The sequence below is a fragment of the Bubalus kerabau genome, chromosome 2 (genome assembly GCF_029407905.1).
Source record: "Bubalus kerabau isolate K-KA32 ecotype Philippines breed swamp buffalo chromosome 2, PCC_UOA_SB_1v2, whole genome shotgun sequence".
NCBI classification, from domain to species: Eukaryota; Metazoa; Chordata; class Mammalia; order Artiodactyla; family Bovidae; genus Bubalus; species Bubalus kerabau.
The window spans coordinates 175833422-175905510 of NC_073625.1; the positions used below are offsets into that span (position 1 = coordinate 175833422).

The 72089-nt window shown below is 44.5% G+C and overlaps 1 protein-coding gene and 1 non-coding gene across 2 annotated transcripts; one reads left to right on the forward strand and one right to left on the reverse strand.

Annotated features, from left to right (window-relative positions):
* Positions 1 to 6827: 6827 nt before the first annotated feature.
* RBP2 (retinol binding protein 2) lies at positions 6828 to 31207 on the forward strand. The gene is made up of 4 exons (XM_055570366.1): positions 6828 to 6900; positions 20764 to 20942; positions 29400 to 29501; positions 31011 to 31207. The coding sequence occupies exons 1-4, from the start codon at positions 6828 to 6830 to the stop codon at positions 31059 to 31061; spliced, it is 405 nt and encodes a 134-aa protein (XP_055426341.1). The 3' UTR covers positions 31062 to 31207.
* Positions 25192 to 25325, reverse strand: LOC129645164 (small nucleolar RNA SNORA33). The gene has a single exon (XR_008711252.1). It is a non-coding gene; the product is annotated as a small nucleolar RNA SNORA33 (small nucleolar RNA).
* Positions 31208 to 72089: the final 40882 nt, after the last annotated feature.

Sequence of the window (72089 nt, forward strand, 5' to 3'; positions counted from 1 at the left end):
AAAGTCCCATGACCCCTTCCTCCTGGATCTTCAGGTGAAGACAAGTCTGAGGGAAAGTCTAATGCCCATAATAGGCACATTTTGCTGGATGAGACAAGCAAGTCAAAAGGGTGTTGGTCAACAGAAAGGGGAGGAGAGGAAAGGGCTCTGCAGAGAAGCTCAGTGAACACCCAGTTGGTGACATTTGTCTTCAAAGGGCACGCCTTTTCACCTCATGAGAAGGAGAGAGGATGGAGCTGGGTAGGCCTGGGCTGGAGAGGCTTCCTGGCTTCCCGGAGCCAGCCTGGAGCCCAGCTGCCTACAGTCAGATGCTCTGAAGGACTTCAGGTAAATACCTGGGGATCTCTGCTGTGTGTGCTCTTAGCTGAATAATTTATCAGATCCAGGCTTCTTGAGAGGTCCACATCTTCACTTTTTAGTGTGATCTCAAGAAAGTTTCTTTCAACTTAGAAAGATTCATTTATAACTGATGAGTTTTCCCAGTCTTCAGAGTCACCTGAGGATTCTACAAAGAGTCAGTAGTGGAGACACCCAGGCACCTGAGAAGATGCAACATCCAAGTTTGTGATTTGTTAGTATGAATGGAGACTTAAGGGGCCCTGTGCTGTGCTTAATCGATCAGTCATGTCCGACTCTTTGCAACCCCATGGACTCCAGCCCACCAGACTCTTCAGTCCATGGGAATTCTCCAGGCAAGAATACTGGAGTGGGTTGCCATGCCCTCCTCCAGGAAGGGGGCCTAAAACAGAACTTTTGAAACTGGAGCTCTGCTGCCAAGTCTAAGATGCGCACATGCGTGTTAGTCACTTCAGTCACGTCCAACTCTTTGCGACTCTACGGACTTGTACCTGCCAGTCTCCTCTGTCCATGGGATTCTCCAGGCAAGAATACTGGAGTGGGTAGCCATTTCCTACTCCAGGGGATCTTCCCAACCCAGGGTTCAAACCCGAGTATCTTGTGTCTCCTGCATTGGCAGGTGTGTTCTTAACCACTAGCACCACCTGAGAAGCCCTCTAAGAAGAGTGTCCTCCGTGAATAGAAGGTGTAGAGGACAATCCTAGCTGAGTCGTTGAGTGACAATTGCTTTCTTTCATCCACTGTCCCTCACTTTTCCCCCTTAGAACCCTCTCCTGTTGCCCCCCGCCTCCCCATCCACTTCACAGACAGATCTGAGATGGAAGATCGTGCCAAAGCTGTGTTTCATTGAAGATCTGTCACATACTTGCTAGGAGCTTGAGCTATGACCCTTGCCATTGCCACTACCTTGGAATTAAACCTGTGCTATGTGCTAGGAACTCTGGAAAGAGCTTTATGTTTATGACCTCCTTTAATTCTTACCATGAACCCAAGACTCAAAAAACAAATCTGAAACTCAACTAAGTTTCCAAGGATCCCACTGCCAGGAAGTAGTGAAACTGGATTCAGCACTGGGTGTGCCCAGCTCCAAAACTTTTTAAGATTTTATTTTTCCATTGTTTCCCTTTTTTCCCCCATTACTCTCTAATAGTAGTTCTCAAATTGTGGTCCTGGACCAGCAGCATTAGCACCACCAGGGAACTTAGTAGAAATGTAAATTCGTGGGTCGCACCCCAAGCCCTTTGAATCAAATTCTAGGGGTAGTATCCAACAATGTATGTTTTTATAAGTCCTCCAAATGAATATGATGTTGTCTGGAGCTTGACAACCACTGCTCTAGAGGCTGCTCTTAAGTTTTTAAGAAATTTACACCTACGTTTCTTATAAACGTCTAGTCAATCAACAGTTATAGCCCATCAGCTAACTTCTCATGTGTTCAAAACACGGGATTTTAGTTTGGGTTGAAACTAAACATTTTTTACATAAACAATCATGAATGAATTCATGAATAAAAACAGCTGTATTCATTTTTACTAAGTAAAATTTACATACAATAAAAGGAATATATATTAATTGTAGAGTTTGAGTTTTGGCAATATTCTTACAATCACTGTCAACTATAGAGCATTTCTATCCTACCTCTCTAAGAAATTTTTCATGCGCCTTTTCCTATCTTTACTTCTCTTCCCATAATATCAGATCACTGACCTATCTTATTATCATTGTAGATAAGATTTGTTTTTTCCTAGACTTTCATATAAATGGAACCATGTAGTATGTGATCTTTTGTGTCAAGTTTCTTGCCTTCAGCATAATGTCTGAGATTCATCCATGCTGATATATATATATATATATCAGGAGATTGTTCCTTTTAGTGTTAAGCAGTATTCCATTTTGTGAATATATCACAATGTATTTACTAACTTGCTGATGAATGTTTGAGTTATTTCCAGTTTGAGGCCGTTAAATGTGAAACTATTTTCCTTTTTATTTTTTTTTTTTTTTTATTTTTTTTTTTTTTAATTTTATTTTATTTTTAAACTTTACATAACTGTATTAGATTTGCCAAATATCAAAATGAATCCGCCACAGGTATACATGTGTTCCCCATCCTGAACCCTCCTCCCTCCTCCCTCCCCATTCCATCCTCACATTTTAATGAAGTTTGCTGGGTTTGTAATTTCTATACCAAACTATTTCCCCTTATCACTCTAAGATATTATTCCATTGTTATCTTCTATCAGAGTTGTTTAGAAGTGTGATATCAATTTGATTATTGTATTGTTTATAGTAATCTATATGGTTGTTTTTGGTTTCTCTGTAATATTTAAAGTTTTATTTTGTTTTGATGTTCTAAACTTCCACCAGTGTTTTCTGTGTTACATACATCCTGCGTATCTCTCCTGTGTTTAATCGGTTATTTAACTCCTCTGTTATATTTTAAATTTTAATAACTGTATTTTAAAATTTTTACTACTCTCTTGTCATTTTTAATCTATCTTTTTAAAAAATCATTTTATCCTTTTTTTATGTTTTTAGATGCTTTAAATTTAAACATACTTATTTATAGTTTATTTGATTATTTTTATTACCTGAAGCTCTTGGAAGTCTAATTGGACTGTAAGTTTCTGCTGATGCTTGCTTTCTGGTGGATTAATTTAATGTGTGTTTTGTAATTTTGGATTATGAGCTCACATTCAGCATGGCTTTATCACAGGAAATTCTGGTTGGTCTGGTTTGAAGGTGTGTCCCTCCAGACAGCTTTTACATTTACTTCTTTCCAGCAGCCTACAAACATTGCAAGCTTAGGACTCCATTTATTTTAATATATTGGCTACCAGGAAGCATAAATTCAAACCCTAAACCAGAGCGATAGCAGGGAAGAACCTTTTTTTTTAACTTAAATAATGCGTGCTCAGTCACTCAATTGTGTCTGACTCTTTGCCCACCAGGCTCCTCTGTCCATGGAATTTTCCAGGCAAGAATACTGAAAGGGGCTGCCGTTTCCTATTCCAGGGGATCTTCTCAACCCAAGGATCGAACCCGCATCTCCTGCATCTCCTGCATTGGCAGGCAGATTCTTCACCACTGAACCACCTGGGAAACCCAACTCACATAGAACCCAAGCCAAATAAACAAACTTTCTTGTTGTCTCTAGGTAGATTTCGGTTTTCACATTCTCACTGAGGGACTAATCCATCAAGTGTTTTGACTTTACGCAAGCCTCTCAGTTTCAGCTTCCTGCTTACACAGGGTAAGTGCTCCCCACCCCCATCCCCAAGACCTATGAAACTCAAGTCCCTGGCTTTTTGCAGTTGGCAAACCCATTCTTTTTGTCAACCTCCTTTCCTACCAGCACAGGTTTGTTTGTTTGTTTGTTTCGTTACTTTCTTGCAAGGAAGGCCTATAGATCAGGAGCCCCCAACCTCTGGGATCTAATGCCTGATGATCCGAGGTGGAGTTGATGTAATAATAATAGAAATAAAGTGAACAATAAATGTAATGTGAGTGAATCATCTCAAAACCATCCCCCTACCCCCAGTCCATGGAAAAAAATGTCTTCCCTAAAACCAGTCCCTGGTGCCAAAAATGTTGGGGACTGCTGGGAGGGGTCCCCAGGAGACAGGTAGGGGTAGGAATCTGAACCTGGAGGGGAATACCTATCTCTTCAACCCAGGAGGCTGAATGCTCAGCCTACAGCAGTTTCTGGCCAGACTTCAAAGGATGAAGCCCGAGGCTCCCGTATCTGTCCACTTCTGCTGCCTTCACTCATCCTCCATTTGTTGTAAAGTTTTCCTTTTCTCCTCTCCCTTTCATCCTACATTGGCCTTTGGACAACAGCTGGGCCGTTTTTTTGACTGTGCATCTTTCTGACTCTAGTATATTTACTGAAAAAAAATAATAAAAATACTCTTTTATACCCCCAAACCACACACACTGTTACTAAAAGGTGTGGGGTCTGGCTGCTCACCACCCAAAAGTCAATAAACAGGCCAGGCTGGTGGGAAGGAGAGTTTGCTTTATTTCAAATGCCATCAACTGGTGGGGAGGGCAGACATCTGTCCAAAGGCCAACTCCCCCTACTGGCAACAAGTTGGGTAAGATGTTTTATAGACAGAAGTGGGGGAGCTACATGTAAAAACAGCACAGTCAGTTCTGACAGTCATTTTCATATTGGTCATTGATGGTCTGATCAGTGCATGTTGATTGTTTCAGCTACAGTTAATCTTCAGTTCTAGGATTGGTGACTTTCCATTTCTTTGAAGCCAGTTCTTAGAACTGTGGCAGCTCATGTCATGGGTACAGTCTGATCATCATGTAGTTAACTTCTCCACCTGGGATTTTCGGTATCTCTAAGACAGCTCACCTGAGAAGGCAATGGCAACCCACTCCAATACTCTTGCCTGGAAAATCCCATGGACGGAGGAGCCTGGAGGGCTGCAGTCCATGGGGTCGCTGAGGGTCGGACACGACTGAGTGACTTCACTTTCACTTTTCACTTTCATGCATTGGAGAAGGAAATGGCAACCCACTGCAGTGTTCTTGCCTGGAGAATCCCAGGGACGGGGGAGACTGGTGGGCTGCCGTCTATGGGGTCGCACAGAGTCGGACATGACTGAAGCGATTTAGCAGCAGCAGCAGCAAGACAGCTCACAGGATATAGCTCAGAATATTATCTATTGCCCTTGAGAAAGAACTAAAGATCCTTGACTATGCTTAATGAATACAGTATTATTATTTGGTTTTCTGTGACTATTTTCCTTTGCTCTTCTATGTTCTCATTTCTCTGATTAAACTTTTTCTTTGATTAAAGTTTTACTCTGGCAAAAAGGAACCAGAGGATGTGGGGAGGGGGCAAGGACCATAAGGTCCTTCCCTGTTTCAACAGCAGAACCATTTGCTTAGATTTAGAGCTTTAAAGCATCATAATTAAAATCAGAGACTTGTGGTTTATCCATCTCAGTCCACACCTCCATTCTTCAGAGTGTAGTTAGGGCTCAGGTCACAACTCTCAGAACCAAGTGTCAGAACAGTAAGTCAACCTATCATCTGACCTACTGGGATAGCCCATTTGAAGAACAGTCCTGAACCAAGAGTCCTTGTCCAAATGCCAGCCATGCATCCCTCCTTGGTCAAGGTAATCTTCAGCTCTTTCCTGGGGTCTCAAGCAGAGTCCCACTACCCCCACTACCTTCCATTGGCCTTCCCCAAACATACTTTTCTTGAGTAACCCCACTGCTTAGATGCCTTGGGGTACCTTACTGGGAAGCAAGTGAGAATAAGGTTCTCAAATCAAACCCCAATCCAAGCTGCCCTTTCCAAGCTGAACTTGTTCAGTCACTCAGTCGTGTCTGACTCTTTGCGACCCCATGGACTATAGCCTGCCAGGTCTCCCTGTCCTTCAGTATCTGCTGGAGTTTGCTCAAACTCATGTCTATTGATTTGGTGATACCATCTGACCATTTCATTCTCTACTGCCTCCTTCTTCTCCTGCCTTTAATCTTTCCCAGAAGCAGGGCCTTTTTCAATGAGCCAGCTCTTCACATCAGGTGGCCAAAGTATTGGAGCTTCAGCTTCAGCATCAGTCCTCACAATGAATATTCAGGACTGATTTCCTTTAGGATTGACTGGCTGATTACCTTGCAGTTCAAGGGACTCTCAAGAGTCTTTTCCAGCACCACAATTTGAAGGCATCAATTCTTCAGCACTTAGCTTTCTGTATGGTCCAAATCTCACATCTGTACATGACTACTGGAAAAACCAAAGCTTTGATTATATGAACCGTTAATGAGCAAAGTCATGTCTTTAGTACCCTGTTTTAACAAAACTCTTTTCCTTAGAGCATTGGAGCCAGACAGACCTGGATTTGAATCCCAGGTTGGTCAGTGACCAGTAGTTACTTGGCATGTGATTTCACCTCCTTGATACTTTTTCATGTGTAAAATGGAGATGTTTAAACATAGCTCAGAGCTCTTGTAAGAAAACAAGATGAAGGATGTCTGGTGCCCAGCCCAAAGTAGAGTAAAGGTGCACAGGTGTGAGTTCTCATTTCTTGGCTTCACCAGCCAGGCCAGAAATGCTGGCTGCATAGCTGAGAGACTCCAACTGAGGTCTGAAGCCTGGGACTGGTGGCCTGTTGTACATGAGGGGTGAGCACTGGGTATTTGCTGGACAGAGTGTTCTGTATGGGGCCAGGGGTTCTGTGGGAGCCCAACCAGACAAAAATGAGGTCACCAGGACACCCATGCCTGGCTGTGCCAGGTTTTGAGTGTACATTACTCATAGTCCTGCTGAGCTTTGCAAAGGAAAGGAAAGTTCCTTTGGGTTGTACTTGTGATCTTTGAGCTTGTTATCTTCAAAGTCATAAGCCTGGCCCACTGGATTATAAAAGTAGCTCATTCTAACATGTTCTCCCTGCAGCTTGCTCCTTGCCATCCAGCACACATCTACGGTAACCAGAGGCCACCACCATGACAAGGGACCAGAATGGAACCTGGGAGATGGAGAGTAATGACAACTTTGAAGGCTACATGAAGGCCCTGGGTAAGGTGGGAGAGAGGGGAGGTGAAAAAGGGAGAGAGAGGGCAGCTTTGTAAGGACTGTGGTCTGGCCCCTCTGACAGTGCCACTGTGGAGTTCCCCAGACCTGTGTGCAAGTCTTGCTCCCCACTTCTTACCAGCTGTGTAGTATGAGGCAGGCCATACTCATGAGGCTCAGATTGCTTGTTGGCAAGCTGGGAACAATAATAAATGAGGCTATGTCTAGAAGGTTCTTGGCACACAGAAAAGATTCACTGAATGGAGAATGCACACACACACACACACACACACACACACACATATGCACACAAAGGCACATGCATGCACACATGAGGAAAGCCTGACTTGAAAACACAGCAGGTCTCCTTGCCTTGTGATCGCCACCAGCTGGATCTGATATTATACACAGATGAGCCCTGCATTGCTCCTTCGTTAGTCTTGCAGTGGAGAAGCAAAAAAAGAGTAGCTAACAAATCTCTCAGCCGAGAGTAAGTCAGGCCCACAGAAGGCTAGGAAGGGCTTTCGTCACATAGATCAGACAATTTACTGCTCACCTGACTTCTGAACTAGAGGCCAGCCCAGGGGCTCCGTCAGCATGTGTACTGAGTTAATCTCTTGTGGGATCTCTTGTGGGGCAGGCAGAAAAAACATGAAACCAGAGGAGCTGGGCCCATGGAGAGGAGTTCACTTTTGGGGGCAGCTACTGTAGGCCCAGGTGGTGCTAGTGGTAAAGAACCCAGCTACCAATGCAAGAGACATAAGAGATGTAGGTTCGATCCCTGGGTCGGGAAGATCCCCTGGGGGAGGGCATGGCAACCCACTCTAGTATTCTTGCCTGGAGAATCCCATAGAGAAAGGAGCCTAGGAGGCTACCATCCATAAGGGTTGCAAAGAGTCAGATTCAGCAGAAGCAATCCAGCCTGCACGCACACACAGAGTGTTACCAATATACTTGGGAGAGGAGGGAGGAGGTAAAAAATCCTCCTACCAGAGCCCTAACCCTGTTGCCTCTGCTTTTAATACTGAGTGAGGATAGAAAATGGAATCCTGCCTCTAACACGTGGGTAAATGCTCTGGAGCTCAGCTCAGGACTAGGATTCTGAACAACACCATACAGAGGAGGAAACCAAACCAGAAGTTCAGCTGAGGCTTTCTCTCTGACCAATTTTTTAACCTTTCTGACCCAGTCTCTTCATCCACCAAATAGAGATATCAGCCTTGCCTGTTTCTCCAGATGATGTTGGATGTGCTTGTTATTTGGAATGACTGAAAGTACTTTAACAAGAGCTATTTGGTGGGTTCAAGCTTTCTGCAGTAAAACTGCACAGCCCAACTCAGGGAATATAATCGAAAGGCAATTTTGTGTCCTTTGCCGCTTATTCTTAAATAATAAAAAGTCCTTTGGCGACTTTAGGCACAAAATCAAGTTTCAGTTTAGTTTTCTTCTGTACAGGGTGGGCCCCTGGAGCCCCTCTTTCTAGGCTGGAGGTGAAAGACATGCAGTCCTGTTACCATCCCCTGACCCCTCTGGGGGGTGCCAGGAAGCAGGCACCCTGTCAGCTCTTTCAAACAATCCTCTTCTAAAACAGCCTTCCACTGGACTCTTTCACCTCAACTTACAGCCTCCTGATGGAGGAGGGGTGTTTGGATTGTGAATGTGATGTGTGGATGTCTTGTTGCAGGAGGATTTGGAGGGAGTGGCCTTTCTGGTTCTCCTTGGCACTGGACACCTCTTATCTCTTAGAGCTGCAGTCACGACTTTCCATTCAACATCTTACTATGTTGATTTCACTCTAGCGAGCCAATGGGTTGGCCTCTTTGTGCCAGTCTCTGCAGTGCTGAGGGGTGGGCTCACAGTTCCCAGTGGAGACTAACGCCATAGGGAATGGTACTAGCTAACCCCAGAATGCGGATGTGGGGTGCCTTGGCTTGCCTCAGTGTTCCTACGGTGTCCTAGGAATGTGCCCCAGCTTGAACCCATGATTCTTTGTGCAGAAACACTGCTGCCAGAGTCACCTTCCAACTCCAAGAGAGGACACCTGACCCCACTCGTCTGCCCGTGGGGACACAAGTGGGCCAGACAGGCGCTGGTGGTGACTGGAGACAGGTCTCAAGGGCTCAGCCAGAAGCAGCTGAGCGGGGCTGCCCGACCCACTCACCACCCTGCAATTGAATCTGCTAACAGAAACCCAGCAGATCCATACAGTTCCCTCCACATCCACCCCGCAAGACAAACGTTACTGCCCCAATATTGACAAGCTGAAGCCTGACTTTCTTGCCCCTTGGAGCATGAGGCCCATGGCATTTGGGAAGAACATATGTGGAGATCCTCCCAAGTCCCCAGAAGCAGAAATATCACTAAGTATAATTCCAAAGAGCCTTCACTTTCTTAGACCTTAGTCCCTAGCACCAAGGAATTGGCTTTCTCTGTGAACCTGGAAGCTAGTTCCAGAGGAAGGAAGTACTCTTTTTTAGCAGGGGGAGGGGGTTGGGGGACAAACTGGCTTTGTTCCCAGCTGGCAACTCACTCCATACCCGGCCTGCCCACATGACCTAGCTGCCAGCCTCAGCAGTGACATGTCAAGGCAACCTTTGGGCTTGCCCCAAATTAGCCAGATCATTAGCTGTTCAGAGAGTGAGTGCCAAGGGTCAATGGTACCTTGTTTCCTGGTGTTCCTTAAGGCCCTAGATTTTTTCTTGACAGTAAGGAGAGCAGCCAGTGAACTCCTCTTCCCTGAGGAATCTGTCATGTCCTGAGGTTCTCCTTCAGCTTGGATCAGGGGGTCAGAGAATGGAGGAACGATCTTCAGTCTAAGGGACAGACCCCTCAAAGTGAGGTCCCAGTGCTGTGACAGAACAGCAGGGGAGAGTCCATTCACTCTGCTCCAGAGTGAAGTCAGAACTGCACATACATGGGGGATCATTCAGCTTCTCTACCAAAGCTTTAGATGTTGCCTGTGGAAGCCAGGGACTGTGCCATCTGAGGCAGGCCCAGGCCCGGTCTCTATTCTCAAAGAGCTCAAAATGGTGCAGCCAGTCAAGCTATAGCCATATACAAGTTGCATTCCTGTTTTCTATTACAGTGTGATTAAATCACCCCCAAAACGTAGAGGCTTCATTTTCTTATACAGCAATTTTATTATTGCCTCTCTTAGATGTGGGAGCTGACTGGGTTCATCTAGAGAGGTCTTGCTAGGAGGCTGTCACTCCATTGTAGCAGGACAGTGGCTGGGGCCATCTCAAAGGCTTCCTCGTTCCTGTGTCTAGCATTCGGTGCTGGCCAGCCCCTGAGACCTCAGCCAGGGCTGTGGGTGTCTACTTGTGGTGTCCCTCATGGCCTGGGTTTCCTCACATCACCCTGGCTGTGTGCAAAGACAGAGGAGGCAGCAGCTGAATGACCTTTTATGACCCAAACCCAGAAGTCACATAGCATCACTTCTGTTGTATTCTATTGGTTGAAGCAGTCTTGAGTCCACCTATATTCAAAGGAAAGGTACATAGACCCTGCCTCTCAAAATGTCAAAATCACATTGTAAGAACATCCAGTAGGATGAGACGTAGTGTTGCAGCTATTTAAGAAAGTATAATCTGCCACAGGTGGGACAGCAGGTGATTCTGTCCCTTGGGCCTGAAAGGACTATAGTGATGATAGAACAATGGTGGCCGGAAGTGTGTGAGCTGTGTGCTGATGTGCGGTAACCAGGCTTGTGGTGAGAATCACTCTACAGCCTACACAGATGTTGAATTATGATGTTGTACATCTGAAATTTACATAGGTTTTTTTTTTTAAGCGTGTGTGGTTGGGGGTGGTGGTTGGAGAGCTACAATAGACGGGCCATTGAAGGCTTTCTGGGACTTCCCCGGTGGTCCAGTGGCTAACACTCTGTGATTCCAATGCAGGGGGCCTGATTCTGATCTCTGGTCAGGGAACTGGATCCAACATGCTGCAATTAAGACCCAGCACAGCCAAATAAAATAATAATAATTTTTTTAAAACCCAATTAGCTAAAATTGTAGATGCCTATTCTTTGGACTTCCCTCGTGACTCAGTGGTAAAGAATCAGCCTGCAATGCTAGAGATACAGGAGACTTGGGTTCAATCCTCGGGTCGGGAAGTTCCCCTGGAGGAGGAAATGGCAATCTACCCCAGTATTCTTGCCTGGAAAATTCCATGGACAGAGGAGCCCAGTGGGCTACAGTCCATAGGGTCACAAAGAGTTGGACGTGACTGAGTGACTGAGCAGGCATGCATGAAGTCTTTCTAAGTACTTCTGGGTGGAGTTTTGAAGGAAGGAGAGGAGTGCTCCACACAGAGATGGAGTTAGCTCTGGCCCTGTGGGCACATGCCAAGTTTGGGTTGATAAGGATGTTTGTGGACAAGGGAAGCAGGAGTCATGTTACCAAGGCAGTGGGGCAAGAAGAGTCAAAAAGGCACCAGGGCTGGATCATAAAGTGGTGTATCACCACATGTGGACATCACCCAAGGACATCATGCAAGAAGAGAATCCTGGGAAGAACTGTAGAGAGGAGAGAGAGAGACCATGAATGCCCCAACAGCCAGAGTATAAACAGATGTGTAAACAGGTGTAAACAGCAGAGATGATCAGAGAACTGAAGAATGGTTACAGTGGCCCTGGGAAGATGCCAGAGCGGTGCCAAGGAGGGCCGCCAGGGGGTTGTCCATAGCAGGAAACAGACTAGATTTGGTGACTAAGTGGAGAAGAGGCAAGAATGAGACTAGAAAATAAAACACCACCATGTAACTTTAATCAGGAAAATAGGAATGTGTAATGGAAGGCATCTGTTCTGAAAATACCCAGTTAACTTTGAACTTAGAATCTTTGGGGAAATTTTTATTCCAAACATTGTAAACATCAGGAAAAATACAATCCCCTTAATTCACACAAAAAAGTGAGAATCATCTTCTATGAAGAGCATCTTTTCATTGAATTTTCATGCACAGATTTAAAAGAGCAGTGGCCACTGCACAAGTCCTAGTTGCTGCTGCTGCTGCATCGCTTCAGTCGTGTCTGACTCTGTGTGACCCCATAGACGGCAGCCCACCAGGCTCCCCCGTCCCTGGGATTCTCCAGGCAAGAACACTGGAGTGGGTTGCCATTCCCTTCTCCAATGCATGCATGTATGCTAAGTCGCTTCAGTTGTGTCCAGCTCTGTGTGACCCTATGGACAGCAGCCCCCCAGGTTCCTCTGTCCATGGGATTCTCTAGGCAAGAATGCTGGAGTGCGTTGCCATTTCCTTCTCCCATGTGAGGGTACTAATATGGAGTTATGGGAGAGGGAGCTTCACAGTGAGCAAGGTTAGTCAGGATGAGGACCTCTAAAGAAGGCAGGAGAAACAATCAGAACACTGCAGAGACCCTGCAGAAACACTGCAAGAGAATAATTCAGAGTCCCTGGGTAGAAATGAATGAACAAGTGAATATGTGAATGAATGTCTGATGACCTAACAAAGAGTTCGTTTCATGACATTTAAATTGCTGCTGGTGCTCACAAATCAATGAAGTTAGACACTTGCCAAAATCTTTATTTGATTGCATTTTCACACAGGGACAGTGCTGTGGGAAAAACCCAGGTGAAGATAAGTTTGGTCCCTTTCTGTGGGTCTTCCCTGGTGTGTACTGGCAGCCCCATCTCCTTGACCTCCATCCCAATGGTGGGGACCAGACTATGGGTGGGGCACCAAGCCATTTTTTCAACCTAGAGAAGAAGGAGTGTTTGATTCAATTTGCATAGAGATGAAAAGTACAAGGGGGCATGGAGACACCTCAGGGTCTCCAGCCTGCCTCTGCTGCCTAGGGAAGGCTTTGAATATATTTGGAGAAGTCCATGAGGGTAAGAGAGGAGGAGGCAGGAGGGGGCAAGGACAGTTCCTCTCTTAATGGATTATCCAGAGGAGGAAATGGCACGGAAAGATGGAGAAGATTGCTCTTTCACTCTGCTTCTCATAACTGCCTGAGTGCTGATGACTTGTGAATTAAGAGTCGAGGTTTGAAGTCCACGGAAGCTGCACTTGGAATGGGTCTCAGATTTCATGTGATGAATCCGTGTGCATCTCTGCTCTTTAATTTACAAAGCTCGCCTGCCCTTTTAGCCTACAACTTTAGCTTTTTCCACAAGCACATTACAAAGCATTTTTAATGTTGAGTAGCATACTCATATTTCAACTTTATGGCTTGCATTGTTCAAAATGCAGTTATGAAAAGTATGCTTTAATAAAGTCACTTCCGTGGGTTTTTTTTTTTTTTTTCTTCTGCAGCAGCTACAAGCCGTATATACTATTCAGAAATAGCTTGCCTTTGGACCTTTTCCTCTGAGATAGAAATTCATTTCACCTGGCTATAAATCAAATTCAGAGATACCTTTAATCCAGAAAAGCAGATCAAATATATTTGATAACCCTGGTGTTCAAATACCGTATCAGGAAAATAATTTTCCCTGCAAAGTACAAAGAGGAAGTGTTTTTGTAATCTCTGTGTGTGTGTGCTTGTGTATTCTACAGCAGCAGTTAAACCTTGCCTTTTGATTAGAAATATCGAGAATCCACCAAGAGAACGTTCAGCTCCCTTCCCTGGGGTGGAGCAGCGGTGACATGATTAACTAGCCGGCACACGTGGTAAAGGGTAGCCAAGAGACCAAGCTATTTTTCAATCCAGAGAAGAAACGATGCTTGATTCAATTTGCATAGAGCCTCTAATAAGATTCCCTGGCTCTGGTCAGAAAGACTGACTGGGGCTGGGATTTCCAGGACAAACCTGCTCTCTTGGCAATAGACATTTTTAGGTGCACTCTACCTCTCTGAACTACCGGGGACAAGCAATAATTTCTGTTTGGGGAGCCTTAGTTGTAAATGATAAACAGAATGTACTTGTAGGCAAAGAGTCAGGAGCGTTTCCTAGCTGGGTACGTCTGAACTGGTCGCTTAAATTCTCTGAGCTTTGATTTCCATATCTGTGGAGTAAAAATAGACTTGCTCTCTGAAGGCCACTTACATTTAGATTTCTAAATTGCTCTGTAATTCCCAATTCTTCCTTAGTACAGTTGACCCTTGAACAACGGGGGCAGGGGGGTGGGGGGTGCAGTGGGGGCATGTTAAGGGTCCTGACTCTTCGCACAGTCAAAACTGTACACAGAACATAGAGCTGACCCTCCCTATATATGTAGTTCCTCCGTATCCGTGGTTTTGCATCTGCAGATTTAACCAACCACAGATGGTGTAGTTCTGTAGCTACTATTGAAAAAAATCCATATATCAGTGGACCTGCACAGTTCAAACCTGTGTCATTCAAGAGTCAGCTGTGGTTTTGTATGACACCCTCTCCTCTGTTTCATCTGGTTAACACATGATCCGTGGTTTTATTTCCTCATCTCCTACCTGTGACTCCAGCAAGGTTTAGCATAGCCTGGACCTCACTCAGCACAGAGGGCTAGAGCAGGAACTCAAGTTTCTACCCTTTGGCCAAACTATGGAGTGAGGACACCAGTCCATGCAAACGAAGTTCTGGTCAGGCTGGATTAAATGCCCTTGTGGCAAGCCGGGGCTGTATGAGGGAGGGAGAGCTTAGATTAGTCAGCATTCTGACTGTTCCTCCAGAGCCCAGGATCCTTGGGCTGTGTGGAGTGACAGACGGCTGTGGAGATGCATAAATAGGATCTGAATGCTGATCTGGCCACTGTTTTGTTTTTTAAGCATTAAGAAAATATTTTTATTTATCTTTGGCTATGTTGTGTGGCTTGCAGGACCTCAGTTCCCTGGTAAGAGATTGAACACAGGCCCTGGCAGTGAAAGCCTGGAATTCTAACCTTTAGAACAGCAGGCCTCCCTGACCACTGTTTGGCCAGAACAGAAAAGACCAAAGAGTGGGGGCCAATTGCATCAAATACCCACCAGCTCCTTGGCACTGGGTAAAGCACTTACTTATCATTTTAAGGGAATCCTTACATAAATAATGCTATGAGATGAGCTTTCTTTCCCCACTTTACTATGAGAAACAGACTCAGGACAGGAAAGTGACTTCTCTGAGGTCACACAGCTGGAAGATCAGAGACAGGATCTTTGCCCAGATCTCACCCTCACTCTTTTATACCAGGGATTCTAAACGTGTACATGTGCAGAATTACTTGCAAGGCTTGTAAAAACAAGAAGGGCCCAACCCTCTACTGTAGGTTTAGGGTGGATCCCAGAATATACATTTCTAAAAGGTTCTCATGTACTTGCTTGCGGGCCCAGGGGCCTCACTTGGAGAACCCTGGTCCTAGACCACAGTGCCCACATTAACCAATCCATAAGTATCTCTTGAGCTCCTACTGTGTGCCCAGCCTTGGGTCTGGTTCTATGGGGACACAGAGCAAAAAGCCAACATTGTCCTTGTCCTCATAGAGATAAGACTTTGGAGAAAAGAACAATGAACCCCATGAAAAAGAGGAGAATATCAGGTAGTGCCTCCTGGGAGCTAAAATTCTGGGTCTGGAAAGCAGGTGAGGAAGGAGGCAAGAAAGGGTAGGACGTGCTGGAGCAGGTGAGGCTGGGTGGAGAGGGGCAGGGATTCAGGGAGCAGAGGTACAGGGAGTATCTGGAAAAATGCAAAGGACTCTGAGGAAACCAGCCTGTGCAATCAGGGGGCTGATTTCAATGATGCAGCAGCTACACTTCAGGAGCCATTACCACAGCCATCGGATCCCAGGCAGAAACTCTCCTACACCGTCACCTTTAATCCTCACAATAGCCTGATGCAGCTTGTAAATAACTCCACTTAGAGCCGCTGCTCTGTGCTGCTTCCAGATCTGGATCCTAGTGATCAGGGATGTGGCTGAAGTTAGACCCCCAGACATCACCTGGCTCATTAGGCTGTATTTCTGGGGCAGAAGGAGAGAAACATGATTCGGAGGATGAGATTAGGCTCTGCCTAGCATAAGCACGTTTATACCGACTGGAAGGTGGAAGACATTCTTGTTCAGCTTTTAGCACTTTTAAGGAAGGATTCATTTTTAAATCAGAAATACTTGACCACTCGGTCCTGTTTCTCCATTCCAAACAAGGCAACTGTTGCCTTAAAGAGAGAAAAATTGAACAGGGGATATTTTCACAATTGCAGGGACCAGGAGACAGAGATAAAGGCCTCAGGAAGGGTTTTGTCAGCCCTTCCTGTATTATGTTCTGTGAAACCCTGACCAGCTGGAAATCACACCATGAAGGGTTCTGCAGCCACATAAGGTTGGGAACGGGATTCCCAGGTGGTGCTAGTGGTAAAGAACCTATCTGCCCATGCGGGAGATGTAAGAGAAGCAGGTTCGATCTCTGGGTTAGGAAGTTCCCCTGGAAGAGAGCACAGCAACCCACTCCAGTATTCTTGCCTGGAGAATCCCATGGACAGAGGAGCCTGGGCAGGCTACAGTCCATAGGGTCGAACAGAGTCAGACACAACTGAGCGACTTAGGACACACGCAAAGTTGGGAGAGGCTACATCTTGTACCCTGCTGTTAGAGCTACAAAGGATCTTTTCCAAATTAAAGGCTCCATAAAGTTTTTCAGCATAGAAAACAGCCAGCCTGTCTTGGTTTTAATTCCTCATTTCTCAAACTTAGTTGATCATTGAGTTCCCATTTGAAAATAATTTTGACCACTAGTCTTTTATGGACTGAACCCATGGCAAACACCGTGGGGCACCCTGGGCTCTGTGAATGCTGGTTGAGATGCCCAGGGGCTTCACAGTGGCATAGAGGGCATTTATCTCCCCCCACACCCTGGGGCCTATACACCTTCCCCTCAAACACCCAGGCTGTATGGCTTGACAGTGCCCAGGTACCATTTTGTAAGCCACAAGGCTGAAGCTATCAGAAAACATTCAGGGTTGGAGTGTAGTTCCTCCAGTTCTGAATTCCTGTAGAGTCATAGGCCTAGTAAGCAATTGCTGAGTGGTGGGGACAGTGCACATGAACTCTGGGGAACATCAGCTGCTCCAAATAGGGAGGGCTCACGCAGTTGGATCAAGAAGCCCTGTGGCTCCAGGGGAAATGTAGAATCAGAAATTCTTGCTATCTTGGGCAGCCACTGGAAGCACACAAACTGGAGTGGTCTGATGTGATGCGATGGGCCAGCCCAGAGCTTGTGGAGCACAGAGCTGGCCCTGGAGACAGGCCATCAATTACAGGTTCTATTACCACCTCTATTGCTTCCTCACTATATAATCCAAGGCAAGTGGCACAGCCTCTGTAAGCCAGGTTCCTCATTAGTAAGATGGAGATAATATAGAATTGATATTCATCTGTGGGTTTCCTGAGAGAATGGAGTGAGTGAAGTTTCCCAGGGAAGGTTCTACCATGGGGCACCATTCCTGGTTGATTCCAAGGCATGTCTTAACTATCACCCCAAAGGTTCTCACACAGCATGGCCCCCAGAGTCACTTTAGCTAAAACTTAGCTCCTAAGTGCCCCTGTAAAATTTTTTCTCCAATTTTTCTGGTTCTACCTTGGTTCCCTAAGCCCAGAACCTCTGTTTTCACCTCCCAACTTGATCTTCCACACATCCATCCAATTGCCAAACCCTTCTGATTGCTTCTCAACTGTGTAGCCTTAGACAAGTCACTTAACATCTCTGGACCTCCATGTCATCAGAGAGATTTGCGAGTGAGATGCCATGAAAGATTTCTGCAAGTGAAAGGACCTTAGCCCTTTTAGGAAAGAATTCAACAAAGAGACCAAGATTATAAAGCAAGCACAGAATTTCTTAGAAGCACAGTATGTGTGGAAGAGTGTACAAAGAAGCGGTTTATTTATGGCAGAAGCTGAAGTTGGATCCTCGAAAAAGAAGAGCGCAGGTGTTCTTACATGGAGGGGTGTGAATAGGGGTAGCTTAGTTTGTGAATATGGGCTTAATCTTCCCAGGCTTAGATGGGAGTGACTCCCCTTTCCCTCTCCTATGATTGTATCATCTGTAATTCCTTATTTGGACTTCCACCAGGCTCCATTTTGAATCTTTCCCACAGCACCTACTCGAAACCCACAGGCGTGGGATGGTGTCAAAACTGCAATGCTAATCATATTATGATGATATTACAATGTGGTCACGGTTATTAGAGGATGACTTGACATCCTCTCCGCACCTGTGTTGGGTGAAGAAATCCTCTCCATCACAAGAATGAGGAGGCTGCCATGGCTGCTCTGTCTTTCATCCAATCATCTGCAGTCTGTACATTTTTACTGAGCCTGCTCCATGGTTTTCATGTCAGAGTCCCTTGCTCAGATGCTACAAAGTTTTTGTCTTGGGTGCCATTCCTCCATCATGGCCTCATTAAGTGCAGAACAAGGAGATGGCTTGCCTTCTGCATAATACCTATGCATGAGGAGCCTGTTCTCGGGCCCAGCCTTGACTTTCCCTACCTCATGCTTAAATAGCAGCTTTCGAATTTCTTAAACAATTGAAGTCTTTCCAAAAAGCACCCCTCTAAGAAAATCTAAGGTCTAAAACTGTCCAGAGGTTCAGGGTCTGAGATGAGGCTCAGAAATCTATACTTTTTACATCTTCCCAGGTGATATAGATGGGCAGTCAGTTTTGGGTCCCATCGGTGAATTCTTATATGTGGCAAGTTCTCAACAAATAGTATTAATAATGAACAGTAGTTGAGCAAGGAGCTGGCATTCATGTACCAGCTTAGGGCAACTTGAACCTTTTGGTCTCTTCAATTTATGGTATGTACTCCTTTTACCTTCTGGGTTGCCTAACATAACTTGAAATTATTCCCTTATGATTAAAGTGTTTGTTGCTCAGTTGTGTCTGACTCTTTGCAAACCCATGTTTGTAGCCCACCAGACTCTGTCCATGGGATTCTCCAGGCAAGAATACTGGAGCAAGTAGCCATTCCCTTCTCCAGGGGGTCTTCCCAACCCAGGGATCAAACCCAAGTCTCCTGCATTGCAGGCGAATTCTTTACCATCTGAGCCACCAGGGAAGCCCCTTATGATAAAAGCTGACTTTATATAATTTAGGACCCCAAAGACCATCCAGTTGAGATCCTTCCTGGATTCTAGTGTGGTCCAGGCATCCAGCTTGGACCTCTTCTTGGTCCTTTGTGAAAGAGAAAGTGGTAGTGACCAAAGAGGGATTCGGAAAGAAATGGGTCAGAAAGGAAATGGGAGGAGAAGGTGCGTGAAATGATGCTTCACTTCAGGGAAGTGAATCGCTGCTATCCAGGGAAGGATAGCAGAAAGGGTCGGGAGGCAACCACGGGAGCTGTTCATTCTCTAAACTGAAAGTTACTCCATGAAGTGTTGATAACTGCTGGTCTCACTCTTGGGCACAATAGAGTTTATCCCCCACCAGATAGTACACAATGTGAAGTTTAATCACCTACTACCATAGAGATGAGGCCAGAATTCTCAAAGAAACAGCACTCAGTGAATTTGAACTGTTCTTATTCTTGAAGTCATTATTACCTTGGGTTATGAGAGAATCAATCTCAGTGTGTTTTGAAATCATCTAGGTAAACTGTCTCAAAAAAAAAAAAAAATTAAAGATTTAGATTGACATCCAAAGATTTTGGAGAATTCACAGCGTGTGTGTTTGTTGCTCAGTCATGTCTGACTCTTTGCAACACCATGGACTATAGCCTGCCAGACTCCTCTGTCCACCAGGATTCTCCAGGCAAGAATACTGAAGAGGGTTGCTATTCCCTTCTCCAGGGGATCTTCCTTACAGGCATCAAATGCCGGTCTCCTGCATTGCAGGCAGATTCTTTACCATCTGAGCCAACAGGGAAGCAAGAAAATTCACAGGCATTAAGGTCAAATATCAAATATGATTTGGCTAGAGACTGAAAACTTAATGATATTGTAATAAGGATACAAATGTAACAGTTCTGGTATTAGCCTCTGTTTCTACATCATTTTCACAGGCCAGTAACATTTTGGCTTGGCTGCCATTTTATGTACAGAGGTTAGCAGGAGGTGGGCTCAGCACTTAGATTCTTGCTGTAAAATGAAAAGCTTAGGAAATGAAACACACTATTAAAGGACATGCTCCCTTTTGCTTACAAATAGTCTCTAGGAAATGAATAAGATTCCCTTTAAAATATCAAGGCAAAGAAAAGGTGTAAATGGAGTAGCTGCATCAAAAACTGGACAGTTAGTGAACTCTGCATGGTGAGTGTGCTGAGTTCCTTGTACTCTCCCCTCTACTTCGGTTTGTTTGGAATTTTTTGTAATAAAAATATAAAAAATTATTCATCTTTTCCTTAAAGACAACAAAAGAAAGCTCTGAGCAAGTGTTGATTAAGTGTCTGATGTATGTTTAAGCTGTGCTGGGGGCCATGACTAAGGCACAACAGCCTCCTAAAGCTGCTATAGAATGGACGTTTGTATGTATGCTTCCTTTTGGAGAGCATGAACGAAAGTTCTGTCTTTACCCAGGATCTAGACTGGTTGCTTTTAAACAGTCTTTTTTAAACCACAAAGACTTCTGTTCAGCAGACTCTTAGGAGGAAACCAATATGTTAATAGATAGAAGGGAGCTCCTGTGGGGGAGGGTGTGTCCACGTTGTATATATGTATGCATGTGTGTGTATACATGTGCACACACACACCCTGGGGAGTTGCAGCTCAGGGGTGAACCCTGCCTGCTATCTCCTGTTCCCATCAGGGCTCCCAAGTAAGTGCGCAGAGACCCTGGGTTTCCTGACAGTTGGCTGAGATGCCCGGACTGGCGGTGTACAATACAGCTCTTGCTTCCCACTTAAGCGAAGAAATGTGGCCGGCCTGAGATCCGCATCTCTGGTCTTGAGTGCTTGGCCTTGTTAAAGAAATGAATGAGTCTGGCTGAGCACCTCATAACCTCCACAACTCCCTGTGCCAACAGATATTGATTTTGCCACCCGCAAGATCGCCCTCCATCTGACTCAGACGAAGATCATTGAGCAAGATGGCGATAAGTTCAAGACGCAAACCAAGAGCACATTCCGTAACTATAATGTGGATTTCACAGTTGGGGTGGAGTTTGAAGAGCATACAAAGGGCCTGGACGACCGGAAAGTTAAGGTACTGACCGGGCTAGAGGTTTCACTGGCGTGCTCTTGGTGCAGGGGCTGGGCTTTGGCTTTACAAGGGAACAACGACTGAAACAACCTGTGAGGCATCAGGAGAGGGGCACCAGGATGGACTCAATGATGCTGGATAAGCAAGTATTGAAAGTTTAGTGGGAAGAAGCAGGCTGGCCTTTAAATGAAGCTTATAAGCCAAGGAGAGATTAAAGGATACTGACCTCTCAAGTATCCAGAGTAAGAGGCTGACTCATAGACTGACATGGGCCTAGCAGGCAAAGGGAAGAGGGCAAGGGGGGAGACATAGGGCAGGATGATAATGGTTCCAACTAAACAGCATAGCTTCATCACAGGGCAGCCCTCAGCAGCAGCCAAGCATTGCCATAGAGGATGACGGCATGTTGCTAGAGTTTTTATTCTTTTCAGGAGCTGTTGAGCATTCATATGTTCTTACATGAAATATCTCCATTTTAGATGATCCCAACTGATTTATCTATTTATCTTTTAGAAAATTGCAATGCAAATCACACCCAAAAATCAGTAGACTAGATGAAGTCAGGCTTTCTCCAGTCCTAGTAACTCAGAGAAATCTCTGTCAAGTTTGCATTTTCAGTCTCAGCCTCACCTTAACTTGCAGGACATAATCGAGGAAACCCTCTGTGCATCAGAAGGCAGACTTCCAGCTGCTTAAACTGTTTGGATATAGGGAGGCACCTAAGGCAAGCAGACAACTGAGTGCAGAGTGGGACGTGATCTCCAAGCCTGAGAACTGGAGTCTGCAGAAGAGGCAGGCCCTCACCCAAGGGGCCCTCAGGAATAAGGCAGAAATTGGTAGTAGCAGGGAGAAGTGGGGTGGTGGTGGGGAACATGAGGCCAACAGCAGGTCCTTCTCTCCTCCTGTGTCACCTCATGGTATCACAGCCCAGTGACTGACTCTTGTACTGTCCACGCTCATGCTCAGTGTGAATGTCTTTGCTTTTCCAAATGCAATTACCTAGGTAGTCCCAACAAACACAAATGGGGAGAAATCCAATCTCAGTCATGTCCACACTCACAATCAGTGTGAACGTCTTAGGTTTTCCAAATCTAATTGCATGTGGGTGGTCCCAACAAACACAAATAAGGAGAAATCCAATTTAAGGATGCCCACACCCAAATCTTAGCATCATACAAGTGCCCTGAGATTGCACAGTCCAGCACAAGCCCGTGCAGTTCATACAGGAGTGGGCAGCTTGAAGCCTCATGGTACCCACTCCCTCTGTGCCAATGCGGCCACCAGGACCTCTCTCTTGACTCCCAAGCTGAGAAGAGCTGGACTAAGGCTCCTGTGTCCAGTTATCCATGCTCTCACCTCTACAGAGGGCCAGCCTCTTGGAGGGTCACAAGGAAGCAGGACCCACCAGCCTGCGCTTCCCCTTTCCCTGTAAGCACCTCTCACCCCAGAGTCCCACTCTTTCTGGTGCTTCCAGGAGCTCCTTCAAAGTTGCAGATCTCAACTCTTCACCCAGAGCTCTGGCTCCTCTCCTGGCATGTGGAGGAAAAGAGGTCATCATTCTCTGAGGACGACTCTAAAGCCAAAAAAGCAATATTTTATTTCTCAATCAAGTTGTCCTGAGACATTGATCATCTCAGCCATTGAGTCTGGGTTGAATGGCGTTTAGTGCCCCTGCTGAAGAAAAGTGGGAAATGGAAAGCACTTTGGAAATGTTTCCATCAGAGCAGTCTTGGCAGGAGACCTGAAGCTCAGCCCTTGTGGAATCACTCCCCAAGGGTTTGCTGGATCTTCAAGGCTTTTCTGAACTGTGTAGCTGCAAGGCCAAATCATCAGACACCAGAACTGATAGGAAGATTTGTCTCAGGATTTTTGCATCCCTCTGCTGTTCTAACCTAATCAGTTCTAAATGATTCATTTTCCTCTCACTTCTCAGTTTTGGGTGTGGGCTGTTGAAAAGCAGGCCTGTCCTCTGACTCATTCTTTTATCACCTTTGATGTTGGAGAACTCACTTTTGCTGAAATAGATCATGTCCTTTTGATCCTTCATGACTCTTAAAGGACTCCATCTGATTATGCCTACCCTTCTGTCTCTCCCTTCCGCACACTGTCCCCTCTGAGAGCCATCCATCCTCTCTCCCAGATCAGCTCTTAGCCCTGCAGAGAGAGATAATTCTCCTTTCTCACTTCTGGTTGATGTTTTGCCTGCAGCAAAAAGCCAGGGCTGATAAACATACATAACACACACACACACACACACACACACACAATGGGGAGGGGCTGAGAAGTACCCAGACAGTTTTCCCAGCCTCCAGCATGGGCTGTTCCCATGAGAAATACAACACAGAGCAGGTGCCCTCAGCACTACCTTCTTCTTGTAACCTAACTACAACCCTTTAGCTGAAGAGGGAGGGGAGAAAGTGGGTGAGTCTAAGTCTCTGATTAATTTCTATTGCTCACGCTTGATAGCACACCCGAGTGCACGCAGAAATTGCTCTGTATGCGTGTGCACGTTTGCGTGTAGTGCTCCTCTGCTCCTCGTCCTCTTAATCTCCAGGATCTAGGACATCACTTTCTTAACTCCGTGGGCATTTGCATGAGCCCCTCCGAAAATCTCATCCAGCAGTTTGGAGGAAAGAGGTTGGGGGTAGGGTTGCAGCAGAGGCCCTTCAGGGCCCTACAGGGCCCAGTTCTGTGATGTCCAAGGACAGGAGTGATGAAACCACATTGATCATGCATTTGACTCTTTTCTGAGGGACTCAGGGACCGCCTTCTTCCTTCCTGTGGGTTGTATACATTACTAGCTTCCTACACTTACTTATTTCTCAGAATTTAAAGCTCCATCAAAAATGCACAAGCTAGGGAGTTTTGGGGAGAATGGATACATGTATAGGTATGGCTGAGTCCCATTGCTGTCCACTGGAAACTATCACAACACTGTTAATTGGCTATACTCTAATATAAAACAAAAAGTTTTAAAAATAAAATACACAAGCTACCCAAAGTAAAATAAAACTAAGAAGCAGTAATTGATGTTCACACCACAGAATGTCATGCAGCCATATAAAGGAATGAAGTGCATTCACACGTACTATAACATGGATGAACTTGGAAACTGTTATTCTAAGTGAGAAGACAAACCCAAAAGGCTACATATTGTATCATTTATACGAAATGTCTAGAATAGGTGAATCTGTAGAGACATTAATGGTTGCCATTAGTAGGAATTGCTAACAGGTACTGGGTTTCTTCGGAGAAGGCAATGGCACCCCACTCCAGTACTCTTGCTTGGAAAATCCCATGGACAGAGGAGCCTGTTAGGCTGCAATCCACAGGGTCGCTAAGAGTTGGACACGACTGAGCGACTTCACTTTCAATTTTCACTTTCATGCATTGGAGAAGGAAATGGCAACCCACTCCAGTGTTCTTGCCTGGAGAATCCCAGGGATGGGGGCGCCTGGTGGGCTGCCGTCTATGGGGTCGCACAGAGTCGGACACGACTGAAGTGACTTAGCATAGCATAGCATAGCACTGGGTTTCTTTTGGGGGTGATGAAAATGTTCTAGATTTAATTAGTGGAGATGGCCTTACAACCCTGTGAATATACTAAAAATGACTGAATCATATACTATAAAAGGCTGAATTTTATCTTATCAGAATTATATCTCGATTAAAAAATAATGGTAGGGAAAAACAGATATAAAGATGGTGGTTAGAGTCATGATTTTGAGAAGACCCATGAGAGCCCAGGGAAAACCGACTCCTCAGGAGGGGCTCCACCTGGGGAGTCAGGAGGCAGAGCTGACGCTTAGAAGAGAACAGATGTCCTGGGGAGGGTTTTAACATGCTAATAGTGTCCTTCACTGCTCCTAATTTAAAGAGCTGTTACTTCCCTTTAAAGAAAACTTATTTAGGAGTGATTCAAATTTACAGAGAAGTTTCAAGAGTATAACCAAGAGTATCTATACACTCTTCACCAAGAGTGACCAATTGTTAACATTTTGCCTCATTTGTTTTATCATTTGTTCTTACTCTTTCTAGTATATGCACATTTTTTTCTGAGCAATCTTATGGATTACCCCTAAATAATTCAGTGTATATTTTCTGAGAATTAGAATGTTCTCTTAGTGTATATTTTCTGAGAATTAGAATGTTCTCTTATATAAGCACAGTGTAGTTATCAACCTCTATAACTTTAACATTGACACAGTACCTGTATCTAATTTACTACAAAAGGCTGTTGTTATTGTTGTTTTCTTGTGGCCATTTTCAGGGGCCTTAATGACTTCAGTGTCTTAAAGTCTCATAACATGGCTTTCTTATTGCCAGCTTTTTCTAAACGTGTTTCTGCAAAAACACATTCAGGTAAGCAGATTCATTGACTGGCTATCATGGGCTGTTTTTAATGGTGTTAACTTTGTGAGCTTCCCTGGTGGCTCAGATGGTAAAGCGTCTGTCTGCAATGTGGGAGACCCAGGTTCGATCCCTGGATCAGGAAGATCCCCTGGAGAAGGCAATGGCAACCCACTCCAGTACTCTTGCCTGGAAAATTCCATGGACGGAGGAGCCTGGTAGGCTATAGTCCATGGGTTCCCAAAGAGTCGTACATGACTGAACAACTTTACTTTGGACACAGTGATGGGGAAATTGCAGTGTGAGGCCAACTTCCTTCTCTAATTTCCTACAAGTCATCCTCTTCATCTTCATGGAACACCACTCTCCCTCTTCTACATGGCCCAGAACCAGTGGTTTTCCGCTTTTATATCCATCTCCTCAAACTCAAGATCTGTGAAGCCAATTGAATCTCTTTTTAAAGCCTCTTCCAATGCATGGATAAAGGACATCAACTAAAAGCAAATTGAGTGGTGGCATTTTAGTTCCTATAACCATTTTCTTCTCCCTTCTGATTGTTTGCTTCATGTAGGAGTGAGGCTACAGCATTATAGGTAATACCACAATTCATTAGTAACCAGTTTACTCTGGGGTCAGAATAACTTTTAGTTAATCTTGTTCCCTAACATGAGTTATTAAAAGAAGACATTGGGACAAGCCCTCATGCACCAACATTTTTCTCCTTTGTTCCTTCCACAAATTTGTTAAGCCCCTACTACCTGTGAGGCCAGGGAGCTATTGATAAATAATGAATCAGACCCCCTTTCCTGCCCTCAAAAATCTCACAGCCTCTTGAAGTAGCAGACAAGTAGATGACAATTACCATCTAGTGTCCATGTTATGGACACGTGTACACTCCGGTGATACCAGAACTAAAGCAAGAAGGCGGGATGACTAAGACACTGTCAAGAACTATCAGTGAAAAACATATACACATGCTCATTTGTTTCCTCATGTGGATTTATCCTCAAGATTCCATTTCAACAAAATCATTTAATCACAGACTTATTCAGCAGTGCTTCTCAGGGACCTCCTATATGCTGTTGACTATGCTGAGTCTGGGGCTGAAGAAATGAACAGCTGCCATGGCGTCTTCTTTTATGAAGCTTGTTGTCTCTTGGAGACAGACGTTCCTTCAGCCTACATGCATTAGGTGTCGTTATTGTGTAAGACAATATGGGCTGGGGGACTGGAAGACACTGTCCTTGCCCAAACAGAAGATGTGAGTCCTTTCTTGTCTATTTGGGAGGAATCTCTGGAATATTCCAGATAATAAATTCCTTCCAAAAGGACAAAAAGAACAACCTATGAATTAAGTTTCTCTAAGACATTAAAAAATGTGAGGCTTGGGATGACCCTGAAAGAAGAAGAGATATATTTTCTTTATTAAACATGTAAAATTTTATTGCTAAATTAATTGGGGGAATATTAATATATATACACATTAAAAAAAATTAAACACTAAAAAGTGAAATTCCTTCCTATCCTGGCCCCCAGCCCCTCAGTTCCTTCCCCAGGGACAACCACTATTAAAGATTTTCTTGCCTCCTTACAGAGAACATATTCAAAACATACGCGTGCATCCCCAATCCCTCTTTCTTTCATGTACATGGCCTTCCTCCTTGCTTCTTTAACTTAAACTATACACTATGGAGACTGCGCTTCTCCATAATATAGAACTGCCTCCTCCTTCCAAGGACGGCAGAACAGGGAGGAACCACACTATATTTAACCAGTCGAGCACTGATGGGATTTATGAGGCTTCCAGGCCTTTGCTGTAACAAACAATGCTGTGATGGGCTGAGGAGTCAAATAAGGAGAAATAAAATTGTACATAAAATATTTAATTTGGTCAAGGTCAAATATTATTTTAGAAATAGGTAGACTTAACAATCTGTAGAAAACAGATTTCTACCAAAAAAAAAGATAGACCTGAAGTTGCAAGGATAGTGAATCAAAATAAACACACAGATTTGTTTATCACCAAGTGGGTTTGCAAGATAGAGGGGAAATAAATGTCTGGTCCTTAGCATAATATCATTCATAGAGGTATAATATGATTTGCACATACTTGGAAGAAAACCAGCTCACATCAGGATCATCCTTGAAGAATGGCAGTACCCACACACCACCACTGCCTGGATGGGAATGATATCATCACTTCACGTGCAAGCCTAATGTGGGCACAGAGGTGGGTGGCTTGGAGGACCACTTAGGGATAGCACAGATTGTCCTTAGGCAAGTAATAAGACAGGTAAAGAGGGAAACAGAAGGAGGATAAGTGGGGCAGGATGTGAACTTTGTAAATATGTAAATTTAATAAGAGGTTGGAGCCTTTTGTGGCATCTCCAACCCGCTCGTCAACTCAGCCAGGTTGTCCATCACAAGCTCTGCATCTCTGCTACCTTCTCTGTGCTAATTGGTCAGCAGGGCTGCCTGAAGGAAACCCAAGACCAAGGGAAAGTCCACCTCCTAGTTCTGGATGACAAGGTTAGCTTTGGAGTGATCCGTGCAGCCCCCTGCTAACTAGGGAGTTTCCCTGCCTTTATTCTTGCCCTCCAATGGGCAATCCTCCAATGTGTTTCCTGCAGGGAGAATTCCCAGAAGTAGAATTTCTAGATCAATGTTATATTTTCAAAGGTAATGTAAAATTGCCCTCAAAAAGATTCATACCGATTTATATACCCATTGGCCCTGTATGAGGGCCCATGTTTCTCAGCATCCCCTCCAACTCAGTGTGTTATTAGACTCTTTGATCTTTGACCACAGGATGAATTGTATCTGAAAAACAAACAACCTTAAAATGTGCATCTCTCCTATTGTAAGTGAGGTTGAATATGTTTTTTATGTTTAAAAGCCACCTGCTAGGGTAGTTTTGGTTTTGTTTTGTTTTTTTTTTTTTGCCTGTACTTTAAATTTATTTATTTTTAATTGGAGGACAATTGCTTTACAATATTGTGTTGGTTTCTACCATAGATCAACATGAATCAGCCAGAGGTAAACATATATCACCTCCTTCCTGAACCCCCCTCCCATTTCCCACTCCACCTCAACCCTTTCGGTTGTCACAGATCACCAGGTTTGAGCTCCCTGCAAAATACAGCCAAATTCCCACTGATTATCTATTTTACACATGGTGATGTATGTTTCCATGCTACTCTCAGTCTGTCCCACCCTCTCCTTCCCCTCCTATGTCTACAAGTCTGTTCTTTATGTCTACGTCTCCACTGCTACCCTCCAAATAGGTTCATCAGTACCATCTTCCCAGATTCCTGTGTGTGTGTGTTAACATATGATATTTATTTTTATCTTTCTGACTTACTTCACTCTGTATAATAGGCTCTTAGGGTGTTTTTTTTTTTTCTCCTTATAAGTTGTTGGTTTGGTGTCCTGTGTTGAATTTCCTATTAGATTAATGACCTTCACCTCATTGATTTACAGGAGGGCTTCCCTTGTGGCTCAGCTGGTAAAGAATCTGCCCACAATGCGGGAGACCTGGGTTCAATCCCTGGGGTGGGAAGATCCCTTGGAGAAGGGAAAGGCTACCCACTCCAGTATTCTGGCCTAGAGAATTCCATGGACTGTATAGTCCACAGGGTCACAAAGAGTCAGACATGAGCAACTTTCACTTTCACTTTGTATATAAGGAAATCAGGTCTTTGTCTGATATGAGTTACAACTACTTTTCCCAGTTTGTTATGTATCTGTTGACACTGAGGTATTTTTCCCTCCCAGAAATTTTACATGACAACATAGTTAAATTCATCATCATTTTCCCCCACTGATCTAGAATACTGTCTTTACCATATGGTAAAATGGAAGAATAGAAATCTTTCCAAGAGAACAGAACTAGCCATGATTAGCCGGTCTGGCTGGAATGAAGAGTGTGTGTGGAAAGGAGTCTGGGGCGGGGTAGGGAGGGTGATGCTGGCATGGCTGTGGCTTGAGGGCTCTGCCCTGGAGCCAAGCAGGAGCCCGAAAGTGGCTGCAGGGTCTACAGCTGCGGGTTACATGCGTTCAGTCCCCATCAAGACCATGTGTTTGATTTTGCCTGGAAACCTCTCATTGCAGACTCTGGTCATCTGGGAAGGCGATGCCCTTGTGTGCGTGCAGAAGGGGGAAAAGGAGAACCGAGGCTGGAAGCAGTGGGTTGAGGGGGACAAGCTGTATCTGGTAAGTCTCAGGGTCCACCTAGCTCCCCTCTACTCTGCTTTTGTCAACTGCTGGTTCACCTCGCCATGCACTTTGACAAGAAAAATGGCCCTCCCTCCTCCCCTAAGCACCAGCCAAACAAGTGTGGTCATACAGTTAGAAAGTCATTCCTTTCTGGCTCAGGGGACTCCAGGAGGAACTCTATATGGCTATTTCTGTGAATGGCTGCAATTAAAAGGAAAGTTCAAAATGCTGAGTTAGGAAGCTGAAATCCAAGGAGAAATGTAGAGAGTCTGTTAAAGACCAGCTAGGGAGACATGTGAGGCACAGAATTAAGAGGCCCTGGAGGAGGCTGAGACCAGGCCTCAGTGATGTGAGCCTCAGAGGAGCGGGGTCACCATAGGGGTGGGATGTCGTGGGGACAAGTTGTACTGCGGGCAGCTGGGCCTGGGAACTGCCTGTAGACGACAGGCACTCCCCTCCCATCCTAAGGTACATCCACCTGATCCCAAAATATTTTATGTTAATTTGGCACCAGAACAGAGCAGTTGGAACAATTGCTGATTTCCTTGAATAAATTACGCCTGTCTAGATAGCTTAATTTTTCACACTTCAGTCTTTAAAATTGATGCATCCAACATTCAAGGAGTGAAAAATCTTTCACTCCTTCATGCATTCAGTCACTCATTTGTTAACTGAATGACTCATTCAGTGGATGGCTCTTCACTCGTTCATTCATTCACCTGTAGAGTCAGGCAGATACCTGCCTCCAGCATCAGTATTCAGGTCACAGGGTGTCCTTCAGAGCCAGCCTTGCCTCACCTGAGATCTTTATTTCAGAGGCAATGTCAGCCAGTGATGAATGGGAGGGAGTCACCATGTTTTCCATCGATGGTTTTCCCTACGTGCTGGGTTTGGATGATAGATTTTTTTAATTGTAGTACAAACCCTGGTGGTCCCTGTGGCTAAGACAATGGATTCATTGTCAACTGGAAAGATTTGTGTGGTTGTCCCACACTCGTGTTTTTCCTCTCCCCTCAAAGGGTCATGAGATGCGGGTAAGGCCTGGGGACTCCCTCTGTCCAGATGAAAGGCAGCATCTATTTTACCCAGGCAGGCCTGGAGGAGTCCCTCTACAGCCCAACCTACCAGAGGCCAGAAAACCCCTCACCAGGCCTTCCAAACACTCCCCTTTCAGATCCTTCCCTTCACCGTGGCTTTGCTGCCTTTTGTAAATTAAGCGATGTTGCTTTAATCATGAGAGTAGGAGAAATCCCGCCCAAGAGGGTAATTTCTTTGCATTTTTCATTTTTATAGCTGTTCAAGCTCAATTCAAGTGTCAAAATCAAATTACTGCTACCTGCAGGGCACGCCAGCTGATTGGGTCTCTGAAATGCTCTTTGCCTGGAATGACTAACTGTTCTCTTTATTCCAGCTCCCCTCCTCTCCAACTCAGACACCCAGAGGGCTGGGGGTGGGTGGAAGGAAGGCCTGGCTTGTTAGTTGCTCACCTGCTTTTTGGTGTTGCAGGAGCTGACGTGCGGCGACCAGGTGTGCCGTCAAGTGTTCAAGAAGAAGTGATGGTTTGAGGAGGGCCTGCTGAGCATGCACTCCACGCTCGCCATGAAGGGGTCTCTGCCAGCACTGGGGAGCAGCCATGGGGACCCCTCTGGTCCTGACAGAGCCCATTAAGATATCTGGGCCTCTCCCACTTCTGAGATGGTCCACACTATGTCTATGGAGTGTGTTTCCTCCCTGAATAAACCTTTTTTCTCTTTCAGTTCAGTTCAGTTCAGTCACTCAGTCTTGTCCAACTCTTTGTGACCTCATGAACCACAGCACACCAGGCCTCCCTGTCCATCACCAACTCCCGGAGTTCACCCAAACTCATGTCCATTGAGTCAGTGATGCCATCCAACCATCTCATCCTCTGTCGATCCCTTCTCTTCCCGCCCTCAATCTTTACCAGCATCAGGGTCTTTTCAAACGAGTCAGCTTTTCGCATCAGGTGGCCAAAGTATTGGAGTTTCAGCTTCAACATCAGTCCTTCCAATGAACACCCAGGACTGATTTCCTTTAGGATGGACTGGTTGGATCTCCTTGCAGTCCAAGGGACTCTCAAGAGTCTTCTCCAACACCACAGTTCAAAAGCATCAATTCTTTGGCACTCAGCTTTCTTCACAGTCCAACTCTCACATTCATACTTGCCTACTGGAAAAACCATAACCTTGACTAGATGGACCTTTGTTGGTAAAGTAATGTCTCTGCTTTTGAATATGCTATCTAGGTGGGTCATAACTTTCCTTCCAAGGATTAAGCATCTTTTAATTTCATGGCTGCAATCACCATCTGCAGTAATTTTGGAGCCCAAAAACATAAAATCAGCCACAGGTTTCCAATGTTTCCTCATCTATTTGCCATGAAGTGATGGGACTGGATGCCATGATCTTAGTTTTCTCAATGTTGAGCTTTAAGCCAACTTTTTCACTCTCCACTTTCACTTTCATCAAGAGGCTCTTTAGTTCTTCTTCACTTTCTGCCATAAGGGTGGTGTCATCTGCATATCTGCAGTTATTGATATTTCTCCCAGCAATCTTGATTCCAGCTTGTGCTTCTTCCAGCCCAGCGTTTCTCATGATGTACTCTGCATAGAAGTTAAATAAGCAGGGTGACAATATACAGCCTTGACGTACTTCTTTTTCTATTTGGAACCAATCTGTTGTCCCATGTCCACTTCTAACTATTGCTTCCTGACCTGCATAGAGGTTTCTCAAGGGGCAGGTCAGATGGTCTGGTATTCCCATCTCTTTCAGAATTTTCCACAGTTTATTGTGATCCACATAGTCAAAGGCTTTGGCATAGTCAATAAAGCAGAAATAGATGTTTTTCTGGAACTCTCTTGCTTTTTCGATGATCCAGCAGATGTTGGCAATTTGATCTCTGGTTCCTCTGCCTTTTCTAAAACCAGCTTGAACATCTGGAAGTTCATGGTTCACATATTGCTAAAGCCTGGCTTGGAGAATTTTGAGCATTAAAAAAAAAAAAGACATCTGGATGGGTTTTAAACAGGAGTGTGTAACAGTAACAGACACAGTCTTCCGTCCTTGAAAGCTGGCATTAAACCAAAATCAAAAATCACTCCTCTTCTTTGAAACCCTTTAGTCTATTCCCATTTATTTCTAGAACTGTCAATTTTATTCATAAGCATAAGTGATTGGCTACATGGTGGTTTTCTGTGAAGCTTTGGTTATTGTCTAGTTTTTAGTTTAGTTTAGCCTTGTTTGTTTGTTGTTAGTTTCTGTGTGGGGTTGTTTTGCCTGGAAATATTCTCTGACCAACACAGCAACCCCTATTAATTCTTGGACATTGCCTATTTGAGATTCATTCCTTTGGATAGCACATCTATGTCTTCAAGATTCTATTTTAAGAAGCATATGCCTTCCAGTTTGTTCTTTCCCTGGAAGAGCCTGAGTGGAACTACCTCTAAAAGCCTCTGCAGGTCTGCAGTACCAGCTGCTCTTGGTTCAGGTCAGCCCTTTGCCCTACAGCTCCAGGCAGACCAGCACGCTGGCAGAGAGGTCACAAAGCTCTGCGAGGTAACCTGAGTTCAGGTCCTATTGTGCCACTTCTTACCGGGGTCACCATAGGCAGATCATTTGACTCTCTATCCTTGTTTTCCTCTTCCATAAAATGGAGAAGATAAAAATAACATCTTCTCCACTGGGATGGGTCAATGTGAGGATTAAGTAAGTTAATACAAACAGATTGCTTGGAACAGGACCTGGAATGTGTAAGGGCTCTCCTAGCTCCAGTCATTATGTAGAGTTACTCCCTCCACAACCCCAGGGGTCCAGATGAGTGGATGCTAAGTAGCAAGAGGTCAGCTCCTCCAAGGCCTCCCGGTGCTTCCAGAACATTAGGTTCGTTACTCTGAGCAGCACTGTATTTTCCTGCTGGGTGCATAAGTGGAATAGTGCACCTGAAACAGCAGAGTGGTTAACAGGGATGGATTTAAGGTGGATCACTCGTGGGGTCCTGGGAAGGCATCTCCTCACTCCTCAGTAATGAGGATCTCACAATCAGACAAGCCTTGCCTTTGAAAAGTAGGCTCATGCCAGGAGGGGTAGCAGGTAGTGTTAACACACTCTGCTTTGATTTGAATGATCATTGATCCCAAACATCCTAAACGGGTTTGGGGATGGAGAGAAAGGCTGCCAGCTGCCTGTGTGACCCAGGGTCAGTCTTGGCTCAAGCCCTTGTGACAGGAGGCTGTGACATGGGCCTGCTGGCAATCTGTGCTCCCCCAAAACCATGTGATGTCCAAGGAAGTGACCCATGGAGCTTCACGCTGGCTGGGGACCCAGGGCAGGTGGGAGTTCTCCCCATGGTTGAGAATTGCTTATATATTACTTATATTTATTAGTAATTCTTGATCCTAGTTTCTGCAAAGTGTATTCTAGGGAATGGTAGCCCCCCAAGATTCTGCGCAAATCTTCGTGGTCAAATGAACTTCAGAACTGGTGAGAACTACATCCTCTTCTTAGGAATGCCGAGTGAGAATTAGTGTCTTTAAAGCCCTGCAAAGGCCTTCAGCCAAGAAGCTTGGCCTTAAACCCCAGCACTCCCTTCGCCCTGCAGTGTTTCCTGTCCACAGGGTGTTTTGGAAACACTGTACATCTGCACTCAATGAGAGAGAACAAATGACTTCATTTAAAACCCTCATTTCCCAAGTGGGATTTTCTCAGTGTATTTTTTTCCCACAAATGGAGAGTAACTGAATTACTTTACATATGGTGTAAAAGACTTGCTGTGGCGGTATTCATGCTACTGATCATTCTTTTTCAACTAAAATGCATCTGGACTCATCAGATATGGTCAAATGAGAGGTACCCATTTTATCTATGTTTTATGATTTTATTTATTTATGCTTTAACTTTATTTGGCCACACCAGGCAGCATGTGGGATCTTAGTTCCCTGACCAGGGATCAAACCCGTGTCCCCTGTATTGGAGTGTGGAGTCTCAACCACTGGACCACCAGGGAAGTCCCTAGAGGTTCCTATATTAAAGCCAGGGGAAATATTTTGGACCTGGGCTAGTCGCCTAGTCCTGCACTCACTGTGAGTGAGGTAGAGCAAGTTGCCTGCCTCTTATTTCTGTTCTTTCAGCCTATTTCAAAACCAAATCATGGCAGGATTGCCTCACCCCGGTACTGACAAGGCTGTCTGGGGACAGAGTGGAAGGGGTCACGCTGGTGGGAAAGATTCCCAGACTTTCAGGACCCCAGCCTTCAAAGTGTGTTATAAGGCTGGGGTTAACTATAAGGCTGGGGTTAACTGTGAACCTGGGAGCTGAATCTTGAAAGTTAAAGAGAACTTGTCACATGAAAATCTCAGCTCACAAATGGGCAGTGCTGCCAAGTGGCCCAGTGTGGACTTACATGTCAGCCCTTGGATCAAATCCTGCCCCCTCTCTCTCTAGCTGTGTGACGGTCTGGCAGTTACTTCTCCTCTCTGAACCTCCGTCTATCAGCAAAGTGAGGAATATGGACCGTGATTCATGAGGAGTAGTCAGGATTGAGTAAGATCTTGGCAAGTGACTGAAACAACAGCCAATATCACTATTATCCTCTGTGCTCTGTATCTGAGGATTCCAAACTTAGACCAGTGGTTGGCTGGATACATGGATTCAAAACCTGCAGACGTGGAGAGTCGACAGTATTATGACATTTTATGTAAGGGATATAAGCATTTCCAAATTTTTGTTTCCATGGGTGGCCTGGAATCAATCCCATGAATACTAAGGGACAAATATGTGTGTATAAATATACAGATGTATATACATATACTTCCCTGGAGGCTCAGATAGTAAAGAATCTGCCTGCAATGCAGGAGACCCAGGTTCAATCCCTGAGTCAGGAAGATCCCCTGGAGAAGAGAATGGCAACCCCAACCCACTCCAGTATTATTGCCTGGAAAATCCCATGGGCAGAGGAACCTGGCGGGCTACAATCCATGGGGTCACAAAGAATCAGACACGACTGAGTGACTCACACACACGTATGTATACACATTCTCCATCCCAGTTCCACATATTTACACGTACATATATAATAAGTGATCCCCTTCATTAAAATTATTTGCTTTCTAAAAGCTTTAACCCTAAGATTCTGACTATAGTCCTCCAAAGTAGAGATCACCAGGAGGACTTTGATTAGAAACACAGATTCCTGCCCCCTTTCAAGATTCTGGCTCTGAGGTAGCAGGCACAGTCCAGAAATGTGTGTTGTTATAAGCTCCCCAGGTGAGCACCCACAGGTGCTTGGCAAGCACATTGACAAACACTACCTTGTTCAGGAAAGCATGATTGATTCACTTTACATACACACTATCAAGCAAAAGCCAGGCCCATCTCTGCAGGTGGCCAGAGGTCATGTGAACCACCCACACAGTTCTTTCTGCTGTGTGGAATCAGGACTGCTGCCCCTGTGGCTGAGCCCTGTAACAGAAGTGATGTCACACTCTGGAGCCGGTTTGTGACAGGGGAGGCATTCAGGCCCTGGAGGATGATGGTGGATGATGGGGACAGGGCACAGCAGAGAAGGAAGTGGCTGAAGCAGGAGGCAGAAAGGCAGCGAGGGCTTGGGGTGGTGGTCGCGCCACATCCACCTGTGATGGTAAGTGAGGAGCTGGGTGAAGAAGGTAGTCACTCAACCACGGTAGGTTATGAAGGCCTTGCTGGGCCTCAGTGGGAGCATCATGGGGGTCAGTGCAGGCTTCTGAGAGCCAAGTGATGTGATTCAACTCATAGGCCAGCAGCGATGCTCAGCCACTGTTGGCAGGAGGGATGGAGGTGAGGAAAGGGACTCAGGCTGCTGCAGTAAGTCATTCATATGAAGAAGCAATGAGGGACCCATGTTAGGGCCAGGGGGTGGTTGTAGGATGCAGGCCAGGAAGATGAGAGATGCTGGGAGGGACCCCTGTACTAGGTGGTGGTTGCACGAAGCTCTGAGAGGAAGTGAGGCCACAGGATGGTGTGAGTTTGGGGAAGAGGGAGAAGGAGCCTCAATGCAGCTTAGCAGCCGAGGGGAGAGAGGGCCAAAGAAGGTCGTGGGCTTGGGTTAGGCCTGCTGCACAGGACGTGACAGAGCAGTGACTGCAAAGCACACGTGCCTTTCCCATCACCCACTGCCACGCTCCAGTGGCCAAGTGCCACCCCTGACACCTTACCTCCCTGCCGGGGCAGGAGGCCGGGCTGGGGCTGAAAGAGGGCCAGGCTGCAAAGACACTCTTGAGGCCAGGAAGTGATGATGACACCAGGAGGGAGGCGAGAGAGGAGGAGAGGGAGAAGGGGAAGAGAAAGGAGGGGACAGGATGGGAGAGGGGAGGGGGAAGGGCAGAGGGAGGAGAGGGGAAGGGCAGAGGGAGGAGAGGGGAAGGGAGGGGAGGGAAGAGGAATAAGAGAAGATGGGGCAGGAGGGGCAGGAGGAGAGAGGAGGAGGGACTTGAGATGGAGCCCCTATTCACCTTGAGTAAGGGTAGAGAGATGTAGACACAACCTTGACTAACCAGGCAGAGCAGCAGCTGAGACACACCCCAGAGACTTTCTCTAGTTTTGCTCCCCCTACACACACCCTGAAGCATGAGAGTGTGCTCGGTCACTTCAGTCGCGTCGGACTCTCTGTGACCCCCTGGACTGTAACCTGCCAGGCTCGTCTGTCAGTGGGATTCTCCAGGCAAGAATACTGGAGTGGGTTGCCATTCCCTTCTCCAGGGCATCTTCCCAACCCCAGGGATGGAACCCGAGTTTCCTGCATCTGCATTGCAGGTGGATTCTTTACCACTGAACCACCTGGGAAGCCGTAAGCATAGGAATTTTTCTTTAAATGAAATTGGCAAGTCAGTACAGAGCAGATATGTTTACAGGAGCTCAATAGACCTGGGTCCTTAATTGGTGTTCAAAGAGGGGATACAGGCACGTTTGTTAAGTACCTCATCAGTGCTAGAACACTTTCTAAGATTAGGACAGAGGATCCCATTTTACAGAAGAGGAAAGCTCTGACTGGCTCCAACACTCACCCAGAACTTCACTTCGGGTAAGTCATAGAGCAGAATTGGAACCCAGGTGGGTCTGTCACCAGAATCAGAGACCTTTCCTGGGGGAGGTGGCCCCTGGCAGGAACAGGGTGGCGCTCCTCATTCCTTGATGTCCAGACCCATCCCAGTAGGCTCTGGACCCCTGGATGCTCAGGAGACCAAAGGCCATTTCCTCCTTGTTATTTGAAATCAGATTTCTTTTTCTTAAATTAACATTCACTATGTCTCTTCCAAGACTAAGTCTGTGGACAAGACGTCACTGGAAGTGACTTGTTTGCATTCTCCCGGTTGGGGAGTTGGGTCACACCTCTGTAAAGAGCCTGACAGAACTGATGTACAGAGCAGGCTTCCTGGAACTGATTTTTCCACTTGAACTGGTTCTTTTCATTCATGATTTGTGATTGGTTAGAAGGTCAGGGGTTAGGGATATTTAATTTTGGCTCACTGATTACATTGGTTATGTAGATGGATGCAGTTAAAAGCTGGGGCTTAAGAAAATGAAATAGAAATGAACTAGACAGAATTTTCAAGAACTTCTAAGATTTGGTCATAGATTTTTCTGGGGCTGGCCTCACTTTAGTTGCTCCTCATGCTTCTTGGATTGCCAAGGTTATGGAAAGTGAAGGGGCACCAAGGAGAAAACCTGGAAAAGATGGTCAAATTCCACCTTTTTTTTTAGAATATTCTAACAGAAAATGCATTCGGCCAATAAGAGATTAGTGAGCACCTGCCAGGGTCAGAGGCTGGAGACACAGATGAGTCAGTTTACTTCTGTGAGGGAAACAGCCTTGCTAGGCATTTCTCATGAAGGGGATTCGGTACCGGGAATTGCTTACACAGAAGATGGAAAGCTTAGAAGCCTAGTAGGAGATGTGGAGCATCAAGAAGCTTGGCAATCGCAGGAAACTGCCAGTACCACGTACAGAGATGGATGCATCAGGAGGAACATAGTTATCAGAAGCCAGAAGCCAGCTGCCGGGCGGGGCTGGACCACAGCAGGAGGAGCTATCAGAGAAGGCCAAAAACAGAAGATGGAAGAAGAGATGGAGAATCACCCTGTCTTCTTCTTCTTTCCACCTTCCAATCTCCCATCAGTCCTCCCACAAGTAGAAAGTAGCCCAAAGCCTGCTGCCAGGAAGCCTGGGAAAAGGGAGTTCCCTGCAAGGCAGAGCAGCACAGGGAAAGGAGGGGAAGGCGTCTGAGAGCAAACAGGCACGAGGGGCACTAGGGGGAGTGGCACCCAGGCGCTGCCCTTCAGGAGCTTCCAGACTGACTCAGGCCATCTCTGCAGTACAGGGAAGAGGGGGAGGGTCATCATCAACTGACCCTTCCTGTGCCACAAGTGTGCCAGGTGCTTTCCGTAGGGTGGTAGATCTCTTAATCCTCAACACAACGTTGCACAGCCGTTCCATCCCCACTTTACACAAAAGGAAACTAAGGCTTGGCAGGGCAGGGTGGGTGACAGCCAGGGCCTGGTGGGGGTGGGGAAGCTTTGGGTACAGCCTCACAGAGCTTAGGCTCCTGTTCGCATCTCCTGTGCCTGGCTCCTGACATCCATCACTCTCTGGGCAAACATGACCTTTTCCAAATGCAGACAAACCTTAACCCCAATCTTAAAGGACAATGAAGTTAGTGAAAAGAAAGCACTTACTGAATTGAAACAAAACAGACTATTTCATTCACCTTACTTTTAACTCCTATTAAGTGCTTAAAAGCTCAATGGAAACATTTTATTAAAGTTCACTGTTTTAAACTTTAAAAGCCATGGAAAGTTCTCTAAAACTTCCCCAGAGCCCAGATCCTTGGCTCTCACCATAACCCCACAGGCCACACCACAGCTCTAGCAGATCTGCTTACCTGTGTCCAGATGAGTGTGGGGTGTGAGTGACTCTGAATCCTTTCTTTGTGGCACTTTTCAAATTGGTAATTGCTTAGCGATTTGGAATTCGTGTTCTTTGTCATTCCCATCCTCCTGGATCACAGACTCGAGGGCAGAGGCAGCTCTGGTTTGCATATTGCTCTCTGTAGCCTCCATGCCTGCTGCTGCCTCTGCCTTTTGCCTGTCTGCATTGCAGACGTGGTCAGTCAGGAAGTATTCATCGGACACCCTGGTGCCAGGGCCTATGATAGATGCAAAAATTTTTCTTCATCGACCTATTCATTCCAGGAATGTTACTGATCATCTACCAGGCCCAGCAGGCGGACACTGATGGGACAGAGGGAAGCCAAGCAGCCATGTTACCTCCTCCCACATTTTTGGCCTCACAGCTTTGCAAGGCAGGCATCATTATCCACATTTATAAATGCAGCTCAAACAGGGTGAGAAGGATTCCAAAAGCACACTCCTGATTTGGAAGTGACAGAGTCAGGCATCTCTTCTCCCTGCTTGACACTGCTCCTCCTCCTTACTGGATGGGGCAGGAGGCAGAGGGAGAACCTGCAAATTAACTAGAGAAATCAGAAGATGCTGCTGCTAAGACTTTCCTGGTGGTCCAGTGGTTAAGATTCCGTACTTCCTCTGCAGGGGCTGCAAGTTCGAGCCCTAGTCAGAGAATTAAGATCTTGTACGCAGTGAGGTTAAAAAAAGAAGATGCTATTGTTTTATGTGTTTTCCATAATGTTGTTGTTGTTGTTTAGTTGCTAAGTTGTGTCTGACTCTTTGGGACCTCATGGACTGTAGCCTGCCAGGTTCCTCCGTCCATGGGATTCTCCAGGCAAGAATACTGGAGTGGGTTGCCATTTCCTCCTCCAGGGGATCTTCCTGACCCAGGGATGCAACCCAAGTCTCCTCCATCGGCAGATTCTTTACCACTGAGCAACCAGGGAAGCATGATAAGAGAAGAAAATAAAAAGCCCTTATAATCCACTATCCACAGATAAACAAGATCTTGTCTGTAAGGCCCGTGACCCAGAGCCTGACAGGTAACAGGCAACAAATCTAAGACAGTAGTCTGTAATTCCTTTTTTTAAAGAATAAAATGGCACTATTTTTTAAAACCAGAAAGGAAAAATTTTGCCCTCCAGGGAACATTCAGCATTGTCTGGAGACCATTTTTTGTTGTTGTAACTAGGGGTGGAAGGCACCAGGGACGCTAACACCCTACAACACACAGGAGAGCCCCCCCCCAAAAAAGTGCTGTGGCCCCAGATGCCAAAAATGCCGAGGATGAGAAGCTGGTCTTATGGAGACTTCTCTTGCAGCATTATTTCTTATAACATTATTTTCAGCAGACAGAGTGATCAATTCCCTGGGTGATGATCTAGAATTAGTTGGAAGGCTCTTTTTTTTTTCCTTGTAACCTAAGTATAGGATTAATTGGCTTTACCCCAGCTTCACAGATGGGCTTCGGGTATTGCCACTGTCTGTCTCATCCCACGTCCCCTCTGTTTTCTTGGCTCCCTCAGGGACCACGGAAGTTAGACAAGACCTAGTTTTTTGCAGAGTCAGGACTTCCAAGATTTAGTTCCTATATTTTAAAAAGGATTTTTTCAGATCAGATGACAAGTTAAGTATTTATTTATTTATTTATTTTTGGCCACACCCTGAAGCATGCAGGATCTTAGTTCTCTGAAAGAAAAGTGAGAGTCGCTCAGTCCTGTCTGATTCTTTGTGATTCAAGAGTCGACCCAAGAATTCTCTGAGCCAGAACACTGGAATGGGTAGCCTTTCCCTTCTCCAGGGGATCTTCCCAACCGAGGGATCGAACCCAGGTCTCCCGCATTGCAGGCAGATTCTTTACCAGCTGAGCCACAATGGAAGCCCAAGAATACTGGAGTGGGTAGCCTATCCCTTCTCCAGGGGACCTTCTCAACCCAAGAATTGAACTGGGGTCTCCTGCATTGCACGCAGATTCTTTACCAACTGAGCTATGAGGGAAGCTGAACAGAGATCAAACCTGAACCCCTGCAGGGGAAGCTCGGAGTCCTAACCACTGGACCACCAGGGAAGTCCCTAATTCCTATTTTTAAGTGCTTGCCCTGTCTGAGTTCCTTCTCTCCCTGTTGCAGGCCTGGAGACCCCTCTTAGCCCCATTAAGACCTTGGGGGAATGTTAATGCACTTCCGATAATGGGAAATCTGAAAGCTCATGCCATGTGACGTGAGCCCAGCCAGATTAGAACGACTTCAAATCCCTTTGGACTCAAGGAACAATGGCCTTGTCAGAATTGCAGGGATAATTAGAAAATGTGGTGCTACTTTCTCTAATCAGAGTGAGGTTCTGGGACCGCAGAGGCATCTGCAGGGACATGGCTACATTTTCTCTAACAGGTGAGGCTACAGAAGACCTTCCATGGTCAAAACTCGAGTCCCTTGGCCAGAAGTCAGGTCCGCAGTTTGCTGTATGTTAATTACACTTCAATAGAGCTCTTTTTGGACCTGGTTATAACTCTGGCTGTTAGGGTAGGGATTTCAATAAAATTCACAGAACTGAAGCTAAGATGTGACTTGGTGGTCATCTGACAGTCCTTCCCTGCTAGAAGCCAGAGAAGGGACTTGCTAAGATGCCTTAGTGATGAGGACGCCAGGACTCGAATTCAGATTTTCCCGACTTTCGCTCCACAATGCTTCCCAATTACGTTTTGGCTTAAGGAGAATAACCTCCTCTTTGAAGACTTTCTGCCCGCTCCCATGCTCTTCTTTCCAAATGGGGATCACAAGGGAGAGCACTGGGGTCACTAAAAGGGCCACTTGACAATCATGAAGCATCTTTCAGTTTGTGCAGCGTTTTCATACTTGTGTGCGATCTTCGTGAAAACCAGGAAGAAAAGGTAGGTAGTGTCAAGATCCTCTTGGCAGAGAAGAAAACAGAGGCCCAAGAGGGTCAAGTGACTTTTACCAGGTCACTCCAATGCTTAGAGCAGAGCCGAGCTTCAGATGCAGTTCTCGCTCCTCTGGGGACCACATTTGCTCTAGCCCCGGGAAATCCAAAAGGCAGGAGAAACCCCAGAGTGCCCAGAAATTCCTGATGAGGGCCATCCAAGTTTGGGAGACTCTTTGGAAAAGGAGAGAAAGAGCCTGAAAGAACCAGGCACTCACTGACCTGGAGGGTGGACATCTCAATGACCAGAGGAGCCCGCAGCCTCCTGTGGAACCTGGAAGGTACAGAGCAGGGGGTGGAATGGATAGTCTCTGATTCTGGTTCTCTCATCAGAATAAGAAGGAGAAAAAGGCCATGCACACCCATCTCCCTGTACCCCTCCAGGTGGCAAAGGTCAGGCCCCGCCAGCTCACAGGTGGACTCTGCTCCTTGAGTACTTTGAAAACCAGCTTGTCCAAAGTCCTGTTTCCAATTCCTTATTTTGTACCAAACATCAACAGATAAACTTCATGGAAGGAACCACATCTTCTAATGGAGGAGTCAGTGTCTTCTCCTCAATGGCATTGATGGTCCAGCTGGGAGCACCCATACAGATTGGCTCAGATCTGCTCAGATGGGCTTCACTGCCACATAGCCTGGAGTTGGGGTGGGGGGCAGCTGCCCCAGCCTCCCTGCTTAGGAATGTGCTTCTCTCTCTCCTCCCTGTCCCCTTCCTATCACACCCACACTAGAAGGACTTTGTCATTAACTGATAGTGGGAAGTCATGAGACAAAGGTACTCAGAGGTGGGAAGGGAAAATGTGAAAAAGCAGGACCTGTGGGTAGGAAGCAGAGGAAGAGCTGGGTGATAGGGAGCTGCCGGTTAAAGATTAAGGGCTGGGGGCTGGGATGAGCCTAGCACCAAAATTCTAGGATGTGCAGGTGGTGGGGTTGTTCCAGAGGGCATTGTTATATACCAGTCATATACACAGCAAAAATTCAACCGTCTCTGGGCCTCCATGGGGCACTAGATCACAAATGAGCTCTGAGTGGGCAGGGAGGGGAATAAAGACCTGCTGCTGTTTCTCTACTGGTGTGACCATGAATGCATTTCTTCACCTCTCTGAGCCTTGTTGTGGCAAGTAGGTAGACTAATCCTTGCCCACCTCTCAAGGTTGCCATGGGTCTTTGTATGATCAGGCCACTCAAGATGCCCCTTCTCTTTCTCTCCGGACATCCCCTGCCCGACTAGTGCCTGCCGCACCTACACCCTCCGCACAGGATTGACCTCCTGAGTGCTTGCCTCAGGCCCCAGCTAGTGCTTGTTCTTATCAAAGAGGCTGTGAGGGGCGTGCCCCTCTGCTGGTTTCCCTGGTAACTAATGAGCCCACCTGTCATCAATTCCCCTATAACTGGCCATCTCCCCTTCCCCTGGGGAGCAGAAACTGCTGCCATGTCCTGCCTCCACTGCACACAGTAGGGTGTTGCTGTAAGTCCTTGCTTCAGATCTCTATTGCTAATTCTGGGCTCTTTCTTTGGTCTTGAAGCTGGACAGCTCTTGCAGGCCTCCTGGGTATAGCCTAACAATCTTCAAGAAGCTAGAAGATGTCATAGTCCTAAAATTCTGGGAGTGCTTCCCGTGAACTACAGTAAAGCCTGTCTCTGTTAGGACATGCTGGGGAGTTGCTTGCCCACCCAATCTACAATTCTGCCCTAGTTCAGTACAATTCTCTCCTAGTTCAGTCTCAAGTTTGTCCTGGGACCCACTCAGCTCTAGAGGGAAACTTATTGATTCTGGGGCACCCTAAGTTGCCCAGTCAGGCTGAAACGATTTACATTTCATGACTGGGGAAGGGGACTCTTGCACTCATCCCCCACCCTCACAAGAAGGCAGAGACCAGCCATTTTGAAGAAAAGCATCTTGGGAGGATGTCCACAGCAAGGATGGCAGAGCCCAGACACAAGGACAGCCTGCATTCTTGACAACGTCATTGAGCCACCTGTAGTCCCTCGCCTGCGTAGCTGAAATTTGGCCTCTGTATCCTGACTCCAAACTGAATCTCAAGGACAGAGTTCTGGATGAAGTAGAAAAGAATAGCTTTATTGCTTTGCCAGGCAAAGGGAGACGCTGCAGCCTAATGCCCTTAAAATCGTGTGTCCCAACCTGGAGTGAGGAGTGAGGAGTTTTATAGAAATGGTTTCAAAGAGGGTGTGACCAGTTCATGGACCTTCTTCTGATTGGTTGGTGGTGAGATAAGTGGGAGTTAGTATCATCAACCTTCTGGTTCCAACTGTTCTGTGGTCTGCATGCTTATGGGCAGCACAAATTAACTTCTCCTACCTGACGGGGGTTTCAGTAACTGCAAAACAACTTAAAGATATTGCTGTGTGTATCCTTTGATGGGAAACCAGGACCCTGCCCCAAGGCTGCACTATTTCTCCTTTGTGTCCCCACATCCCCTCCCTTCCTGATTAACAACTGTTTGAACCTGCCCATTGGAACTCAGGGAAGGTCATGAAGGCTGAATGAAGCCTACCTGTAAAGAAAGAAACTTTGTGGGGTGAAGGGGTGGGGAAAGGAGCAGAAAGGCTTACGCGCCCAGGAGCCCCACGGGGTCCTGCTCAGTTCCACCTGTACCTCTAAAATTGTGAGAAAAAAAATAGCCTTATGCTTCAAGCCTATTTGTATTGGAGTTCCTGTGACTTGCTACTCAAACATCTTAACTGCCCGCGGTGATTGTGTCTTTCTCACACTAGCCACTGAAGTCATCCCGGGTGCTGCTGGAAACTGCCACACTTCTCCACACACGCTAGGATGCAAAGCAGTCACACGGTGTTGGGACAGAGCAAGGTCACCACCCCCCACCCCCAGGATCAACGGTCACTCTCAGGTCCTGCTCTTACCCAAGCCACCCCTCCTGCCAGCCTGCCTTAGGTTCTAGAATGCCTGCCCCAAATCTCTGCTCCCATTCTGTTCCTGAGTCTTCTCTAGACCTGGATTGAACCCTGGGCCCTGATGCATGAAGGCCCAGACCCTTGCTCTAGTGAGAAGGCTCCCCCCTTGGGCCCATATACTTGCTTCTACTCCAGACCCAGGAGTCCACATGACTCAGAGGAACCCTCCATCGTGCAGGAAGCCCCAGCTCCTATCCTGGGGTCAGTGGCAGCCACTGAAGCGCTTCAAGTACTACAAAAGACATGTTTTTATAGCTCCATGTTTAGAAAGACCCTACTGGTGGACATGTGGAGGGTGGACCATGGAGTGGGCCCAGTGGGCCTATGTCTGGGCCTCCAGGCCCCAGGGTCTGTGTAAGGCTGTAGATTGATGGATCCTCTCTGGAGTTAAAACTTTGACATTGAGCTATCCTTTTGAAACAAATAGTAATAGAGTAATAGTTTATAGTAATATAGTAATAGTAATATACTATATAATAGTATGTTATATAGTAATAAAGGCTACCATTTCTGAGTACTTACATATGAGGCACAGTGCTGGGCCTCTCCCATCCATTCCCTTACTGAGTCCTCACAATAACTCAGTAACCATTTTTGGTCCCCATTTTATAGACAAGGCTCCCTGCTGTTCAGAAAGTTTAAGTAACCTGTCTAAGTGCCTCCAGCTGCAAAGCAGAAGACCCCTCAGTAAACCCAAACCAAAGAGCCCATTGCTCTTAAGCAAGTGCTGGTTCCAGTCCTATACATCAACAGCACATTTCATAGTGCAGGAGAGGAGAAGTGTTGGCCAATGGGGCCTTTTGAGGAGCACGCTGCCACATAAGCTTGCATTTGTTCATTGTTCATTGGGTGCAGAGCTTTCCCTGAAGAAGTCTCAGGGCCCTTCAGAATCTTGACCACCCCTACTCCGCCCTGAGCTCAGGGATGTGAAAGTGATACATGTGGGAACAACCAGCCCCTTTGTATTTAGGTCATGCTCTCTTTATGGGTGGGTATGATGCAGGGGGGAAAGGATGCCAAAAAGTCCTGAGGCTCTTGTGTATCCAAGAGATGGGCCCTGGGTGAGCAAACAGTTAAGTTTACAAGCAAGACACCTGCAAACACAAAGGAGGAAGAAAGTTTACAGGTTCTGTCTCCTTCTGGATTTCTGAATGCCAATGGGAAATTCTGCTAAGAATCCAGCCAGACATCAATCAGTAATGCTGTTAGCTCTCTATAACCTTAGATTTTGTTTACATTCACTTGTCTTTTATTTTTGTTCATTTACCACCGTGCTTTGAAAATTGGTTCCATCCCACGTCAAGGAACTGAGATCTCACATTTGACAAAGCAACTAAGCCCTCAAGGCACAACTACTGAGCCCATGAACTGCAACAAAGAGCCTGCATGCCGCCAAAGACCTGATGTGGCCAAATCATAGTTTTTAATTCTTTTAAAAAAAGAGAAAAGAAATCTTCAGCTGATTGCACAGCAACATCCCTGATCAGCCTGTTTTGGCTGGGTCCTGCCTTCCCCTGTAGTATTTCCTCTGATTCAGAGGCCAGGCAGGCCACCCCAAAGCCTGAGAAATCCCTGAAGAGTCTAGCTGAACCCTGAGCTCCCAACCACAGGCCTTTCCCTCCCTGGTTTCAACTTTGTTAATTAAGAAAGCAGACTGGGCTTGGTGTGAGGGAGACTATTGTTCCTGCCTCTCAAAAGCAAAGGCACCACGGTAAGAGCCAGTTGGCATGGCGACTGAGCCAGGAGGACGCTTTCAAAATGGGCAACTTAATTTAAACAATCATTGCGTTTTTAGATAAATGTCACATTCCCATAATTGTGAGGACAGCTAATTGGGCAATTAATTGTTTGGAGTCTTTTATTTCTGTTCTCTCGGTCCACTTAATTTCTGTGCATGTGTGTGCATGCATGCACACACACACACACATAATCACTCACAGTATGGGCCAAGTTACTAATCCCATATGAGGAAAATACTGAAGAGCTCAGTCTCCATGATTGACCATTCGATGGTGGTTGATTCATCAGTGTCATCACTTCCTAATCATGTTCAACCCAAGACACTGCTCCTAGACGCCTCAATCCCCTGTTCCCACACCAAGGATGTTGACGAGGGTCAAGGTATTGTCAAGCCCCCCTGCAGACACACACCTACTGGACAGAGGTGAAATTTACCTGGTGGAGGGACTTGGACTTGTAAGGTTATCACCTGGACCTTCATGCAATTTTTAATTCTGAAGCCCTTGGGCTAGGTACACATCTAGGTTCACTTGTATAGCCATCTTTATAAATCACTGCATGCATGCTCAGTCACTCAGTTTGCCCAGCTCTTTGTGACCCCATGGACTGTAGCACACCAGGCTCCTCTGTCCGTGGAATTTTCCAGGCAAGAATACTGGAGTGGGTTGCCATTTCCTTCTCCAGAGGATCTTCCTGACCCAGGGATTGAACCCAGGTCTCCTGCATTAGCAGGCAGATTTTCTACCATGGAGCCACCTGGGAAGCCCTAACCTCAGTAAAAAAATGCAGATATTGTCCTCTGAGAGAGAAATTGCCCGGACAGCATGCAGGTATGTTATTTGCTCTGGTGAATCCTGAATTCCATGGTTACAGACTTGGGGCCTGAACTGGAACTCAGCTTTTTGAGCTCACTGCTTTGATATAATATTTCCAATAAAATAATCTTTGTTTTGCATGCATGTTCAGTCATGTCCAACTATTTGTGACCTCATGGACTGAAGGTAGCCTGTCAGGCTCTTCTGTCCATGGGATTTTCCTCTGCCCATACTATCTGGGCAAGAATACTGGAGTGGGTTGCCATTTCCTTCTCCAAGGGATCTTTGGGACCCAGGGATCGAACCCACATCTCCTGCATTGGCAGACAGATTATTTACCACGGAGCCACCTGGAAATCTTTGTTTTAAATGTTTTCAAAACTCTGATCCAGTGAACAGCTCTGTTTTGCTGGGTTCCCGAGTAAGCTGACTTCAGAGGGAATATTTTCACCATACCCTGCCTGGGACAGACTCTCCCTCCAAAAACAATGTAGAGTGCTGGTTCACTCATCTTAACTATTTTTAAAAATTCAAATTGCTGTTCTGAATAAGCTAGAAGGAGCCGAATGTACTCAACTTGTGTTTCCGCCCAGGTCAGCACGCTGACTCTGGTGTTTAATTGAGCTGAAATCCAGAGATGAAGAGGTGGGAAACAAGAGTCTATCACCCCGAGGGAGAAATGGAAACACTACTCACTTGTCTCGGATGACAAATGCCATTCTGACATCTCAACATTGATTGTGAGCCTTTTCAGTGCAAAGCATCCCCTTTTGTTCTGATTTCCTGACAACTGTTTAATCATAGTCTATTCATAGAAATTATAGTAGAAATCTCTTGTTTCCCACATATCAAACAAGATAATGCACAGGGAAATCAAGTTCTGGAAACAAATAATTGAGTTGAAAGTCTCCCATCAGGAGTGAAATCCTAAAATGTGTTTAAGGCTAGATATGTGGATACAGACCAGAGAACAGGGAGAGCATTTGTCCTCCACAAATATTTCCACATAAATTTGCCCTCAACCTAGAGTCCAATTATCAATAAAATAAAAAGAATCTAATTTTAATGGCACAATGGAAAGACTTTAAAGAGGGAAACTGACATGTATTGAGTATCTCTCATGTATATTATTTTATCTGATTCCTACAATGACCCTATAGCATATGGTCTATTAAGTGCATTTTATGGGCAGAGGAGGGTTTCTCAAGTGGTGCTAGTGGTAAAGAACCTGCCTCCCAATTCAGGAGACATAAGAGACATGGGTTCGATCCCTGGGTTGGAAAGATACCCTGGAGGAGGGCATGGCAACCCACTCCAGTATTCTTGCCTGGAGAATCACATAGGAGAGAGGAGACCAGCAGGCTATGGTCCATAGTGTCCCAAAGAGTTAGACATGACTGAAGTGACTTAGCATGCACACATGCACTCATGAACCAAGAAACAGAGGCTAGAGAAGAGAAATAAGTGCCCAAGATTGCCTGCCCAACAGTTTCTGGGTTCTTTCTCTTTTGCCACCCCATTCTACTTCCCAAAACAATTCATCTGCCACAAGTCCAATGTCCCAACAGGTGCCTACCTAGCTGGCCATCAATAGCTTTAGGTCAAGCAGCTGTTGCTGAAACTTCCCAAGGGCTTGGGGCTATAGAACTGTCCTAAGGCCAGACAAGGTGTTTGGCAAACTCACTACAAAGCAAACATTGACCTGGTCTCATTCTGTCTAGTCCACCCCATCCCAGATGGCTACAGGGACCTTGCCAGTCCCCTGAGCTCAAGAAAGGCAGAAGAGTGTACAAGCTTTTTAAAAAAATAAAATCAATACATATATGATGTAAAAGAAAAAAGTCATCTCAATACAGAGAAGTGCAGAGAATGAGAAATGAGAGTGAAAAATGAGAAATCCTATCATCCAGAGACAGCCATTGATAACATCTTAGAAAACACTCTCTTGAGCACTTTTCCAAATGTAAGCACACAACAGCAAGTATGTAGAATGGCATCAAAGGGGTCTTCCTTGGGAGTTCACTGGTGGTCCAGTGATTAGGACCCCACACTCTCATTGCTGAGGGCCCAGGTTTGGGAAACTAAGATTCCACAAGCCACTCAGCAGGTTCAAAAACAAGGCAAAGACTGTCTTGCTTTACATGTTGCTCCATATCCTAACTATTTTCACTCAGAAATGTTTTAAAAATGCAAGCCCCAATATTCAGTCTCAACACTGCAAGGCATTCCACTGTATGAATTTCTACCATTTATTCAACCAATTTTTGACTCTATAAATTATTTTTGTTTACTATAATAAACAACAGTAGAACAAATATCCATGAATATATATTGTTTTTGTTTGCTGAGGGGCCCTTCTTTGATTTTGTCCTTAAGCATGAATTGCCAGAAGTAGAGGGCTAATCAGAGATCTAAAACATTTTCTTCTTGTCTTTTTCTTTCATTGTTATAAAAATATGGTGAACGGCCAACTGGACAGAAACAGCTGCCTCAAAATGGCAGGAGGGAATTTTCTTTTATTCCTTGGGTTTTTCTTCTAGGCAATGTTCTTCATCTCTCCTTTGCCTTCTTCATGTTACTTGCTTTCATATTTATTTATTTGGTCATTATAATGTAGGCACCTCTGACAAAACTTCATTTGTAGACTCTGTCACACTGTACCCAAAGGCTGTTTGTCTTCTGCAAGCTCTAGAACCTGGGGTAATGCAAGTCTCTCTAGTCTTATGGGTGCAATAGAGAGGAGGACTCATGGATGAGTTCCATGAAGGCTGGAGGATTTCAGTTTTCTCTCCTGGGAGTTTATTTAAGCTATAGGCATCTCCCCTAAGGCTTTAGAATGGTCCCTCCTATACCTACTTCCCTGGTGGCTCAGACGGTGAAGAATCTGCCTGCAAAAATGTGAAAGACCTGGGCTTGGTCCCTGGGTGGGGAAGACTGCCCCTCCTTGAGAATGGAATGGCTACCCACTCCAGTACTCTTGCCTAAGAAATCCCATGGACAGAGGAGCTGGGTGGGCTATAGTCTGTGGATCGCAAAGAGTCAGACATGACCAAGCAACTATCAATTTCACCCCTTCTTCATAAAGGAGCCTAAGGAATGTTGAGTCCTATTGCCAATGAGACCTTTCTAGGGTAGTTAGGGGCTTGTTTTTTAATACTCTACAGAATATCTGCTTATGATCTCAGTCTAATGTTGCCAGATTTAACGATAATAATAGTAATGATGCCAGGACACCCAGTTAAATTTGAATTTCATATAAACAAAAAGTAATTTTTAGGATAGGTATGTTCTAAATACTGCATAGAATAAAAATTACATTGTCGTTTTATGAATATAATTAAAAATTATATTTCATAGATAAAGAACTATTATTGTTTATCTGAAATTCAAATTTAATTAGAGATTCTATATGTAAATTGGCAGCCCTGCCTTGGTCGGTTTTGCTGCAGATGGGGAACAAGAGTTGTGGGAATTCTCAGAATTTTATTCACTTGCGTTCTTCTGGAAAGTTTACGAGTCATGGCAAGTCAAGTCATGTTCCTTGACCACCACTCTTTGAGCTTTTGGTCACGAAGTTGTACCCCTTTCCTTGATTGGCTGCTGCTGATTTTTATTTTCGGGGCAAAGATGAGGTGGGTGGCCGGGGGAGGTTGGTTTTAATTCTGTGATTCTTTCATTAAGTATTCTGGGAAGGTGAGTTGTGATCCAACTTCATATTCTCTCTAGAGCTCAGGAGTTATATTCTTTACTAGAACCTTTAGAAAAAAACAAAGGTAAATCCAATCCATAATCCCCAGCAAGTCTCCTGGGAAATCTGTTTTCTCTGTTTCCTAATTCTCTTATACTCCACTCTCTCTGAAGCCCCTCACTAGCCAAAATGCCCTCAAAAATATGTCTCTCTACCTCCAGACTTTGAAACTTTTTTTTTCATCTCCTCCCATCTTTCTATCAATTCTTTTTACTCTCTTGGTGTGGAGGTGGAGTAGGGAAGGATTGAAGTAAGGATAAAGTGAAACCAGGTAGAAAATTAAGAGGGAGTGGGTTCTCTTTGGTGGGCTGGGGAAGAGAAATGTCTTGAACATCTCCATGCTAATAATTGATATCTCATCTCAAGTTCAGTAGAGATCTTTACAGTTTAGTGATCAGGGAGCTTAAGTTGATTTTTCCAAGGTCACATAGCTAGTCAGGGATACAGCTTGAACACACCTTTGGATTCCAAAACCTTGGCAGTTTCTATCTCACGACCCTGCTTATCTCATATTTTAAGTGTACATCATAGCAATGATATTCGTGTAACTTTCATTACCTGATAGCAGATATGGTGATCAACTCCCTAACATTTAGTCTACCTCTATTTTAGTTTGCTAGGGCTGCCACAATGAAGTATCACAAAGTGAGTGGTTTAAACAGAAGAATTCATTGTCTCATAGTTCTGGAGGCTAGAAGTCCAAGGTCAAGGTGCCTGCAGGGTTGGTTCCTACTCAGGGCTATGAGGAAGAATCTGTTCTCAGCCTCTCCTTGAACTTCTAATGGTTTGCTGATAAGCTTTGGTGTCCCTTTGCTTCTGCTGCATCACTGCAATCTCTGCCTTCATCTTCACATGCTGCTTCCCTGTGTGCAGGTCTGTGTCCAAGTTTTCCCTTTTTATAAGGATAATGGGCATATTGGAGGAGGGGTTCACCCTACCCCAGTATAACCTCATCCTAAATAATTATGTTTGTAATGACCCCATTTCCAAATAAGGTCACATTTCAAAGTACTGGGGGCTAAGAATTCAACATGTAACTTTGAGGGGTGGGAAATGGGGACATAATTCAACCCATAACATCTTCCCCCAAATCAATACGCCTTTGCTGAGTATGGACTGCAATATCAACTTGGCTCCTTCCTCATCTGTATTGTTCATGATGAGTAAGACATCACTTGTGGGAATAAACTGCCATCCAGGGAGTGCTTTCCCGGGTGTCTCCCCATCCTCTCTGTCAGGCCCCAGGAAGCAGTGCCTTATCTCTGCAGTGAAAAATGAAATGCCCACTCATCTAGGGGGCTGGGCTGCTCTGTGATTTGTTTTGTTCTGCACACTTCTTTATGTTGGCTTATTCTCAGTGTAGGGGTATTATGGCTGCAGAGTCCCTTGGACTGCAAGGCGATCAAACAAGTCGATCTTAAAGGAAATTAACACCGAATATTCATTGGAATGACTATTGTTGAAGTTGAAGCTCCACTACTTTGGCTACCTGATGGCTTCCAGACTCACTGGAAAAGACTCTGATTCTGGGAAAGATTGAAGGCAAAAGAAGAATGGGTGGCAAAGGATGAGATGGTTAGCTAATATCATCGACTGAATGGACATGAATTTGAGCAAATTCCAGGAGATAGTGGAAGGCAGAGGTATCCAGCTTGCTACAGTCAATGGGATCACAAGGAGTCAGACATGACTTGGTGACTAAACAATAACAACAATTCTAGATGTCATACCCAGACTTGTCAAACTGCAATAAAGTAGTCTATTTTTGTGGCTCTTTCTTTAAGAACTAGGAAGTTTTTTCTACAAGGTCCTGGAAGTCTTCCCTCTGGGTCTCATTGACTGTTTCAAAACTACATGCCCACTTGTAAACCTGTAACTAACAAGATGATGCAGTTTCCACTCAGCAAAGATATACAAAATGTGCAGTCCCCAGCCAAAAGTAGGCAATTAAGTTTGTTTTGGAGAAGGAAATGGCAACCCACTCCAGTGTTCTTGCCTGGAGAATCCCATGGATGGAGGGGCCTGGTGGGCTACAGTCTATGGGGTTGCAAAGAGTAGGACACGACTCAGCAACTCACACACACACAAGTTAGATTGGTCTTTGTCGTTGTTGTTCTCACTGCTTTCAGCTTGATGGAACTCACAGGAAAACTAGAAACTCAAGAAGTTGGGTTGTTGCCAAGTACCATTGTTCATTGGAAGCTACTGATGGTCAGCTGTTCTGGGGAAAAGAGCAGGTCAGTGCCTCTAGACCCTCAGGGACTGAGTTCTGAGAAATGATTTTCCTCTGAGAAAGGACAATGTCCCCACCCCACTCCCCACAACACTTTTCAGGATCAGGGGTTGTGCAGGAGGGGAAACAGGAACCACTCTAAATTCACTATCTGTCTCCTCTAGACTCCAGACTGACTCTTCTTGAAGATCCTCTTTCCATTCAGAGCTGGACCACAGGCCCAAGTCCAGGGCTCTAGAGAATCTGTCTCCTCCCTTTGATATTTATATACAACTACAACTCCTTCTTGACTTCTGCCATTTCTTCATTCCTGGACTGATGGAGGAGCTGAAACTGGAGCCCATATGCCCAGAGAAAGAAGTTGACTTGTCCAAAGCTTCACAGAATATTGGTGACCAATATTGCTGGAGAAAAACCCTACTGAGGGCTGGTGTTGGCGAAAAGCTGGCCAGGAGACACGTTTCAACCCATCTCAGGTTTATGCTTATATTTCTTATTGAGGAGAGGCATAGGGAAGGGTTAAAATAAATGTCATTGAGGGGCAAGGCAAAGAAATACCACCGTGTAAGTGCAGTTATGTGTCTGTCTTCTTCCACTCCCCATATTTTTAACAGTCACTCAGGTTTTGTGTGTTCATACCTTTTTTTGTTGTCGTTGTTGCATAGCATTGCATTATATGGACATACAATAGCTTTTCATCCATTCACCAGCTGATGGACATTTGGACTGCATCCAGTTTTGGGCTACTGTGAATTAAGCTGCTATAAACATTCACATACAAATGGTGTGAGGACTTATGCTCTCATTTCTCTTGGGTAAATGTTTGGATAAATTTCTCTTGGGTAAATAGGAGTAGAATTTCTAGAAATTAAAGTAAGTATATGTTTAACTCTATAGACCCAAACTGTTTTCCAAAGTGGCCTTATGATTTTACATTCATACCAATAGTGTGTGAAAGTTTCAGTTGCTCCATATTCTTGCCAAATCTTGGTATTGTCTTTTTAATTTTAGTCATCTAGAGGGTGTGTGGTAGTATCTCACTATGTTTTTGACTAATGTTGAGCATCTTTTCATGTATTTATTTGCCATCTGTATATATTCTTTAGTAAAGTATTTGTTCAAGCATTTTGCCCATTTTTAATTGGGTTGCTTGTCTTATTATTGAGTTCTGAGAAAGCTTTCATGTATTTTAAATACAATCTATTGTTAGATATACGTTTTGCAATCATTTTCTACCAGACTAGACCATGATATTCATTTTCTTAATAGTGTCTTTTGAAGACACTGTCTTTAATGAAGTTCAGTTTAATCATTTTTTCTTTTATGATTCATGCTTTTTGTGTCCTATTAAGAAATTTTGCTAACCCAAGGTAGCTAAGGTCTTAGTTTATATTTTCTTCCAGAAGTCTTTTAGTTGGTTCTTACATTCAAGTCTATGATCCACTTTATGCTAATGTTTGTATATAGAGTCACATGAGGGTAAAGAATTGTGTTTTTACATAAATATATCCAATTGTCAGTCCTTCTACTCTTGAGGCTCCTGATACTTAAAAAAAGAAGCTATACCAAAACAGAATCTTAAAATATTTTCACATATTTTAAATGTTCACATTAAATGAGTTAGTACTCTTAAATTATGAAAAGACAGTGATTATATGTATAATCTCATTTGCTCAAATGATCTCAAGGTCCCTGAAGACAAGCCCCACTTGCAAGCCTGTTTCCTTCAGCCAACTTGTAGCTTCTCAACTTGTGACTGTCCACACTAGCTGAAAAGTGAGATGCTACACTTTTACAGTTGTATAACAACAACAATAATGATAATCTAAAGGTTTACCTTCCCAAAGTATTGACTGCCTTCCAGGAGTTGGGGAAAGTTGCAAAGAGTCACCAGAGACGTTTAGTCCTCCATGACACTTTGGTCCAGGAGTTTCCGGGTAGAAGTGGAGAGAGCCATGCCTCCCAGCCTTCCATGGACTGGAGCAGCCCTAGGAATCAGAAGTGGGAGGGATGCACGGGGTTACATGAATTTCTTGGTAAACAAAGGCTGTGAAATGTGGAGAGGCAAAAGGTCCACAGGCATCCAGCAGACCTGGCTTCTAAGCCCAACCACCCCTAAGAGCAGCCTGCTTTCTTGGACCTTCCTCCCAGTATACAATATGGGATATGCCCAGGTGATCTCTATGGTTACCAAATACGATCTTATGCATGCATGCATGCTAAATTGCTTCAGTCATGTCTGACTTTTTGCAACACTATGGACCATAGCCTTCCAGGCTCCTCTGTCCATGGGATTCTCCAGGAAAGAATACTAGAGTGGGTTGGTCCTCCTCCAGGGAGCTTCCTGACCCAGGGATCCAAATGACTTTATGGGAAGGCTCAAAAAATGGAGCATGTGATAAGAAGCACAATCAACTTAAAGGCAACCCCATCGACCAAAACTGAAGCAAAATGAGAAATAACTAAAGTAAGGACTGTATTATAAAATAAAATAAATATACATGATTCTATATTAATATAAAATTTTACTGCATAAGTAATTAAATGAGAAGAAGGGATGACTCTTCTACAGGGAAGAATCCCAAAAAATAAATGTAGAAGAAATGAGAACTGTAAAATAATCTTGTAAATCAATTTATACAATTTAAAAAAAGAAATGTAAAAAATCATGATTGTTTATACTACAGCAACAGTTATTACAGGCAAAACCTACTGATGGATGCTCAAATTAGTATGAGAAAGTTTGAGGATAAACAGAATATTTGCATAGTTTTGAAGTATTTCCCCCAAGGTATTTATTAATTATAAAGGTAAAAATAGCAATTTTATACTAGAGAAACCCAGAAGACACCCCCTCAACCAACTGCTCAAGGTTAATTATCACCAGTAATAAGGCATATTGACATCATATACCTCCAGATATACATGCTGAGAAGGTCACATCACTCTGAGCTATTCCTGTCAAAAATCCATAACCTCAATCTAATAGTGAGAAACTTCCAATAAACCCCAAATGACAGATAATCTACAATATAACTGACCAGTGTTCTTTAAAGTGGCAAAGTCACCAAAGACAAGGAAAGACTAAGAAACTTGTCACAGATGAGAAGAGATTAGGAGGCCTGGCAACTAAATGTAATGTGAGCTCTACATTAGTGGAAGAAATTCAGGTCAGGCCTATAGTTTAGTTAATAGAAATTAATAGCACTAATAGTCACATTCATAGTCCAATGTCAATTCCATGGTTTTGATCACTGGACTATGGCTAGATAAAGTGTTAGCATTTACTTTCAGGGGAACTGAGAGATGAGGACTATTTTGGCAACTTTTCTGTTGCCAAAAATTAATTTCAAAATAAAAAGGTTTTCAAAAATACTGCTATGTACTTAAGTGAAGTAGAAGTTCCCCTAGACACTGCAGTCTGGGGGACACAGGTGGGAGTCCCCTGTCTTTCCCAGTTTCCTCTCCAGCCTGTTAAGATGTCTGAAACCCCATCATTCAGGATGCACACCTTTCAACTAAGGTTTTGAATCCCATGATTCAAGATGCATGCCTTTCAACTAAGGTCCAAATAGTCATGTAACAGACATTTGTTAAGCACTTTCTACCCCCAGGCACCTGCCAGGTACTAGGGATAAGAGTGAGTAAGACATGTGGGACTTCTGTTCCCTTGGAGCTTATAGTGCCATTAGCATCTTAGTGGGAATTAGCTGGTTTGCTTCATTTTCCACAGCAGCCACAAACCAGGCTACTAAGGAGGAGGGATATTTTACTGAGTAAAAGAGAGAAGGCTCGGAGCAGGGAGCAGGTGTGCAGAAGGTAGGTCTGCACAGGGGCTTCCAGAAGTTCTAAGATCTGCGTATGGCCCTGAGACAGACAGGATGGGGCACTGGGAGCCAGTTCACCCCATACCCTGCATGTTAAGGCCAGCCGTGAGGCAGATTCCTGTGAAGCCTGAATTGAACCTGAAATAATAGGAATAACAACATCTGGAGAGTACTAACTATGCAGCATGTATGCTCTCATGACTTTAGTGGTGATGACTCATTCAATCTGCCTAACAACCCTGAAGTAAGGTACCATTATTATCCCATTTTACAGATAAAGAAACTGAGGCACTAGTAGTTTAGAAATTTGCCCAAGTTCACACAGCGGGTGTGTGGTGGATCTGGACCATGGACTGGGGCAGTTTAGCTCCTGAGTCTGTGCACTTTAACGTTCATTCTCCAATGCTTCTCCTAGAGCCAAGGGGAAACACAGAGAAGGAAGATGAAGAATGCCACAGAGCCAGAACTAAGGCCTTTTCTGCATCTAAAGGAACAGCAACATCAGCAACAACAACAACAACAACAAACCCTGAATCTTGTTTTGTATGAGTGCCTACAATGTTTTAGACAAAGCTGCCCAGGCTTTCCACATATTAGGCATGTAACATACATACTTCTGAGGGCTATCATTCCTAATTTACAGATGAGGAAGCTGAGGCTTAGGGAGGTTAAGTATTTTTCCCAAGGTCACATGAGTCTGATATTAGGGCAATCCAGAATTTAGCCGATTTGTGGAAAGTTTTAGACTTGGCGACTATCAGTCTCACCCATGGCCTGGTACTAAATAAGCCCTCTCTTTCGGTCTCTCCCTCTCTTTCTCTCCTCCCCTCTTCTTCCCTCTCTCTCTCCCTCCCTTTCCCACAGGAAAGTTAATTATTTAATGCCCACAGTATAGATCTTGAGTATGGCATTTTGCAGCGCTGAGCTTTAACAGCACATGTTTAAATACATTTAATCCAATGAATATTTCAAGGTAATTAATCTCCACAGGGTAAGAGAATGCTCAGGTTTTCCAGCACATCGTAATACATCTGAATCAGCTAAGGAAATGATCTGCTCACTCCGCAGTAGGTTGAGAAAGATTCACTTAAAGACTTCTAGAGCTGACTCCCTGTGGTTAAAGAACAAAAATGCTGCCGCTGAGAAGTACTTAGGCACCGCCTAGTGGCTGAAAGTATTTATGCAAAGAGAGAATATGGCTAACAACTTCAGGACCAGAAGGCAATGGCACCCCACTCCAGTACTTTTGCCTAGAAAATCCCATGGACGGAGGAGCCTGATAGGCTGCAGTCCGTGGGGTCGCTAGAGTCGGACACGACTGAGCGACTTCACTTTCACTTTTCACTTTCATGCATTGGAGAAGGAAATGGCAACCCACGCCAGTGTTCTTGCCTGGAGAATCCCAGGGACGGGAAGCCTGGTAGGCTGCCGTCTGTGGGTCGCACAGAGTCGGACACGACTGAAGCGACTTAGCAGCAGCAGCACCAACTCTTTAGGGCTACCAGGTGGTGCTAGTGGTAAAGAACCCGCCTGCCAATGCAGGAGACATAAGGGGCGTGGGTTCAGTCTCTGGGTGGGGATGATCCCCTGGAGGAGGGCATGGCTACCCACTCCAGTATTCTTGTCTGGAGAATCTCCATGGATGGAGCAGCCTTGTGGGCTACAGTCCTTGGGGTCCCAAAGAGTTGGACTTGACTGAAGGGACTGAACTTGTTTGGGGATTTTTGGAGGGGTTGCCCTGAAGCTATCTGTTTTATGTTATAATATACATATATAATATATAATATTTTGTATTATTAATTAATATACAATTCAGCTCAGTCATGTCCAACTCTGCACAATTCCATGGACTGCAGCATGCCAGGCTTCCCTGTCCATCACCAACTCCCAGAGCTTTCTCAAACTCACGTCCATCTAGTTGGTGATGCCATCCGAATAATATATGATTAATATTATAATTACTTTTATAAGATAAAAATAGAATTTTATTTATATATAATATATCAAATATACACCACCATTTTTCATGGAAACGACAGTGGGAAACGGATAAGAATGAGTGAGAATTATGGTCACACACCCATGTCTCCCTGCCTGAATCCTGTAACCCTTCTGTGAGGTGTTGAAATGACTGTGTTTGTTGAAGGCTGAGTTTGAGGCCATGGAATTCCATGCAGCTGAAAGACCTTCAGTGGTCTCCAAATCATGACATTAGTAGTCATAATGGCTGCCATCAACTGAAGGCTTTGGTTGTGATCATGTGGGTATATAGGTATCTTGTATGCCATAGATACATAAATGTATATGAAAGATTTAAAGCTTTTGTCAGTCCTGTGAGAATTAATATCATTATCCCATATTGCAGATAAGCAAACTGAGGTTCAAGGTCAAACAGCCTGTCAAAACCAGGCCTACTAATCTCCATATGACACTGCCTTTGTAACACATGTTAGATTTCAGTCAGCTTGTGCTGCCAGCATCCAATCAACTAATATGCATTTGTATCTGTCCACTTGACACATGATATTGTGCTTCGTACTGTTGGGAGAACACATGCACACACACACAGAGTATGATGTCCGTCCTTGAGAATTAAATGATTTTATTGCATAATGTAACGCATAAAGGCTTAAAAATTGAGTAATAGCAATATATATACACGCATATATTTTCAAGCAGACAAAACAACCTTAGAAGATAAGACATTAAAACAATGTTTTGGCTTGTTTAATTGCCAAATAGTATGACAAGAGGGCTTCCCTGGTAGCTCAGCTGGTAAAGAATCAGCCTGCCAGGCAAGAGATCCTGGTTCGATTTCTGGGTCAGGAAGATCCTCTGGAGAAGGGATAAGCTACCCACTCCAGTATTCTTGGGCTTCCCTTGTGCTCAGTGGTAAAGAATACACTTGCAATGCGGGAGAACTGGGTTCGATCCCTGGGTTGGGCAAAAGCCCCTGGAGGAGGGCATGGCTACCCACCGCAGCATTCTTGCCTGGAGAATCCCCATGGACAGAGGAGCCTGGTGGGCTATACAGTCCATGGGGTTACAAAGAGTCGGACACGACTGAGTGACTAAGCACAGCACAGCATGAGAAGAATTTCCATGGAAAAGTTCATGAGGGGGTCTCTGAAAGCTGGGTAGGATTTAGGTGGACTGTTGGGGGACAGGTAGCGCTTTCCCAGGAAGAAGCTACCCCAGAGAGTCATGAAACATGGTGAGGTAGCCACAAGACACTGGGATGGGGGCTCAGAGACCCAGAGACTCAGTCCCTGGCTTGCTGGGCATTGAGACAAAGAATCCTTCCCTATCTGTCCCTCAGTTGGCCCACTTGTAAATTTAGGGTGTTGGCCCCTCTAGGAACCTCGTTGGTCTGAAACTCTATTATTTCACAAGTCTGGAAGTTTGAGTCTCAGTCCATAAAGAACTGCATGGTGTTTGGGAGTTTTATTGGTGGTGGAGTGGCTGCATTCCTTCAGCTGCTCATCACCTGGAGGAAGGAGAGGCAAGTCTCCCCACCCACACTCATAAACGTGCCAAGGATGCCCCCTTGTGGTCACTGGCAGCACACCCTTGGGGTGGTCTGGAAAACCAAAGACATGCAGCATCATTACCCAGATGGGGGGTATGGCATTTCATAAAAAGATCATCCCAGCTTGGTGCATTGCAGCCCATGTGTAAAAGAAGGAACACAACACAGTATAGAAGGGAACCCCACCTGACAAGACAGCCGGTGGTGCGTACTTTCCCATGAACGTTCTGCAGCTCCCAAAATACACATGCTTATGTCTATCTTCAGGCTTTGAACATGCTGCTCTTTCTGCTCAGAACAAACCACACACTCATACATTCACACACTACTAGGCATATATATATATATATATATATATATATATATATATATATATATATCTTTTTGTTCACAATATTCGATGACATATATCCCATTATTACCAACGAGGATGAATTTCAACTCAGGAGCATAAGAAATGTAATCTTTATTTTGCTCTAACTCAAAACAGATTTGGATCTGAGCCCTTATTCTGCTAGGTGGAGAGCCAATTTGGAGGGCCCCTTCAACCCCCTGATTGCATCTAGCTATGGGGGCAAAATGATGGGGATTTGTGTAATATCTTGGACATTTTCTGTTCGTGCTGACTGAAAAGTCTCCTGACCTCTAGCCCTTGAGTTGCACAAGCCTCTTTGGACTTCTGTGGTTTTCCTCCCAGGGACACATCTAAAGGTTCGGGAGGGAAAGGACCTTGCTTCACAGGACCCAGCAATAGCAGTGAATTCTCCCACCACCATCCGCCACCCCTTTCTTTCCCTAGGAATCCTTTGCAAATTTCAGAAGCTGAAAGCTTTCGATGGCTTCACAGCACAAGGACCCAGTCCAATCACAAAAAGATAGGTCTGCAATGAGAAGCATTCAACAACAACAAAAATAACCTTGATCTTTGGTGATGTCAAGATCATTAACAACAAGGAAAATCTGAGGAACAGTTAGAACTAGTCAGAGAATAGGGGAAATAACAACCAGATACAACATGGGATCCTGAGAATTAACAAAAAACTGAATGGGGTCTTCAATTTGGTTAACAGGATTGTAGCAATGTCAATTTCCTGGTTCTGATAACAACAGATGTTTATGCAAAATGTTAATAATTGGGAGTGTATAGGTGAAGGATATATGGAAACCATGCTATTTTACAATTTCTCTGTGAATCCAGAGGAAATTCAAAATAAAAAGTTAAATAAAAATCAACTTGCTTAAACTTCTAGGACAATGCTTTTGCTGCTAAGTTGCTTCAGTCGTGGACAATAGTTCTCAACTAGAGTAAGTTGCTTTATAAATAATTTTAAAAAAGAACTTTTCTTGCACAAAGCACTGATACTTTTAATTAAGCTTTTTATTTTGAGGTAATTGTAAATTCACACGCAGTTGTAAGAAAGAATACAGAGATCTCATGTAACTTGCTCATTTTCCCCAAAGGTAACATCTTGTAAAACTACAGTACAAAATTACAACTGGGATACTGGTATTGATACAGTTGAGATATAGAACTTTACCGTCACCACAGTGATTCCTGCTGCTGCCCTTTTTAGCCACACCTTTTATCGCCCCCATGGTCCTTTCGCTCCTGGCAACCACTCATCTGTTCTCCTTGTCCACAAACTTGTCATTTCATCCACACATACTGTAAATAATATAGTATATAACCATTTAGAATTGGCTTTTGAACTCTGCATTGTGTGCATGCGCTCAGTCACATCTGGCTCTTTGCAACCCCATGGACCATAGCCCACCAGGCTCCTCTGTCCATGGAATTTTCCGGGCATGAATGCTGGAGTGGATTGCCATTTCCTCCTCCAGGGGATCTTCCCAACCCAGGAACAGAACCCGCTGTCTCCTGCGTCTCCTGCATTGGCAGGCAGATTCTTTACCACTGCACCACCTGGGAAGCCCAGCTTCATTCTCTGGTAATTCATCCAGATTGTCATTATGTATTATCAGTAGCCCCTCCATTTTTATGGCTGAGTAGTGTTCCATGGTGTGTATGTGCCACAGATTGTTTAACCATTTTCATGCTGAAGGACATCTGGATTGTTTCCAGTTTGGGAGTTAACACAAATAAAGCTGCTGTAAATAGTTGTGTACAGGTTTTTTGTAAATGTAAGTTTTGTATCTTTGGGATAGAATCCTAGAAGTACAGTGACTAAATTGTATGGCAGGTGCATGGTTAGTTTTTCAAGAAGCTGCTAAACTTTTCCTGAGCAGTCTCACTATTTTACATTTCCATCAGCAATGTATGAGTTGTCCATTTGTTCCACATCTTCATCAGCATTTTAGCCATTCTGACACGTGTATAGTAATACCTTACTGTGGTTTTAATTTGTATTTTACCAATGGCTAAAGATGAACATCTTTTTATGTCTTTATTTGCCTTCTGTATATTCTCTTTGGTGAAATTCTCGTTTAGCAAGATTCTTTTCATGTTTTTTGCCCATTTTATAATTGAATTATTTGTTTGTTTTCCTGTTGAGTTTTGAGCATTCCCTGTATATTCTAGATGCTAGTCTTTTGCAAGACATGTAATGTATAAATATTTCTTTCAGCCTGTAGTTTATCTTTTTTATCCTTTTCACAGAGTCCTTCACAGAGCAGAACACTTTCAATTTTTATGAAGTCCCATTTATCAAATTTTTCTTATTTGGATTGTGCTTTTGTGGTCAAGTTTAATAATTCTTTGCCTAGCTTTAGGCGTGCAGATTTTCTCCTGTTTTTCCTTAAAAAGCTCTATAGTTTTATATTTTACACTTAAGTCTATGATTCATCTTGAGTTAATTTTTATGCAAATTATGAGACAGAGTGAAGTTCTCTTTTTCCTCTCTAGATATCCAACTGCTCCAGTATCATTTGTTGAAAAGCCTGTATTTCTTCAATTGAATCGTTCTTGCACTTTTGTTAAAAATCAGTCCAGTATACTTGTGTGCATCTATTTCTGGGTTCTCTAGTCCTGTTCCACTGATCTACATGAATATACTTCTTCCAATGCCATGTGGTCTTGTTACTGTAACTACATAATAGGCCTTAAAAAGATTATTCCTCTCACTTTATTTTTTTTTTCAAAATAGTTTTATCCATTGTAGTCCCTCTATCTTTCCATACAAATTTTAGAATAATTTTGTCTATACATACAAAATACTTTGCTGGAATTTTGATAGGAATTGCAAATATATATAAATCTGTGCATCAGTTTGGGAAGAGTTGACATCTTTTCTATGCTGAGTCTCCTAATCCATGAGCAAGGATTGTCTTTCTATTTATTTTAGTTGTTGCTCGGTTGCTCAGTTGTGTCTGACTTTTGCCACCCCATGGACTGCAGCACTCCAGGCTTCCCTGTCTTTCACTGTCTTCTGGAGCTTGCACAAACTCATGTCCATTGAGTCAGTGATGTCATCCAACCATCTCATCCTCCGTCATCCCCTTCTCTTCCTGCCTTCAATCTTTCCCAGCATCAGGGTCTTTTCCAGTGAGTTGGCTCTTCCCATCAGATGGCCAAAGTATTGGAGCTTCAGCTTCAGCATCAGTCCTTCCAATGAATATTCAGGGTTGATTTCCTTTAGGATTGACTGGTTTGATCTCCTTGCAGTCCACAGGACTCTCAAGAGTCTTCTCCAGCACCACAGTTCGAAAGCATCAATTCTTCGGTGCTCAGTTTTCTTTATGGTTCAACTCCCACATCCATACATGACTACCAAAAAAAACCATAGCTTTGATTATACAGACCTTTAGATCTTCTTTATTTTATCAGTGTTGTGTAATTCTCAGCATACAAGTTCTATACAAGTATTGCTACATTTACATCGAAGTATTTAATTTTTAAAGCAATTATAACTGGTAGCTTGGGCTTCCTGGTTGGCACTGGTGGTTAAGAACCTACCTACGAATGCAGATGTAAGAGACACGGGTTCAATCCCTGGGTCAGGAGATCCCCTGGAAAACGGAATGGCAACCTACTCCAGTAGTCTCGCCTGGAGAATCCCAAGGACAGAGGACCATGGTGGACTACAGTCCACAGGGTCACAAAGAGTTGGACATGACTGAAGAGACTTAGCACACAGCATTGTATTTTTAATTTCATTGTCCTTGTGTTCATTGCTAGCATATAGCAATCAATTTTGTATGTTTATCTTTATCATGCAAACTTGCTAAAGCCACTCATTTGTTATAGTTCCATGGAGATTACTTGAGATTTTCTACATAGACAACCATGTCATCTGTAAATACAGACAGTTTTATTTCTTCCTTTCCAATATGTATGCTTTTTATTTTTCTTTTCTTGCCTTAATGCATGAATTAGAACTTCTATCACTATGTTGAATAAGAGCAATGAGAGTAGATGTCTTTGCTTTGTTCCTAATCTTGGGGGGGAAGTATTCAATCCTTTACCATTAACTATAGTGTTACTGAAGGTTTTTAGAGATGACTTTTATCTTGCCTGGAGAATCCCATGGACAGAGGAACCTGGAAGGCTATAGTCCACGGGGTCGCAAAGAGTCGGACACGACTGAGAGACTTCACTTTCACTTTCACTTTATCAACTTAAGGAAATTCCCTTCTATTCCTAATTTTCTGAGAGATTTTATCATTAATAGGAGTTCAACTGATACCATCATGTGATTTTTTTGGCCCATTGATATGGTGTATTACACTGATTGATTTTCAAATATTGAACCACCCTTGCATCCCACCCTTGCATGAACAAACCCCACTTGACTCTGATGTTTGAGCATTCTTTGGCATTGCCTTTCTTTGGGTTTCAAATGAAAACTGACCTTTTCCAGCCCCGTGGCCACTGCTGAGTTTTCCAAGGACTGGTGGCTGTGCAGACAAAGGAGGGCTGAGAGGAGCTACTCCACGTTCAAGGTCAGGAGGGGTGGCTGTGGGGAGATACCCCTCATCCAAGCTAAGGAGCAGCAGCTGCACTTTGCTGGAGCAGCCGTGAAGAGATACCCCACGTTCAAGGTAAGAGAAACCCAAGAAAGAAGGTAGGTGTTGCGAGAAGGCATCAGAGGGCAGACACACTGAAACCATAATCACAGAAAACTAGTCAATCTGATCACACGGACCACAGCCTTGTCTAACTCAATGAAACTAAGCCATGCCATGTAGGGCCACCCAAGACAGGTGGGTCATGGTGGAGAGATTTGACAGAATGTGGTCCACTGGAGAAGGGAATGGCAAACCACTTCAGTATTCTTGCCTTGAGAACCCCATGAACAGTATGAAAAGGCAAAATGATAGGATACTGAAAGGGTAACTCCCCGGGTCAGTAGGTGCCCAATATGCTACTAGAGATCAGTGGAGAAATAACTCCAGAAAAAATGAAGGGATGGAGCCAAAGCAAAAACAACACCCAGCTGTGGATGTGACTGGTGATAGAAGTAAGATCCAATGCTGTAAAGAGCAATATTGCATGGGAACCTGGAATGTCAGGTCCATGAATCCAGGCAAATTGGAAGTGGTCAAACAGGAGATGGCAAGAGTGAATGTCGACATTCTAGGGATCAGCAAACTAAAATGGACTGGAATGGGTGAATTTAACTCAGATGACCATTATATTTACTACTGTGGGCAGGAATCCCTTAGAAGAGATGGAGTAGCCATCACGGTCAACAAAAAAGTTCGAAATGCAGTACTTGGATGCAATCTCAATAACGACAGAATGATCTCTGTTCGTTTCCAAGGCAAACCATTCAGTATCACGGTAATCCAAGTCTATGCCCCAACCAGTAACGCTGAAGAAGCTGAAGTTGAACGGTTCTATGAAGACCTACAAGACCTTTTAGAACTAACACCCAAAAAAGATGTCCTTTTCATTATAGGGGACTGGAATGCAAAAGTAGGAAGTCAAGAAACACCTGGAGTAACAGGCAAATTTGCCCTTAGAGTACAGAATGAAGCAGGGCAAAGGCTAATAGAGTTTTGCCCAGAGAACACGCTGGTCATAGCAAATACTCTCTTCCAACAACACAAGAGAAGACTCTACACATGGACATCACCAGATGGTCAACATCGAAATCAGATTGATTATATTCTTTGCAGCTGAAAATGGAGAAGCTCTATACAGTCAACAAAAACAAGACCGGGAGCTGACTGTGGCTCAGATCATGATCTCCTTATTGCCAAATTCAGACTTAAATTGAAGAAAGTAGGGAAAACCACTAGACCATTCAGGTATGACCTAAGTCAAATCCCTTATGATTATGCAGTGGAAGTGAGAAATAGATTTAAGGGACTAGATATGATAGACAGAGTGCCTGAAGAACTATGGACTGAAGTTCGTGACACTGTACAGGAGACAGGGATCAAGACCACCCCCATAGAAAAGAAATGCAAAAAAGCAAAATGGTTGTCTGAGGAGGCCTTACAAATAGCTATGAAAAGAAGAGAAGCCAAAAGCAAAAGAGAAAAGGAAAGATATAAGCATCTGAATGCAGAGTTCCAAAGAATAGCAAGGAGAGATAAGAAAGCCTTCCTCGGCGATCAATGCAAAGAAATAGAGGAAAACAACAGAATGGGAAAGACTAGAGATCTCTTCAAGAAAATTAAAGATACCAAGGGAACATTTCATACAAAGATGGGCTCGATAAAGGACAGAAATTGTAGGGACCTAACAGAAGCAGAAGATATTAAGAAGAGGTGGCAAGAATACACAGAACTGTACAAAAAAGATCTTCATGACCCAGATAATCACGATGGTGTGATCACTCACCTAGAGCCAGACATCCTGGAATGTGAAGTCAAGTGGGCCTTCGAAAGCATCACTACGATCAAAGCTAGTTGAGGTGATGGAGTTCCAGTTGAGCTATTTCAAACCCTGAAAGATGATGCTGTGAAAGTGCTGCACGCAATATGCCAGCAAATTTGGAAATTTGCTCAAACTACCACGCAATTGCATTCATCCCACACGCTAGTAAAGTAGTGCTCAAAATTGTCCAAGCCAGGCTTCAGCAGTACGTGAACCATGAACTTCCAGATGTTCAAGCTGGTTTTAGAAAAGGCAGAAGAACCAGAGATCAAATTGCCAACATCCACTGGATCATGGAAAAAGCTAGAGAGCTCCAGAAAAACATCTATTTCACCTTTACTGACTATGCCAAAGCCTTTGACTGTGTGGATCACAATAAACTGTGGAAAATTCTGAAAGAGATGAGAATACCAGACCACCTGACCTGCCTCTTGAGAAACCTATATGCAGGTCAGGAAGCAACAGTTAGAACTGGACATGGAACAACAGACTGGTTCCAAATAGGAAAAGGAGTACATCAAGGCTGTATATTGTCACCCTGCTTATTTAACTTATATGCAGAGTATATCATGAGAAACGCTGGACTGGAAGAAACACAAGCTGGAATCAAGACTGCTGGGAGAAATATCAATAACCTCAGATATGCAGATGACACCACCCTTATGGCAGAAAGTGAAGAGGAACTAAAAAGCCTCTTGATGAAAGTGAAAGAGGAGAGTGAAAAAGTTGGTTAAAGCTCAGCATTCAGAAAATGAAGATCATGGCATCCGGTCCCATCACTTCATGGGAAATAGATGGGGAAACAGTGTCAGACTTTATTTTTCTGGGCTCCAAAATCACTGCAGATGGTGACTGCAGCCATGAAATTAAAAGACGCTTACTCATTGGAAGGAAAGTTATGACCAACCTAGATAGCATATTCAAAAGCAGACACATTACTTTGCCAACAAAGTTCCATGTAGTCAAGGCTGTGGTTTTTCCAGTGGTCATGTATGGATGTGAGAGTTGGACTGTGAAGAAAGCTGAGCGCCGAAGAATTGATGCTTTTGGATTGTGGTGTTGGAGAAGACTCTTGAGAGTCCCTTGGACTACAAGGAGATCCAACCAGTCCATCCTAAAGGAGATCAGTCCTGGGTGTTCATTGGAAGGACTGATGCTGAAGCTGGAACTCCAATACTTTGGCCACCTGATGTGAAGAGTTCACTCATTGGAAAAGACCCTGATGCTGGGAGGGATTAGGGGCAGGAGGAGAAGGGGACGACAGAGGATACGATGGTTGGATGGCATCACCGACTCGATGGACATGAGTTTGAGTGAACTCCAGGAGTTGGTCTTGGACAGGGAGGCCTGGCGTGCTGTGATTCATGGGGCTGCAACGAGTCAGACACGACTAAGCGACTGAACTGACTGAACTGAACTGACTCTGATGTATAACTACTTGTACGTATTGCTGAATTACATGTGCTAATATTTTGTTGAGGCTTTTTATGTCTAAGTTCTTGAGGTCTTCAGGGTTTTTATTTTTGGTATTAGGGTAACACTAGCTTTATAGAAGGAAATGGCAACCCACTCCAGTGTTCTTGCCTGGAGAATCCCAGGGACAGGGGAGCCTGGTGGGCTGCCGTCTATGGGGTTGCCCAGAGTCGGACACAACTGAAGTGACTTAGCAGCAGCAGCTTTATAAAATGATGTGGAAAATTCCGTTTCCTTTTCCCTAAAAGAGACTGTGTAGAATTTGTGATAAATCCTCTTTAGACATTTGGTAGAATTCTCCAGTGAAAGCATTTGAGCCTGGAGACTTCTCTTTGAGGAGTTTTAAAATTATAAACTCAATTTTTAAAATAGTAATAAAGGTATTCAAATTGTCTACTTACTGGACTGGGTAGCCATTCCCTTCTCCAGGAGATTTTCCCAACCCAGGGATCAAACTCAGGTCTCCTACATTGCAGGCAGATTCTTCACCATCTGAGCCACCAGGGAAGCCCTTAATTTCCTTAATGGTAATAAAGTTATTCAAATTGTCTATTTCATATTAGGTTAGTTGTGTATTTTTTAGAAATTGATCCATTTCAGCTTCATACTCTTTTTCCTCTCCTTCCAGGACTCTGATGACACAAATATTCTTCTTTATGTATTTCGTTTTCTTGCTGAAACTTTCTTTTTTCACTTTTCACTTATTTCAAGCATGTTCATAATTGCTCACAAAACATTTTTAAGATGACTGCTTTAAAATCATTGTCAGATAGTTCTAGCAATTCTGGCATCTTGGTGTTGACATCTATTAATTGTATTTTTCCATTCAGTTTGAAATCTTCCTGATTCTTTGAATGATGAGTGATTTTCAATTGAAATCTGGACATTTTGCGTATTGTGCTTGACTTTTGACCTTATTTGAACCTTGTGTTTTAGCTGACTTCCTCTGACACGCTCTAGTGATGTGGGGAGAAGAGAGGCATCTCATTGGCAGATGCAAGTAGAAGCTCAGGTTCACTACTTAGCCTCCTTTGACACCTAAGAGCAGTATTGGGGAGCTCCTTGTTACTGTTAGGTGGATGTAGGAGTTACAGCTCCCCATCAGACCTCCACTGACACCTGTCTAGCTAGGAGGAGTAGGAATGTATCATTGTTTTTCCCTAATGGGCTCTGCTAACATCATGAGGGTCAAGGGGACAGTGGTCACCTTACTGCTAACTCTCCATTGATATCACTCAAGCAGGAAGAGGGGCATCTCTTTACTGACATGCAGAGGGGAAGTCCAGGCTCCCCACATGGTCTCCACCGACACTGTGGCAGGGGGTGTGCAGGAACGGAGGATCCAGCTTGGTGCTGGCCTTCCCTGACACCACCACAGCAAGAGGGTTGGGACACCTCGTTACGGTCTGGCATGGGTGCAAGCCTAGGCTCACTACTTGGTCTTTGCTGTCATGAATAGAGTGGGGCAGCATTTTTTCTGTAGTGTTTGGCTAGAGAAAAGTGATTATCACCTAAAGCTTTTCTGTCTTTCTAGGCTTTCTATTTCCCAATCCATTGGTTAGTAAGAATGGGCTCTTATTTGGGCTTTGTTTGTTTGTTTGTTTGCTTGCTTGTGCCCACTGGCGTTTCCAGATTGCTGGCTTCTTCAGTTCCAAAGAAGCTGATGATATATAGCACAAAACGACAATCCAGGGAACTCACCATTGTGTCATTATTTGGGTCTTGGGTTCCTGGCTGGTCTGTTATACTTAGGAAGAATAGTTGGGAAAAGTCTGTCTTCTTCATTTTCCTGTAAGTGGAAGTCAAGTACTGATATTTACAAATTTTAAAACATCCAAATTGTTGAATTCTCTAGTCTATGTCCTGTGTCCTTCTTTCCTCTCCTCCACCTACTCAGTGACTAAAGGGGACTTCTCATAAGTCTGTTTTTTATACAGTACATCTTACCTCTGGGGAAGTAATCATAATATCAGATCAGTCGCTCAGTCGTGTCCGACTCTTTGCAACCCCATGAATCGCAGCACGCCAGGCCTCCCTGTCCATCACCAACTCCCGGAGTTCACTCAGACACATGCCCATCGAGTCAGTGATGCCATCCAGCCATCTCATCCTCTGTCGTCCCCTTCTCCTCCTGCCCACAATCCCTCCCAGCATCAGAGTCTTTTCCAATGAGTCAGCTCTTCGCATGAGGTGGCCAAAGTACTGGAGTTTCAGCTTTAGCATCATTCCTTCCAAAGAAATCCCAGGGCTGATCTCCTTCAGAATGGACTGGTTGGATCTCCTTGCAGTCCAAGGGACTCTCAAGAGTCTTCTCCAACACCACAGTTCAAAAGCATCAATTCTTCGGTGCTCAGCCTTCTTCACAGTCCAACTCTCACATCCATACATGACCACAGGAAAAACCATAGCCTTGACTAGACGAACCTTTGTTGGCAAAGTAATGTGTCTGCTTTTGAATATGCTATCTAGGTTGGTCATAACTTTCCTTCCAAGGAGTAATTGTCTTTCAATTTCATGGCTGCAGTCACCATCTGCAGTGATTTTGGAGCCCCCCAAAATAAAGTCTGACACTGTTTCCACTGTTTCCTCATCTATTTCCCATGAAGTGATGG

Bases quoted from the DNA above. Each gene is read 5' to 3' on its own strand.
- RBP2 (XM_055570366.1), top strand. From the start codon at position 6,828: ATGACAAGGGACCAGAATGGAACCTGGGAGATGGAGAGTAATGACAAC. The intron at 6,901-20,763 runs GTAAGGTGGGAG...CTGTGCCAACAG, and splicing joins AGGCTACATGAAGGCCCTGG to ATATTGATTTTGCCACCCGC. The intron at 20,943-29,399 runs GTACTGACCGGG...CTCTCATTGCAG, and splicing joins TGGACGACCGGAAAGTTAAG to ACTCTGGTCATCTGGGAAGG.